The sequence below is a fragment of the Uloborus diversus genome, chromosome 7 (genome assembly GCF_026930045.1).
Source record: "Uloborus diversus isolate 005 chromosome 7, Udiv.v.3.1, whole genome shotgun sequence".
Classification (NCBI taxonomy): Eukaryota; Metazoa; Arthropoda; class Arachnida; order Araneae; family Uloboridae; genus Uloborus; species Uloborus diversus.
In genome coordinates, this window is record NC_072737.1 from 27,783,841 (window position 1) to 27,855,929 (window position 72,089).

At 31.9% G+C, this 72,089-nt stretch overlaps 1 protein-coding gene across 1 annotated transcript; it reads left to right on the forward strand.

Moving 5' to 3' along the window:
• Positions 1-14,828: 14,828 nt before the first annotated feature.
• On the forward strand, positions 14,829-60,295 carry LOC129227067 (xaa-Pro aminopeptidase 1-like). The gene is made up of 20 exons (XM_054861711.1): positions 14,829-15,062; positions 15,625-15,688; positions 19,225-19,329; positions 22,264-22,304; positions 24,158-24,209; positions 28,519-28,662; positions 34,694-34,789; positions 35,180-35,261; positions 35,348-35,492; positions 36,506-36,550; positions 38,971-39,057; positions 41,017-41,126; positions 41,767-41,916; positions 44,191-44,251; positions 48,507-48,576; positions 50,921-51,025; positions 51,902-51,973; positions 53,917-53,993; positions 59,914-60,012; positions 60,099-60,295. The coding sequence occupies exons 1-20, from the start codon at positions 14,946-14,948 to the stop codon at positions 60,216-60,218; spliced, it is 1,842 nt and encodes a 613-aa protein (XP_054717686.1). The 5' UTR covers positions 14,829-14,945; the 3' UTR covers positions 60,219-60,295.
• The last annotated feature ends 11,794 nt before the right edge of the window (positions 60,296-72,089 follow it).

A 72,089-nucleotide genomic window follows, 5' to 3' on the forward strand; every position in this document is an offset into this window, starting at 1 on the left:
CTCATTACAAAATTTCCTGATTACTAATCCCTATCCATTAAGATTGTTAAGAAGCAAAAATACCATCAAGATATACACTGTAAATTTAATCCTTATGATGAGAAAATGGGTGCAAATTTGTCGTAATAACCAGATTTTTATTACTGCACCCTAATGACCATTTCTTTTCTATGGATGTGCCTCGTATTACCTAATCGAGAAAATCGACATTCATAATATGATGGGTGCGAATCTCTTCTCCATTTCCATTCCAGTTCATTTGTAGGAACAAAAAACTCAACTAGTGGGTCCCATCGCAATCCGTGATTGCAAAAAGCATTTGAATTCAAGGCATCAAAATTTAAATGATACATATTTTTTTTAAATTTACTTTTTGTTTTTAAAGAATAAAAATGTAACAAAATCAGAAGAAACCAGCATAAAATGCATTATGTTTCTTTGTTGTTAATGAAGTATAGGTTAAGTTCATAAACTATACTTCACTTCATTATTCAAAACAAATAGAAGAAAGATTGATTGTTTAACTGCTTAACTTATTTGAAATTGTTGTTAAATAAATTAATGAATTATTTTCAACTTCATTAAGTTTCTCACGAATCATTGCAGTATTTACAAATTGAAAAGTAGTTGCATTTCTTCTCTTACCAAAACAAAAAATACAAGCCTATGTGCTCTGAAATATGTATCCAGTTTTAAGAAACTGGATACGATTTCAACTTTTGTGCGTTTGAAGCTGGCAGAAGTTGTCAGCAGCAAAAAACATTTTCAATGTATAAATAGTTATCATGTTTTTTAATAATATTTTAATGAATGCTGTACAGAAATTATAAAAGCTGTAGTATTGCATGTTATCTCTCTTCATTTAAGCAAAATTCTGCATTGTGTCATGTTTAAATCAAGAAAGTAAAATGCTTAATTAACTTTGTAATTGTTTCTAAAATGATAATTTAGTTGATTGTGAGTAACTTAAAATAATATGAAGAAAAAGAGCACTATTTTTTAAAGAAATTAGAAACAATGGTTATTTTTTGCATGTAAAAATGTAAAATACTTCAACTGTCCTATTATAATTAACTATTTTTGTTATAAATAACATTGTGTTGATTTTTTTTTTTTTTTTTTTTTAGTTCTGTGAAGTGTAACTTGTGCATTTTATGTGTTTTGTGAAGAAATTGTAATTTTCATTGCAAACCACCATAGCAATATGAAAGTTCAGCTATGTCAAAAGTTAGTCGTGTATAATATTTGCAGATTTTTAATTGATCACATTGAATGAAATGTATGTTATTTATGTAAATGTTTTATACTATTTTATTCAAGTAAAATAGTATCTGTCTGTATTTGATTTTACAAATATTATGGCAGGTACTTTTAATTAATTGTTGCCTTCAATTTATTTTAAAATATTTAGTCCTTTTTTTCAGTATGAAACTGAAAAAGTCTGCCATTTGCGATCCAAAAGTTTTATTCCAACTTCACCATATCAACTGCCCCTCCATTTTTTAAACCACCAAAAATCTCCCAAATGTTTTTAAAGTTTCAGTTTCAAAATTTCCAATGAGATAGCCTAAACTCGAATGCCACCAAATGTAACTTAAATTTGCAATTTTAATTTCAAAAAAATCTTTTAATTTTGTAAAAATCAATTTTGTTCTAAATTTTTGAAGTCACCAAAAGAAATCTGAATTTGAATTTTTTAGACTGAATCAGTTCCAGAAAAATTTTGGGGGAAAGCCTCTAAATCCTTTCGTTACTCAAAGATAGCCTGAAATAACATTTTTAAATTTCAACATCTCAAAATACAGTAGAAGACCGTTATAATGCACACCTTAGGACCAGAGCTTTTGCGTTATATAGATCATTTCACAAATTTTGAAACTAACATTCAGAATATATCTATATATTAGCACTTCAAAATGAGTTTTATCTGCAATGAGTATTAAAGCACCAATATTACAATTAGTTATTCACAAATAAATATGTTTCACAATCAAAAGAAAGTGCATTATCCTTCACTTCTGCTAGCTTCATGGCTTGCATAACAGCTGCATTTTCAAGAGCCATTGAGATATTTTTTGTTTACTATTACAAATTTTAAATTTAAAAGCTTTAAATTAAGGTGGAAAGATGAAAAACTTGCAAAATTTAATTTGCTTAGCCATTTTTATGTTTGCAAAGCAAAACCGAGGGACTTTTTAAGCTTCCAAAACCTATTGTTTACTTCTGAAAAGTTGTGCAGTTTATAGAGAATTGCGTTATATAGGTCGGCGTTATAATGGTCGTCTACTGTAATGGGAAGAGAACCCCCAAACCTCTCCTTCCCTTAAGTTTCTTTTTTAGCCTACTTTCCCATAAAAGTAGAAGAATGAAGAAAAGTGCATGAAAGAAGGTTTGATGCATCTTTATTTATCAAAAAATTAAAAACTGGAAAATGGGTTTTGAAATGGGGAAAAGATTTGTTGGTCCTCCCTAATCACTATTGAGTGAATAGTCCGATTCTAACAAACTTCTTTTTTTGGTTCCGAAGATCTCAGCGAGGACGCCTCATTCCCATATTTTACTTTTTGGTTTGAGCAATTTTTTGTTCAATTTTGAATAGTTCAAAAAATTTAACATTATATGGGCTAGAGAGAAACTTAAGGCTAATATAAATCAAGCAAACTTTTTTAGGAAAAGCTCTTGAATGGAAAACTAATTTTTTTTTTTTTTATTTATTTATTTTTTGGCCAATTCAACTTTTTTTTAAAAACGTTAAGAAAAACTAGAAAAAAAATGCAGCACCAAAAAATCATGCAGATTCTGAATGTATTCTCAATTTTTGATATCAAGTTATAGAAAAATATTTATCAATAAAAATTGAAATACCATACCTCGTAGATTTAACATTCAACCAAGTTAGAGATGAATAAAACTCAATCAAAATGAAAGGAATTCAAAGTGCAAATGTTTTTACCAAGGCTGTGGTGTTGAAGAAAAAATGGCCAACTTCAATTCTGGCTCCTGTACCCCAAAATCGGTCTGACTCTTAACTCTAACTTGGCAGAAATGCATACTCAGTGGCAAAATTACTATCACCCTTGCTATTTTAAATCCTCAGACTCCCGACTCCTCTACCCCAAAACCAGTATATTTCCGAATTCATAGCCCTGGTTTTTACTGTGAAATAATGAATGTTCATATGATTTATTATTTTTGGCTGCTTGAGATAAAAAGGAACTTCAGAGTACTTGTTTTTTAACAGAAATAAAAAAAGTGATTTTTTATTACTGGTGAAAATTATTTATTTGAGAACTTTTTATTATTTATTTATTTTCTAAAGTATACAGTAGGCGCCGCTTAATGTAATCACGGTTAATATTATCATTCGCTTAATGTTATCAGAATCACTAAGTCCCGGCAAACCCTGACAAGACTAACTTTCCCTGTAGCATTTTGTGGTTTTCAATAGCAGTTCAAAATTTTTCTAGAAATGAAGCTACAGAAAGTTCGTTCCCCAGTGACCACAGACTCCCCATAAGAAAACTTTCCTTTGCACCTAAAAAAATTCAATCGCTGGACATGTTGCAGGCATTGATGTAGGACCTCCATTATTGTCATTACTTTGTAGTATATTAAAGAATTGTGTCAAGATTGAAAACAAAGCGAAGTTAAATTAAAATTTAAACAAACAAGCAAAACCATGCTGGAAAAGATAGAAAAGCTGAATGTGCTTTGAAACTGGTTTACGAATGTTAGGGAAAACGGTCATATTTTACTTTCACCTATTACTATGTGTTTAAAAATTGCATAATTTAGCTTTACAAACAATGTAGACCAGAGTGACAAATGAACAGTTCATTTGTCGTTCTGATCTACATTGTGTGGATTTTTCGTTCTTCTTTTTTGCACTGATGAAGGGGCTTGCATATGACAGCCACGAAACAGCTGTTTGCTGAGTTTTTAACGCTATTTTATTACTTTATTTGTACTTTATGCACGTTGTTGTCATTTTTACTCATTTCATAGTACAAAGTTTTCGACTCCTTTTTTACAATAGATAATTTATCGCTTTAGTCGCAATCCATGCAGTTTAATAAAAAAAATATACATCTATGATTAAACTAATGTGTATAATTCTAATGAATAATTCTTTCTAAGAAGGTTCTTCTGCCTTTATATAGGAGCTTAGTAAGACCTCATTTGGAGTATGCTTTTCAGTTTTGGTCTCCTTTTCTCGGGAAATATATTTCTGTATTGGAAAGGGTTCAAAGAAGGGTTACTAGACTAGTAAGGGGACTTTCAAATTTAGACTATGATTTAATAGCCCTATGACTTTAATTTAATATGACTTAATAGGCTTAATATGTATAGCCTGGAGCAAAGGAAAGTCAGTGGGGGCATGATTCAGTTGTTTAAATTTATCGAAATGAAAGATAATGGGTTAAATTTTTGCAAGGAAATCAGGACGAGGGGTCATTGTTTTAAGCTTTTCAAATCTCAGGCTAACCTGGAAATAAGGAAAAAACCTTTTTAGTAGGGTAGTGGGCACTTGAAACAGTTTACCGGAAGAGGCGCTCATAGGAGATCATAGGGCTTGTCTTACGGAAATTGCAAGGCTACGCTCAGTTACAGTAATTGATGAATTGGTAAGTTGATTTGATGCTATCCGTGGATAGTGTGGTGAGTATCCATAATGTGTTTTTATGTAGGTTTAGCTGACGGTATCTCTATTAGAAACATGCCTGGTTAGTCACAGGTGCAACCAGTTACTCTATATTTGAACATACCCTGAGAGAAAAAATCAAAAATACATCAAGACTAAAACAGCTCCAACATTTGCATAGACCTTCTGACTCATTCAAAATTTATTTTGGATTAAGGCGTCTTATTTCTTCCCTCTCAAGGTTTTTGGTCTTTGAGTCCCGTATGTAATAATCAATTAATCCAAAAAAAAAAAATATATATATATATATATATACATATCGCACCACCGAGGATGTACATGGTATTTTAGCTGAATAATTGCACTTTGCCCCCCCCCCATTCTGTTTTGATAATGACCCCCTCCAAAACCAGAAGCCTTTAGGGGGGGGGGGTTGAGCACTCTTGTCATCCTTCTGATGAGTTTTTAAGGACTGCTGCCCTCATTCTAGTTAGGATTTTTAGTTATGTAACCCTCACTATAACGAGGATTTTTCCCGACTAATGTGAGGGTATAATGGTGATTTTCGAGGCTGATTTTTTTTTTTTTTTTTTTTTTTTTTTTGGCAGCTATTTGTTCTTATTCTAAAGATGAGGATCTGTTGTCTTTGTTCTAATCGCTATTTTAGCCACGTTTCTTTCAAAGTTGACCAGGGAAAAATTTTCACTTCAATGAAATGACTCTCCGTAGATTTTTTGTTTTTGGGAAAAACAAAACTTCTGCTTTATATTTTTTAAGTAAAATAACGAAGTCAAGCGAGGAGCGCAATTAATATACATTTTTTTGAAAAGCCACTTTTTTATATTATGCGTTTAACATCAAAAGAAGCAAAAATTTGCAGTTGCATGCGTGCATATGCATTTGCATAGAATCTGAACTTCAATATTCTCTCTTGTATTGCTTTGTTTTATCTTTTTACTCGCTCACTATTGGACTGTTGTGAACCACTCTTTTTACGCACTGAGGCATTAAAAAATTTCATATGTGCCAGAAGCAACTAACTTCAGATCCGCCTTTGCCTCCGGACAAACATAAGAAAGATTTACAGTACAAAAAGGGGAAAATAACATCCGAATCGTGGGAATGGAACCCACGACCTCCAGCAAGCGAACCGAAGCTTGTACCACGGAGGCCCCTGTGCTGATGAAGTAGCTCATTGTTACCCTCGAATCTATAATTGAACTTAAATTTTACTTCAGCATTTATCTCGATGAACAAAGTGCAAAAATATTCTTTAATTCAAAATTCATGAGCCATGTATTCATCTACTAATCGTTATTACTATAGGGATTCTACTAGCGTCCCTTATGGAGACGTTATTTACTGCCGCTGATCTCAGATATCACTCCATCCTTTTAAGCATTTTTACTCTTTTACAATTTGGCAACACTGGCCGCCGCCCATGAGTGGATTTGTTTTGAAATCACGTTCGGTTAGAGACCGAAAGATTCTGAAAGCGTCAGGGTGAAATAGTGCAATATTCGCTTTTCTGTATGATTTTCTTATCGTTCATGCTGCCATCTAGTGGATAAATGTATGAATATCGATCAATAATTATTATAAAAATAAGGTTGCAAAGCCCTATTAATGGAGGTCCTCCTTCTTTCTTTTTTTTAATATTCATTTATTCTTTATAATTAGCAAAAATATAAATATTCGAATAATTAAAAAGGCTAATAATTTTGTTTACGGTGGAAAAAAATGAAAAAATACTTTTTCATTTACATGCATGATTATTTACATTAGATAGTGCAATCTTATAAAGGAAAGAGAAGAAGAATGCATTATTTTTGGCTACTCTTGGTATAAATGGGTGAATAAATAAATTTTCAAATTCAGTAATATTTTAACATGATAAAATTCAAATCGCCTGCAATTGTTAGTAATAGTAAAATTATTCAAATAGACAAGAATAAGGTAGCGCATTATTAAAGGTTTTTTTTTTCATTTGCGTTATTCTGAATAAGTAAGTATATTGCGCATTCACATGAAATAGACTTAATGTATGTAATAGCTACGATTAATGAAACAGTAATTTAAAATTGGACGAAAAAATTGCAAACATTGAACGTTCTTGGGAATTGGTATTTGATACATTTGGAGGATGTAAAATTAATCTTCTGAACAAAAAAGTTCATGTAACCTCAACTGATGAAAGTATTCAGTCAACTTCGCTAAAAAGTATTTTAGAAATGAAAAAAAAAGCATTAATAGAATTATTTTCTTTCTATTCATTTACTTTTTACAATTAGCATTCATATGAATTAATGCTAGGTGAAAAATAACTTCTTACAATAGAATAAAAGTTATTAAATTAGTTTGTTGATAATCATGTTTTTAAAAAATGAAAATGGTGCTGAAAAATGTCTGTTAATTAAAAGTGAACAACGAAAATTTTTGAATGAAAAAAAAAAAAAAAAAACAATTCAAATTTGTTTACAGCAAATTTAATGATGAACATATCAGTTAAAAATATGAGTTTCAGTTTTACATCAACTACAGACAAAAGCACTCAAATATTTTACTGTGCAAGACTCTCATATGTGAAACACATTTTCTATGTTAAAATTCTATATGCAAATAGTTTGTGATAATGATAAAGGTTAGAAATGACTACTTAACATCAGGGATTGGATTTTTTAATTTTTTTTAAATCAAAAAATTCGGATTTTTTTATTTAGATTTTTTTTTAGTCTTGACACATTTGTAGATATCAATTATCATTATTGATCTTTTAGTGCAAGTCCAGAGGCATAGTTCATAGTAAATTTTTATCATAAAATGTTTGTACATTGTGCATAGCAATCTAGAATTTTTTCTAAGTCCCTTCTCTCCCCTTTTTCACGCAGTTTTCAAACAGAATTTTCTCTTTTTATAAAAGAAAACTGTCACACATGATAATAGAAGTTTTAAAATGATAATTAGAAATCCTTGCGTACAAATTTCGTTACTACTAGGTTTCAACTCTAGCTGGTCTGCCCCCCCCCCCCTTCCCCACCTACTACCACCAATCATTCATTTATACTTCTAGGAAACATTGGTGCTACTATATTTCCTAGAATTATAATTTTTATACTTTTTTCAAGATAAATTCTTAAAATTTGACAATTTTCTATGCTTATCAACTCAGAGTCGACTAATATTATTAAATAAATTCAATTGGGGTGAATAAGGCAATTGTTAGTTAGTTAATGATTGAATAAGTAAACGAATTGAACTATGTCACTTTGCCCAGCATGCACTTGACTAATTTAAGAAAACGTTAAAAAAAAAAAAAATAGAGAAAAAAATTAATTTGAATTTTGACATCTTAAATTCAAATTATGTTTTTCGCAATCACGAGTGTGTGTATGTAGGCGTGTGTTTGTGCGTGCGGGGTATGTGTGTTTGTGTGTAGGGGGTATGTGTATGTGTGTGTAGGCATATGTGTTTGTGTCTGTGTGCAGGCATGAATGTGTGAGTAGTGGTGTGTATGTGTGTATGTATGTTTTTGTGTGTGAGTGTGTATGTAGGTGTATGTGTGTGTATGTATGTGTAGGTGTCTGTATGTATGCCAGTGTATGTGTGTGTAGGTGTATGTGTGTGTATGTGTGTGTAGTTGTGTATGTATGCGCGTGTGTGTAGGACATGGATGCAACCTGGAGACGGCTTTCGCTATAGGAGCAGCATCGTGAGGAGCCGGTCGACGGTGATGGTGCGGAGGGTGGCGGTGGGAAAATAAAATGATAGCACGCCAAAAACAGTCAAAATGAGAGCAATAAGCAATCGTGATTGCTCAAAAAAAATTCTTGACTGACAACAAAATATTAAAATATGAGCACCATTTTTTCAAATCCTAATTGTTATCATTTTTTAATGCTCAATGTGTTCATAATTTGGAACCGTACAACGCTTTCGATTTTGTTAATGCTTATTATTAACTGCTTAACAATCTTACTTAATGTTAAGCAGTGTTCGATTTAAATCAGCTTGATTTAAGTTATGATTAAAATCATGATTTAAATAAAGTAATTTAGAAAAAAGAAAAAAAAATTAACTTGAATTCTAAATTTTGAATTCAAATTATGTTTTTCGCAATCACGAGTTGCGACAGGACCCTGCCAATTGGGTGTTATTGTTTCTAGAAACGGCTCCTGTCCTCCCAAGCCTGCCCCTCCTCCTGGGCGGTTACGTGTGTATAGTGTGTGTGTGAAGGCGCGCGTGCGTGCATGTGTAGGCTTGTGTGTGCGTAGAACTGTGTGTATGCATGCAGGCATGTGTGTGTATGCATGTAGGCGTGTGTGTATGCATGTAGGCGTGTGTGTATGCATGTAAGCGCGTGTGTAGGTGTGTAAAGGCTTGTGTATGAGCGTGTGTGTAGGACATGGACGCCATCGACCAGGAGGCAGTGCTCGGAGCCGCGCCTGCAGAGGACGGTGAGCGGTGGTGCTGCAGAGGCTACCTGGTCCAAGCTGAAAAAGGCACGGACACCAAAAACGGTCAAATGAAAACAATAAGCAATCGTGATTGCTCAAAAAAAAAAAAACCCGTTGATTTGAATCAAGAAATTGTTTTAACAAAATCATTGATTAAAATCAGTTGATTTTATTTTTATTAATTAAATTTGAATTTTTAGAATGTATTGCTCTAAATTTAACTGCACTGAATTATACAATCTTAACTTCAACTGGCTAACATAGATTATTCTTACAATATTGCTTTTATTCCAAAATTACAGTTCGGAAAAAGATATATATAAAAAATCGCATTTTTTCTTATACACTATGACTTTAAACTTATTAAGTAAAGTAATTGTTTAACACAATATTTTACATTAAAAATGTACCTGATGATGGAACCCTTATCATTGAGAGGGGTGTCCACCAAGGGGGGAGGGAGGGTCATGCCGCAGATTGATCCATTGAAATTTTTATAGGGGTTGCTTTTAGGAGTATTTTTCTCAATTTTGGGAAGCTCTTGATAGGGGGGGGGGACTTCGTGACATTTAGGATGGGGGGGTGTGCTCTTTCCCTTTAGGAAGAGGGGCACCCCTGATTAAGCAAAGTGTTAAACAAAATCGCATCTTATCTATACGTTATAATTTATTTATGAATCTTAAGAATTTATTGAATATTCAAAGAACTAATGCTAATTTTAAGAGTAAGCTAAAAGGTTCAACAGTTGAGACTGGTTTATAATCAAGTTTTAACAATTGCCTTATTCACCCCAATTAAATCTATTTCAGAACTTTTGTCGACTTTAAACATAGAAAACTACCAAATTTTAAGATTTTTTCATTTATAAAATGTGAAACATATAATAATAGAAAAAGGGGTACCACTGTTTCCTAGAAGTATATAGTTGAAGGATTGGTGGTAGTAGCTGGGGGAAGGGGGGGGGGGGAGCAGAGCAGCTAGATTTGAAAACTAGTGGTTGATAGTCAAAATTTGTTCTGAAGGATTTCTAATTGTCATTGTAAAACTTCTATCATCATGTATGACAGTTTTCAGTTTAAAAAAAGAGAAAATCATACTTGAAAACTGCTTGAAAAAAGGGGGAGAAGAGACTGGGGGAAAAATTGCAGGTTACTTTTCACAATGTACATGTACAGACATTTTATGATAAAAATTTACTATGGAATATGCCTATAGACTTGCACCAAAAGATCAAAATAAAAATTCTATGAACCTTTTTTAAATTTTAAACGCTAAATTTATTTTGAATCATACATTATTTGTGTTAAAACTGGTCTACTTATATACCTATTATTCAAACATAGCTACTGCCATGAAATGAAAATAGCTAAAAAGTTGCTGTTTCATCTATTGTGTGGGAAATATATTATGTTTTTAAATATAAAGTAGGGTTGGATGGGGTAAGTGGGACCCCTTTTGAGAATAGTTCGTTTTTGAAACCTTATGCATAAGTTCTGAAGCAAAAAATTTTAAACTTATTGTCTTATTTTATCTTATATATTATTAATAAACAAAAGTTCTTCATTATTTTCTAAAATAATGCTTTAAATATTCTTAACGATTATATTTTTAAAAAAATCGGATGGCCCTTCCACTTACCCCATAGTAAGGCAGGGCCGGCTCTAGTAGTTCTGTCGCCCTGGGCGACATTGACTATTGCCGCACCCCAATCACCCCCATCGAATAATAATAATCATAATATAAAATAATATGGGTTTTGCATATCCAAGCTGTGGTACACACTTTAAGTTGTCTTTTTCATTAATAAAATAGTGCATCTTATATCACTGATACGGATGTCAATATTTTCAAAAGACTTTTAAACCACGCAATTTGCAGCCTCTAAAACTAAATTGAATTTTTAGTTATATTCCGAACTATGCTTTGCATGTCCAAGCATTGATACAAACTCTAAATTATTTGTACTTTTACCCTTGAAGACGTGAATCTTATGGCGCTGGAACAGAGTTTCATACTTCGAAATTTGCCGCCCCTAAAATCTGCCACCCTAGGTGGCCGCCTACCCCAGGAGCCGGGCGTGAGTAAGGGGTAAGTGGGTTACCCCCTTTATTTTAAATTTAAATAAAGCATATCTAAAAATGCGGTGCGGTATATTTTTAGTGTGAATTATTATTTTTTTTTTTTTTTTTTTTTGACATTTATATAAGATATTTACTGTCTTTTAAATCTGTATCACGAAAAATATTAAAACGAAAAACAAAGCAATTTTATTTGTGAAATTTATTGAAAGTCTATAGGGGCATATATTTTACTTTTACGTATAAAGGTGTGTTTAATGAACGTAATACAGTTGATTAAGATAAATTTGAGTAAATTTGCCAAAATTATAAGTTAAAAAAAATAATTGGAAACACTAAATGACTGCGTCTTTGTAAAAAAGAACCATTATCGTTTCATCCTCAGTAATTTTCCCAATATCTTCTGCACAATGCCAATAAAAAGTGTCACTATTTCTATTCGTTCTTGAAAATTCAACACTATTTTTAATTTGTAATATCAACTTCCAACATTAGACCTACTTAAATCGAACGTTTCACAAATACATAATCACCAGCTTTAACAGTTTTTAGCTCAGCCATCAATTCCTATACTAAGTCGTCATAGTTGTCTTGTATTTCGCCAATACAAATACTTAATCAGAGTTGCTCTTTATTTTGAAATTCCCATTCCATTTCCATCAATTCCTATACTAAGTCGTCATAGTTGTCTCGTATTTCGCCAATACAAATACTTAATCAGAGTTGCTCTTTATTATGAAACTAGCTGCGTCGCCCGGCTTTGCACGGTCTACCTCGAAAATAAAAGTTATGTCAAGTGACGCCTGTTCAACCCTCAGGATTGGACAAAAAGAAAAGAAAAAAAAAATCAGTGAAATTTTGCAGCAGATTGCGGAAAATCCCCAAAAAGTAAACATTTTAAATCCCCTGATTACAGGAAAAGCCTCAAAACAAAAACAAGAATTTTACCTGTTCATATTCGAGAAAAAAAAATTGCAACAAATCTTTCATCTCAATGATTTTCTTCACCCGATATACATTTTAATAAAAGCGTTGTTGCGGAAAGTTGAGATGAAGCACTGAATAATAATTTGAATGGAGGAAAGCCTTCGAAAAATAGGGATTTGATTTTGTAATCTAAGAGTCATAATTAATAGTTTTTAATTGATATCTCCGCTAATTATTATCGGAGGATTATGTTAAATAGCCAAACATGAAGACGGGAAGATGACGAATCCATCGATACCTGGTTCGATGGTCAGTTCACTGTCGTTCGGGAGAAGAAGCTTGGACATAGATAGATAGATACTCAGATTTTATATGTATAAGATTCCCATTATTATAGGGGGACCCCCCATAGTGAGGAGGTAGGTATAATACACACTTATTTAGTAGATGTGTATAATACCCACTTACCACGTATATCAAAAATGTACGGGGTAAGTGGGACCCCTCCTCTTTAACACTTATTAATAATATTTTATTCAAAAATTCTTGTTGCTGTATGAACTTTAAATTATACTATAGGTGAAAAATCAATTATCATAAAAATAATAAAAACTAACCTGGAAGCACTTCTTTGAAAAATGTTGCTTGAACTCTCACAAAGAATTTTTTCAGATTTTTTTAAGCAATCACGATTGCTTATTGCTTTCATTTGACTGCTTTTGGCGTCCTATCATTTTATTTTCCCACCGCCACAATCCGCACCATCACCGTGACCGGCTCCTCACGATGCTGCTCCTATAGCGAAAGCCGTCTCCAGGTTGCATCCATGTCCTACACAGACGCGCATACATACACAACTACACACACACACGCACACATAAAAACCTACACACATACACCTGCACACACATACACACACAAACTCATACACAGACAAACACCTACACATACACACTAAAAAACATACACACATTCATACACACAACTACCCACACACTTATGCCAGCACACAGACACAAACACACATGCCTACACACATACACATACCTCTACACACAAACACACATACCCCCCACACACAAACACACATACCCTCCACACACAAACACACATACCCTCCACACACAAACACACATACCCCCACACACAAACACACACGCCTACATACACACACTCGTGATTGCGAAAAACATAATTTGAATTCAAGATGTCAAAATTCAAATTAATTTTTCTTTTTTTTTTTTTTTGACTAAGTGCTATGACTTAGAAAATTTTCACGAATCCCAAATATGTGCTAAACCAATTACTGTGATGAAATTTAACATGATCTGTGCAAAAGAGTTTGAAAGAGTTGAAGAGAGTTTTAAGGGTTGTTTATCCCTATTTCAGTTTTAGGGGGGTGACCCACTTACCGCAGTGACCCACGTCCCTGAACCAACCCTAATCTACAAATGTTTCAAGATTAAAAAAAATCTGAATGAAAAAGTCCGAGTTTTTTGATTAAAAAAGAAAATTAAAAATCACAAACCCTGATGTTAAGTAGTCATTTCTAATACCCTATATCATTATTACAATAAAACTATTTTCATATAGAATTTCAACATAGAAAATGTTTCACATATGAGCGTCTTGCCGTCTAAAATGTTTGAGCGCTTTTTTTTTTTTTTTTTTTTTGTATTTGATGTTAGACTGAAATGCATATTTTAAACTGATATGTTCATCATTAAACTTGTTGTAAACGAATTTGAATTTTTTTTTTCAATTAAAAATTTTTGTTGCTCACTTTTAATTAACTGAAATTTCTTCTGCACCCTTTTCACTTTTTAAAGATATGATTAACAACAAACTAGTTTAATAACTTTTATTCTATTGTACATAGTTATTTTTCAACTAACATTAATTATTAATGAATACTAAGTGTAAAAATTAAATGAATAGGAAGAAAATAATTCCATCAATACTTTTTTCATTCATTTCTAAAATATTTTTTTTTTTTACCGAAGTTTATTGAGTACTTTCATCAGTTGAGGTTACATGAATTTTTTTGTTCAGAGGATTAATTTTACATCCTCATCCGAATGTAACAAATACCAATTCCCAAGAACGTCCAATGTTTGTCGTCCAATTTTAAATTACTCTTTTTATGAATCGTAGCTCTTACATATCTTAAGTCTATTTCATGCAAATGCACAATGTATTTATTCAGAATAACCCAAATGAAAAAACGTTTATTAATACTACTTTATTCCTGTCCGTTTGAATAATTTTATTATTATTAACAATTATAGGCAATTTGAATTTTATAATGTTTATATATTAATAAATTTGAAAATTGATTTATTCACCCATTTACACCAAATGTAACCAAAAATAATACATTCTTCTTCTCTTTTCTTTAAAAGATTGCACTAAAGTAAATAATTATGTATGTAAATGAAAAAGTCTATTTTTCATTTTTTTAAATCATAAACGCTAAATGTAACCTTTTCAATTCTTCAAATATTTATATTTTGGCTAATTATAAAGAATAAATGAATACGGAACAAAAAAGAAGACAACTTTAATGGCTTTGCAACCTTATTTTATAATTAATATTGATTGATATTCATACATTTGTTCACTAGATGGCAGCATGAACGATAAGAAAATCAAGTAGAAAAGCGAAGATATTGCACTATTTCACCCTGACGCTTTCAGAATCTTTCGGTCCCTAACCAAACGTTTGAAATCTTGGAGGAGTAGATTTTTAAATTTATGGATGGAATTATCTTGAAAGTATTGGTCCCCTTTTAAATTACATTCATTACAAACTCACTGTTCATTAAAATTACCCTTAACGAAATCATGAACTCAAAATGTACTACTTCTATTCTAAAAAAATTAAGAGAAATAATGAAAAATACTTCCTATGTATCGCAATCACTGCAAGCATATATAATACCATCTTGCGATGCACATCAAGTAATTTCTGTTTCATATTTTTCGTTTTAGTATCCTGAAATTAGATTGTAAAAATTTCTGTGAAACGTATTTCATGCATCTAAAAAATTTTGCTTCTTACATCTCGAGTGACTAGTAATTTCATTAGAAAGTGTGCTGCTAATAGGGTGGTCAAAAACGCTGAATTTTGGGAGCGTAAGGAGCCATCCCTCTGGATTGGATTTACTCTTTTAAAAGTTCAATATTAATCTCAACTCAAAAACACTTTGCTTTTTTAGAAAGAACTTTTTGTTGCTATAATAATTATTTTTTTTTTCTATGTTCAGTAAACAAAATGTTGAATTCTACCAAGTCACTTTCTAATAAGAAAATAATTCAGAATTATCCTAGGCCAAAGAGCAAAGAAACACTTGATCAATAAATATACTTGAATATTAAGTGAGTCATTAAGTTATTACAGAATAAAGTAGGATTACTCTTCTTCAGATTTTTTTTGTGTATATTTCACTTTTTCCAAAAAAAAAAAAAAAACTTATATCACTTTATATTTTTTATTTGATGTATATTTTCATTTAAAATTTAGAGTGAATATATTGCTGCTTGTGATAAACGAAGAGAATATGTATCTGGATTTTCTGGATCTGCAGGTAAAATGAGTTATTTCAAAAATAGAGTTGAACCTTGAAAATCTTGAACTGGCAGACCCATGGCGTTTCTGTATTTTAGAGCTTTCCGGGTTTTGCAGATTTATTTATAAAGCTGTATTTCGTACAGCAATAAAAAAATATTTTCCCTTTGAAAATAAACAATTAACAAGTTGGCAAATTAAATAACTATAGATAATGCATCGAAACATATATATTAAAATGAATGTACATGTTTTATAATGCAATAAAATATAGGAAACACAACATTGAATCGTTTACAAATTACTCAAGTCAAAATAAGGAAACTGGCAAAGTTTTTTATTGACCATTTCAGTAATTTATAATTGTTTTATCAAGTTCCATTTTTAGCAGATTTGTTTCTTTTGTTTTGTACATTTCTATGATTAGAGGGATTTCATGGCAAAAATGCACTGTTGAAAATTTTAGGAGGGTGTTTAGGTTTTTTTTTTTCTCTCTCTCTCTCTCTCCCATTTTCTTATTCTTGAAATGGGGAGGGGCTGCTTATGTATTTCCAATTTTTTTTTGAAATTCAGTTGCTCCAAAACCGTCGATACTATTACAGCAAAGACAAAGGAATTGGTCACTTTTTTAACCTTTTCTTCTAAAAAGTCACTTTTTACATGTTTGTCATTTTTTTCTACCTTTCTTCAAATATGTTTTAGAAAAGGTGGAAAACTCTCAAATATATTTAGAGAAAGCTTTAACATTGAAAGTTAGGGGAAAAAAACATCAATCCCCTCCTGATAAATCTAAGCTAGGCTTGGTTTTTCAAAAAAAAAAAAAAAGTTTTTATTTCAACTAGTTTAAGTGTTAAACTCAATTATATACAAACCCTAAACTCTGCTATACTGCTGTGGGAATGTAAAGAACAGTTTCTGTAAATTTTTCTCTTTTTTGCTTTGTCATCTGTTGTACTTGAGCTTCATTGTACAATCTTGCTTATTTTTTTTTTCTTTTCTGTTGAAAATAAAGCACAGGAAAACATCAAATTAAAAGAGTTCCCTATTGTTATCATGGAATCTGAAACGCATATCTTCAAATATCTCAAATACTCATTTCTGCGGTTATTGCCCTTTAGCTTCCCAAGACAGTGTATGTAAAGTTACCATAACTTACATAGGCTAAATCCAGACACCTTCCTTGTATTGAAAGGGGGAGAGAAAGAGAAATGGGGAACTTGTGTTGTGTTCAGGGTTGGCTTTTTGCCAGCAGAAACTAGTTTTTACCATGCCAGTGGCAGAAACTGGTTATAACCGGTAAAACCCGGCAGAAACTGGCAAAAACTTAAAAGCGTCTTTAATAACTCAAGTAATTACTAAATGATATTTGTTGAAGTAAACTAAAAAATTAAACTTCATTTCCTCATTGTAAAAACTGATTGTAATTTTCTCGTTCAAGATGAAAGTGCAAAAATTTTACCAATATTAACGTAGACTCTGTACCTAATGTCACAGCTTTGCAAAATAAATTGGCACCATTTCTCAAAACTTATTTTTCCAGTCACATTTTTACCACTACCCCGGTTACCACATGGTGGACCAATTTAAAAAATATATACAATAGATGAAAGTTTCACATTGCTTGTTCCTTGATGCATTGCCTGCTAGCTCTTCCTCTGCAAGAAGATTGTAAAGTTTCTCATTTGTGCATATTAAAATTGAGAAACTTTAGATTTTTGAAACTACCTTTTCTAAGAGGCAACTGCACAGTCCAAACAATGTAACATTTGATTTTGAGTTGTGATAATTTTGTAATTATAAATTGTGCTTTGGTTAACAAAATTAATTGTTTTTTTCCATGCATTTTCTATTGTACGCCAATAATTAATTTTATTTCATTTTGTGAGTTTTTGCCAGTGCCCTGTCGGTTTTAACCGGTTTCTACCAGTACTCACTGTTCAGTTGAAGCAGTTTAATTGCATGATAAATGTAGAATTTAGATTTAGCACTCTTATTGTAAAATTTGCTAAAACTAAAATCTACAAATCTGGTTTTTGCTTGTTCAGATTTTCAAGGTTCATCTAAAATAGTTTTTAATGTTAAAAATGGAAAAGCACAAAAAATATTTACAGTAATAATAATAATAAAGTATAAATCAATAGTAAATAATTAAGACCATTACAGAATTTGATACAGGACTAGTTATTAAAATATGAGTGGATATTATCTTTTGGTCTAATGATCTGTAACTAAAAAAAGTCATTGAAAACTTTGGTGAAGAAAAGACACTTCCATTTTGAAAACTTTTTAGAATCACCAAAAAAAAAAAAAAAAAAAAAATTAAAATTTCATTTTGAAAGATTTTTTTTTGTACTCAATATGTTAAGAGTTTTTCTCTGTGAAACCAATTTACATGACATCTCAATAAAATATTAGGTTTCCTATTAAATAAGGTGTTATGTATATTTGCTCCGTCAGCAAAAAGGGCAACTGTTTTCTTCTCAAGGGTGCCCACCTCGGAAGGGGGGAGGGAGTCATGGTGCAGACTGCACCATTAAAATTTTTAGGGGGTGTTTTGAGGGGTATTTTTTTCATTTTTAGAGGGGGGGTATCTTTGCAATATTTAGGGGAGGGGTGCACCCTTGATCTTAGGAGGTCAGGCACCCCTGCCCTTCTTGCACCAAGATCTTCAATTACTTGTCACTTTAGTAATGTTGTCAGTAATATTTTTAAAATTGTGTGACATTAAATATAAATTGAATAGAATATTTAAAATTGTCTGTTTTTAAAAATAATAAATACCTAAATTTTAACTGTGCTTATCTTTTTTTTTTTTTAATTTTTTAGAAAGAGGGGAGAGGGGAAGAGAATGGAGCTGCAATGAAAACCAAGCTAAAAAAAATGCTTAGTTTCCAAATAATTGAATTGATCATTAAAACAAATTTACTTGATGCTAAATATATATAAATATATATATTTTAACATATAGTTTTATAAAGTTCTTTTTTTCGATTATATTCTACCTGTAGACAATAATTTTCTAGCTTTTCTAACATTTATTTGTGTTTTATTTTTGATAGATTTGTCGAAATGCAAAATATCTGTTTTCAATCAAGTTCTTATTAACTTAACTGTCTAAAGAAAAGAATTATCCTCAAAAGAAAAAACGCCTGCTTGGAATAGCTTATTAAGCTGTATTATAATGAAGTAGCTGTTTCTAGCAATTGGGTGAATAGTTTTGTGAGAGTTCTTAATCTTCTTTGGGGATTGATAAATTAACTGGTACCAGCCTAGTTAAGCTCATAGTCTGCTCCTGGTTGTTACATTGGCATTGTATTATAGCATTTTGTATATGTGAGTTGTACATAAATTGTTTATGAATCAGGTTTCATTTTTATTTCTTCGTGCATTTTCTACATGTTATAAACATTATTATGATAGTTAATATTCCTAGTTGCTATTGTGTTGAGATATTAGCTTAGAGATTATTGATATTGAAAACCTGCCATTTAAAAAATTTACTGAAATATGACATATTGAAATTACTGTATTTATTTTTTGCCATTTGTTTGTAAGGCACTGCTGTAGTCACTCAAGATTATGCTGCATTATGGACTGATGGAAGGTATTATTTGCAAGCTAAACAGCAATTAGATTCCAACTGGACATTAATGAAAGATGGTAACTTAAATGTTTCTTTATCCTATTGGTATAAAAAAGTGATTTTTGTTGTATGTGTATTTTTTAAATAAAACTAATGCCAATGTAATGTTAGTTTCAAGCCACTATTTTATTTTGGGGAATCCCCTCAATCCCCAAGATGAGTTCCCCCCAAAATTTTTTTCCAACCCCAACACTGTTCATAGTTATTTTATGTTTAAAATTAATGAACGAACATTATTAATAATATAATAAAGATAACAATCTAGCTTGAATTTACATTTCACTTTTAGACTTCTGTAACATTTTTTTAAAAATTGTCATTTGTCAATTAAAACTGTCATATTAAGTAACAAGTAAGTACCTTTGTGCTTCAAAATTAAATCAATGAATGCCAAAGTTTTGATGCACAAAAATTGCAAATTACTGCTGACACTGTTTCGGGGTTGCAAGGAACCCCTTTTGTTTCTGCAGTCTCCTGACTGCCATTTTTAAATGCTCCTTTTTATCCAAATTTTCAATTTCCCAAGTCCAGCCTCAGAGATGATTCTGTGCTGTTAATTTTTTGACTTGAAAAAAAAAAAAAAAAAGTAAAATCACATGTATTTATCACATTTTATTTCTGACTTTAACAAATATAAAAAGTTGAGGCAAAATGTTGAAGGTAATCATATCCTCTGCTTTTAATTTTGCTTTTAATTTATGTATTCATATGTTTTTCTTATAAAAACATACAAGTACTAATCCCTTTTTGTCCATCAAAATGCCTAAAAAGGTTAACCAATTCTAAAAAGGTTAACCATCTCTAAAAGTTTAAATGGATGGAAGTTGAATCTCATTGTTACTCTTGTGTCTGAAACCTGAGTGTTGTTAAGCAAATAGGCAGAGTCTTGAGAGAAGTTTCCGGCCTTTCAGTGAATTTCACACTTTAGGAATCTGCTATAAAATCCAAAGAACAGGCATTGTACAATTTGTTTAATCAGAAAAGAAGAAATAATTATACAATGACTAGGGTTGACTTCAGGGATGGACAAAAATGCTCTGCAGAAAAAAAAAAAAGTTGTTGCAATAAAACTCTTTGTAAAACAAAAAGTAGGACTTAAATTAAGCTGGTTTGACCAGGTTCAAAAGGATTTAAAATTAAGTCATCAAGATCAGGAACTGAAAATCCTTAAAAAGACTATCCCTGATTGGACATTCTTTCTATTAGTTTACCAGCATATTATTATAATTTATAAGTGTACAAGAATTGGGAACTGAAAGTAATCAACACGCCATCTGGCGAGAGAATCTAAATAGGAAACGATGGTGATTGCCCATTGTTCCACGTGTTAAACTTTTGAGCAAGGGAAAAAAATGTCGGTCGTTTATTTTAACTTATTGAGCAAAAATGAAAAGCTCTCAAGGTATTATATCTGTAGAAACTCTTGTTTAACTGTTAATCTTTCTGATAAATCTGAAAAACACATCACAAGAAAATGTGTCTTGTCACTCATACTACTTAGATCATCCTAAGTCATACTACTAGTCATCCAAGTGTGACAATGTGAGATACAAAAATATTTTGCAACACAAACCACTCGGGAAACTGACCCTGAGTAGTATAAATTGCTAAATTACTACGATCTGCTATGATACAAGTATGTTCTAGCTACATTTTTTAAAGGAAACTTAGTATTTATCAGCACAAAAACTATTAGATCAATCTGTGCAAACAATGATATACAATCTTCCTGTATAGAAATATAAACACTAACAATGACAAAGGGAAGGTTGTATACAAAAGATCAAAGTTAAAATTAGAAATGAAAAGAAATATGAAATGATTGTAATCTGTTAAGAGTCAAAGAATAGACATGAAACAAATACCAATGTTAAAAATCAAAATATGAAAAAAAAAAAAGCAATAAAGCTACAGTTTATGATTAATTAATGCATTTAAATGTTCAAATAAGGAGGACTGCAAAATTTCATTTTTGCTTGAACTTATGTGCAATATTGCTAAAAATCAAATACTTAAATTTTAACATTTGCATTTTGTGGTATCTGTCGTATAGATAAATGGGGGCGATCAGACATACTGCAGTTTAACAAGCAAGGTAGTAACGTGGGTACAAAGCTGTGCAAAGTCGCTAAGCCAAAACCCAGGCCAGAGTCTTGCAACCATGACGATTACTAACTCTTAGCAAACTTTACAGTGTAACAAGAAGTGTGAATCACGTACAAGGAAAGTCAGGCTCAAACAATAGCATCCTAAACATTTTCACATTATTAACAAAATGCTGCTGGCACAAAATTAGTTCTAACATATCCAAATTGATGCGCACAAGGTAAACACTGGTAAGCACATTTATTGGTATGTAATAGAATGCTATCAACCATAATAAGCTCACTGCCACTTTTCATACACATAAAATATCTTAGCGGCATTCTGAGGACTTGGCCAAGAACGAAAAGCTGATCATTAATTCGCTGGCAGCGAGACATGCAATCTCCGCTGAAAAATTAAACACTGCCAACTCACATCTTTGGGGCATAAGGAAATAAATCGAATGACGCTCGAAATTCACGAAGTACGTGGCTCTCAAAATTTCCGTTACTCTTGAGAAAAAGACTGGTGACCAAATAACATTAAGATGCACAAATCCGAGTGCTTAGAAAAAAACGCCACATTCTCTAGCAAATGAGAACGAGGTCAGACAAACTGTCTCCTCTGACAAAATCACAATTGTTTTTGCTTTAGCAAGAGACGGTCAGAAAAGAGCTCTGAACAAAATAGATTCTCCGCAAAAATCGAAAGCAAATGCAAGTGAAAGGAACAAATCTAATGTGTGCTATACCACAGTATCTGTTGTTTTTTATTCTTTTGTATTACACTTTTTAACTTAAATTTTCTCTAAATTTGTGATTTGCTAAAAGATTTTTTAAATGCTAGCTTTTGCTTTTTTCAAATAGGGATGCCTGACACTCCAAGTGAAGGTGAATGGCTAAGCACTGTAAGTATTGTATTTGATTTCCCCTCTCACTGAATAATGCATTTAGTATGGTTTAAAAAAGATAATTTTGATTTTAACTCTAGAAAGACTAAAAATTGCCATATAACTAGAAAGACTGAAGGTGCCAGTGTGACCCTACAGATTTTTTGAGTAAATTCTTTTGAACATTCTTGAGTGAATTCACATGCCTGATGCATTTTCTCTTATCTATGTAAATAAAACAAAAAATGTACGTGCATATATATATATGTGTGTATATTTTGCCTATACAAAGCTACAGTTTATGTGGGATCTCAGCCAAATTTGGCTGGGAGGTACTTTGGCACCAAATACTTGGGCACTTGGGGGATCGCATTTTAATTTTATGACCCAAAAATGGCATTAAATGACTCTTTGTACCCGAAATAATGATCTAATTTTCTTAATTTAAGTCCCATTTGAAAGTCTACAAAAGAAGTTGATTTACTTGATTTATTACTTGATGCCCTTGAAGTTGATTTACTTTCTTGGAATTACAAAAAGACAAAGACTGTAAAATCACTGGAAAAAAAGTTATAAGCATTTTTAAGCTCAATGGAATACCAATATAAAATCGAAAATTTATTGTCTGCCAACAAGCTCAATTTAAATTAGCGTGAATAAAACCATTGAGAAGAAAGATCTGTAGCCAATTTTTTTTCTCGACTGTGAACAAATAAAGTTTTTGCTTTGAGATAAAATGTTATCTTTTTGGTTATTTTTTAGCCTTTTTTTTCTTTTGCTTTTGTACTGCCAGCAGAAGATAATCAAGGATTTTAGTTGTATTAATGAAGGGTTGTGTTTAATTTATTCAGAACTTTTAGATTTGCCTTTAACAAAATTTTAAAATCATGTTTTTGATGGGAAATTTTACAGTAATTTCGTTTTTTCTATTATTTAAGCCTAATTGCTGAACACGCGTCACTTGACTTAACTTTTATTTCAAGGTAGACTGTGCAAAGCCAGGGAACTCAGCTAGTAACTAAACAAAAGCAGAATGTATAATAATTTTCAATGATGCTATCTCTACATGCCGAAATGTAGAGTTTGTTTTCTTTCAAAGAGCAACGTTTACAAAAAGAGGAAGGTAAATGTGAAACTTCAGTAAATATCATTTCTCTATGCCGCCCCCTCACTTTCAAAAGCAATGGGACTTTGCCCCCCTCACTTTCAGAGTTAAAAATTAATGAACGATTGAAAAATGAGTTTTTATAGGGTAGATTGATTTGTTTTACAAAAGTAAAAACAAAAAATTCCGAACTAATGAAACTTTTGTCATCTTATTTCATAAAAATGGAAGTGGCCATTCGTCCCAATTTTTATTGCCATATTCCACTTGTTTAGAAGTTATTAAATCAGTAAATTTAAAGGCAGTTTGAATATATAGCTCAATTTTACAAAAAAAAAAAAAAAAGAAAAAAACATTCTTAGTGACCACGGCCCCTAACTATTAGAATTCTTTTGACCCCCCCCCCTTTTTTCATGCACCAGCTGCTTGTGGTATATGTAGAACATATGAAAATATTTGAAATTTTAGTACTTTCATATTTTTGGATGATTCAATTTTTTCTTTCTTATTTCAAAATTTCATTCTGATGCAAATACTACTAAACTCATAAATTTTCTTTGATACTATGCTAAAACTGAAAAAGAAACTGAAGATTCAATCAAACTGGGAAAAAAATTTTTTTTGCCTCCATTGAGCGATGAAAATAACCACCTTTACGATCACCTGTTCTTATGTGTCTAAAGAAGCAATTAAACTGAATAGTAACTTAAATTTCAAGTAAATTTGTTTATAACTACTATAGCTTTTGTATTGTTATTCTCTTCAGGTATTGCCTGTAGGAAGTGCAGTTGGTTTTGACTCCTTTTTACTGACTTATGGTAATTAAAAAGTTAAAAGTTTTTGATATTCATCATATGAGGCAGTGAGAAGCAAAGGGATGCAAATGGCAAAATTAAAAATTTGGAGATAACCAGTACAAATGGTAGGTGAACCTCTCCTCTGTCTTGGGGCAAGAGATGGTACTAGTAGCTCTGGTAGGTGTTGCTGTACAGCATGATTCAGAAAAAAATTTCAATGAAAGCCTACCTAGGATCTGATCTTTAAATGCGTTTTACTCGAAACTTAAAATAGTCCACTTGCATCCCCTTTCATCTCATTGCTTCATATGTTAATATTATATTTGATTTCTATATAAACTATTTTTAAATAGAAAAAATATTGTTTACTGGCCTTTTCTCTGACGGTATTTAAAGGGAATTAAACACTAGTGAAAATATATGTGCTTAATGATACAAGCTAATTTGAGCTACAAAAAATGATTTATGGTATTCTTTTCGGGTAGTTTGCTACTGAGATTCAATTCTTTGAATTTTGCCGCATTGTTATGCAGTCAAATATTACGGATCACTTCTTTAAAAATTTGTTTACTTAATTAAAACTTTTGTTTACCATATCTAGTAAAAGGTCTCATTAAACACATTTTGTTTTGCTTTAAGAATGCAAAACTAGCTACAAAATTATTTTTCTGTAAATTTGGTGTAAAACTTGAACTTGGTTGCTATAAAGAGTTACAAAAGTCAAATTATTGAAAATATACAGATATGTACAAAAAAAGTCCAGATCATGTTAGACATTTTTAAATTTTGTTCATCAATTTTCATAACTTCTACCCATAATTTTTTAAAAATTGATTCTCCATTTAACTGTGTAAAATGAAGTATCACTGGCCTGTGCATAAGTACTTTATAAATGATTTTAAAACATTTTGATCGCTTCATGCAGCACAGTTCACAAATAAGCCTTTAAAAAATAGCTGTAATTGTAAAGAAAAGTTACAATTACAGAGCAAGTATAAATTGAAATAATGATTGTAAAACTTATTCTGTTTGCAATTTCAAGATTTGCTTCTTAAATTAATATTGCAAGTGTACAGCGTGGACATTCAACAAGACAAATTAACTATTAGAAAAGCATCACCTTGTTTAGTGACTGTAGAATATTCCAAGTGGCTAATGTCGCACAAAAGTTATATTAGTTAGAAATATCCCAACAAAACATAAATGTGGAAAAGAAGCCAAGTTCGGTTGAAATGAGGTGCGGGAAATACGGTGTCACCGACAAAAAAAGTTCAGATCTAAACAGTTACCAAGTTCCATAGCAGTTCCTCATAGAAGTTGGATTTTCCCATGTTCTTCAATTCATTTAGAAAATAATTTTTTACTTGCTTTAATAACGGATTTTAAACTTGCAGCAAAATTTAGTCATCACTATTTTTTTTTTTTTCAAACTTGCCAAATTTTAAATCTAATATCAAAGAAAGTAAAAATTTGTTTTCTAAATGAATTGAAGAACATGGGAAAATCCAACTTCTATGAGGAACTGCTATGGAACTTGGTAACTGTAGATCTGAACTTTTTTTTGTCGGTGACACCACATTTCCCGCACCTGATTTCAACCGAACTTGGCTTTTTTTCCACATTTATGTTTTGTTGGGATATCATTACTTTTTGAAAAGCTAAATCAAAGATTATGTTCTAATTTAGACAGTTGTAAATGCAAAAGCGTATATTACATATATATGATTTCCTTTTTTTCCCTGCTTTTACGGTGCACTGGTTTGCGGTTTCTTTTTATTAGAAGTTATGAAGATATTTTGATAACTGGGGACTTGGCGCGATCGCCAATTTTGGAGAATAATCATCTGTTTTCCCATTTATCAGCAAGGCCAACGTACATTAGCTCTTGGTCTTTGGCTTCCTCAAATTTGTCGACAATTAAGAAAATTGCTAAAACTCATCTCAAAATCTGTCTGGGGTTTCTTTATTGTTCGGGGGAATTATAATAACGTAGATCGTAAAATATGCAGAATTTGCGACAATATTTCTTAATTGTTGAAATTATTGCTGCCATTTTTGCTCCTCCTGTAAAATTTTGCATTTAATTGAGATCTAAAGTTTTTATAAAATTTTGAAGCCAGTTATTTTTAATTTTAAAGGCTTAGATCTAGATTTGCAATTTTAATTATTTGATGGATCATTTTTCATTTTAGTGGAACTTAAAGTATTGTTTCAAGCTCTATTTTGGTTAGAAATTAAATTGTTAATTTAAAACTGCAACAACCTTGTTTGGGCAACGTTTGACGAGTCCATTTGTTTTGATTTATTTGGCGAAATATTTTGCAATCGCACAGTGAAGTGATTACGCCGTGATGCTCATAAAAAATAGCATAGTTTTTTGCTATTTTAATGTAGTTTTTTTACTTTTTAGATTTTTCCCTTTACATATGCATGAAAATCTATCTTTATGCCAAATTTCAAGTATGTGAGACACTTGGAAGTTCGTAAACATTTTTATGAGTGAGTGAGTCAGTGTAAAAAATGACACTTTTCAGATAGTAATAATTCTATAACTATAAGAGGTACATTCATGAAATTTAGGATTATAGGTCTGCTAGGCAGCTCTATTAGACATACAAAATTTCAAGCACATAGATTTAATAGTTTTTGAGAAATGAGGGAGTCAAAAGTAGCTTGAAATGGTTCATGTAAGGTACACACTGGCAGATGTGTCGTCTGTTTCCGAACTTGGCTGACACACTGTCGTGTGTCTAAATTACAGTAAAACTCCTCCTAACGGACACCCCTCAAAGGCGGACACCCCTCTTATGCGGACAATTTTTAATTCCCCAGTTCCAATGCAAATAACATTATTAAATCCCTGTCCTGCGGACACCTCTCTATTGCGGACACAAAAATTTGTCCCGTTACTGTCCGTATTAGAGGGAGTTTACTGTACCATAGTCAATGTTTATTTTACTTATAGAAGTATTCAAACATAAATAGAAAACAATTTTTATGGAATTTTTTTTTCTTCTAGTTGTTTTGCTATAAATATTTTTGTGTGAAAGATATAATTTATCTGATATTCAATAATGTTGAATTTCAACATGAATTTACATCCAAAGCATTTGAAGCTTATAAACCTAATATTTTCCTTCTTGATCCGAAACAAAATATTTTTAAGCCCTTCCTTACTTACTTATGTACAAACCATTGATACTTGAGTGTACACAATTAAATGGAAAATCAATAAAAACAATAATTAACTGATGGTAATTATTAAGATTGATTTAAAATTCAACAGTGTGTGACATTTTTTTAAGTCTTTGAACAATGACACATATCCATAATTTTCTTGGCTCTAAACATAGTTTCATTTTTTAAAGATTTTCCATATAGGGCTGTTCAAAATGACTTCCCACATTTTTTTTCAACCAAAATATTTGTGATTTCACACTTCTTGCTACCCCTACCCCCTTATTTCCCCTTGTCACAATTTCACGATCCCGCCTCCCTCTCAAAGCTTGACATCATTTGTAGACTACCCATATTTATAAAAGTTTTTGGTTTTTGCAAAAGTGCTCGTGAACCTTGCATTCATTACTCTTGAACAATTTGCTGGGCATTAAGGATTTTGTTAAGAAATATTAGCATCATGATCTAAATTAGGCCCTTCTGTGTAACTTAAGAATGATTCCGATTTTCACTGTGTAATTTATATTTTATTGAACTTTTAATAAATTATTTGAATTAGAAAGTGTTTTTAGTTCTAAAATTCTTCAGAAAATCGGTATTTGTGTGTACGCATGTTGTGAAAATTTAAAACTTACCCTTAAGTTACAGATGCTGTTAAGTAAAGTACAGTGGGTGTAAAAATGTTATGTAAAAGCTTAAAAAGGCACACATTACTGCAAACGAATTACACGAATACACGAGTAAATTATGCAAACAGATATACTAAGACATATCAAATTAGGTTACTAGAAGAACACATAGGGAAGGGGACTTTTTTCAGACAAAACTTGTCTGGTCACTCATTTACATGCATAAGGAGTGTAGATGTAAAAATCCTTTTTCAATTAGTTAGGTTTCAGTGTCGTTGGAAGGTTTTATGTCATTGAAAGTAGGAGGGAAGAAAGAAATGCATACAAACCACTAAAAATAAGTTTCCTGACTGATAAATTAAAATGGGTTCATTTTGCTAAATTCAGTAAAACATTCTACAACTTTTTTTTTTTTTTTTTTGGAAAGTGTGAAAGGTAATGGATGGTCTGCAAAGCAGATAACCCGCCTGAAAATAATCATAAGTTTACTGTATTTTGTAATTAAAGTCTTTGTTCCTTTTCAGACTCTTGGAAGACTTTGCGGCAGAAGTTAAAAATTGGAGGCCATACTCTGGTGCCTGTAAAAGATAATCTTGTTGATTATATCTGGGAAGAAAGACCAAGTCCCCCGCTGAACAGCGTGGAATATCTTCCCATTGAATACACTGGTATGAAATTCAGCTTAACTGAAAAACTTCTCTAGGGACAATGGACTCGATTTAATTCTATACTGTAAGACATTTTTTGAAGGGTTCCTCTTCATTTTAGACATTTTATGTTGAACACTAAAGGGCAAAACTGGGAATTGCTCTATTTGTCAGTGGCCAATAGTGTCAATTGCATTAGAAGCTACTTTTTTAATACAGTGGCACTCTTTTTTTTTGCTCGAAATGCTAATCGATATTTTTTTTAGTTTATTGAAGTTAGCAATCCTAATGCATTAGTTAATGCAAGTAAAATATTTTTGATAAATTATTTCGCAAATGCTGCACCTCCATTTTGGTGAGAAAATTTTACCACCTTTTGTACACTTTATGGTCAGAAGTTTATTTTTTGAGGTGGCAATCAGCTGGCTATTGAATTGCAAGATGTTTTTTTCTTTTTCTTTTTTTTTACATTTAGTTGACCTGGTTTGCCCTTTACGGGACACATAAAATGTATTTTTCTGTAATTAGACTTGCTTTCTAATGCCTAGCAACAAAGGTTTGAAATGTGACAGCATAGTTACAAGCAAAGTTTTTTACTTTTATTCATTGTTGAACTGACTGATGTCAAGTTCTATTAAACAAAAAACAAAAAAAAAAAAACTGTTAGGTTTAGTTTACAGTTTTATATTTAAAGAAAAAAACTTTGGGATAAGAAGCTAAAGCATTTTACGAAAAAAGTGAGTTTTCCCCAATCTAATTGTAAAACAAAAGCTGAACAAAATAGCACAAAAATTGATGATTAATACAAATCAACCAAATTTTCTGTACAAAGCATGAAAAGTGCTCACAAAGTGTATTTTTGTTGTATTTGTATTGAATTGTGAAATTCTGTACACATTACCAAAAAAAAAAAAAACATGCAATAAATTCATTAAAATTAATCAGTTTAAGCTTAACAAAACTTTGCTATCATTTAATTTATAATGAAAAATTTTTTTAAATACATTTCTGCATTAAATTTAAATCTGTTGAAAGTTAGGAGGCAGAGATATACATTTTGGACTGCGGACATGGAGGGACAATGACCGACTTCGATTATTGTAATCATTAGAGCATTCAGCTCTTACTCCATCTTGGCAAGTACTGGCAAAGTTGTATACTTAAGGGAAAATTACTCTTGAAATTTTTAACTGTTGACTCAACCCTAACTCCTTAAATATACATACAATCGAACTCGGTTAACACTAAAATTACGGTAGTCTTCGTATACCTAGAATTACAGCCAGGGTTCATTTTGACCCCAAGAAGAAATCTGCTTAGTTTGCAACGTAATAGTATATATTTGTAAAAAATAATTTGAAATAAGTGCAGTTTATTTAAAGTATGTAGGGATTTTATGAATGTAAAATTATTTTTAAAAAGTTCAAAATACTCTTAAAATTACGAGTGCTGTTTCAGTTGCATTTCATAAACTAGCGGCTTATTCTTTTTTACCTACAAAAACATTATGAATGCTTCAAATTCTTGCAGTGTTATGTTCTAAGAATCATTTTTGAAATTAGCTCTCAGCATCAGTAAATGTATTTTCATTTCTTTTTTTCTCAAAACGGTCAAAATGACACCTGCCTGCACTTTTTGATATAAATCCTTGAGTTTTGATTTGAAAAAAAATGCTATCTTCTTGAAAATTTTATTCTTATACAGCGGGATGATTTACGAAAAGTCAAAGAAGGATTAAGCTAATTATGAAAATATGGAAGAGCAGTTAGCAAACAAAATTTGTTTGGGGTTAAAATGTGTAGTTATTCTAGTGTTAATACGAAATTTTAAAAATCCACGAATTCCTTCTTATCAGCCATTATTCATAACAACCGTGAACGAGTGATACTGTAAAAAAACGAAGAAATGCTTACCTATATATTTAGAAAATATTGCTACTAATACACACTTTGTAGTCGATCAGTACATTCAGAAAAAATAATCACCTATTTCTTATAAATGAATGTTTTTGGAAAATAGTGAAAAAGGAAGATAATAATTGACAATCACAGAATAATAAGTTGTAATCCGCAATGGAAGATAAACAGTTTTATCTCCGAATAAATTGAAACGCATGTGGGTAAACAAATGTGCAGGCTTTATTTTCTATGCAAAGTGTTAAATATTTTCTTCTTGATACACAATGGGACTTCTACTACCTAAAAAAATGATGAGTAATTTCTAAAAAAAGACTATTACAGTATTCAACCTTGAACATTTCAAGTAAATAGAGAGTAAATTTTTGTTTGTCTTAGCCAAGACTCAATTTACTGTATGTTATTATACGTCAAATTTTTAATGTAATTAGATAGCAAACCAAACTTAACAAAATGTTCATTTTAGCCGTGATTGCGTATCAAATGTGATGGTATTAAGAGAGATCAACTGCTCATATATATAAATACAGTGTCTCCAAAAATGTTCATACACCTTGAAATTTTGTAGTAAGACCAAAATAACGCGAAACTGAATTTGAGTATAAAGTCCAATATCTTTTCACATTATTGCTATGTCGTTCTAAATGAAACCCAGTAGTTTTTTTTTTCTTCAAAATATAGAGTAATTTTCTTTTTGAAATCCGTCAGCAAACAAAGAGACAAGAGAAAATAACACGCCATAAAAGTCATTGTAAACTGAAATATTTTCGATAAATTCGTGATTAAAATTATCATTCATAGTTTTTTTTTTATTATTTTTGCATTGTGTTGACCCTTAAAAAGTCATTTGGCTTTAATTTTTTGTTTGCTTATTCCCTAATATTCTGCTTACTATTTTAAAATGGCTGATATTCCTTTTAAAAAAAAACACTCGAAATTTGATTTTTTTATATATATATATATAGTAGTGGTAAATCGGTTCGATATATCATTGAATTAGTTAATTTATACTATTCTATAGTGATTTGCATGAGAAAATGCTTTAAAGAAAAGAATCAGATCGAAAACAAGATAAGAAAAAGGTGAACCAGTAAAGTTAACAAAGCATGATCAGAGATTTACTGAAAAAAAATTATGAAAAAACACATTTGAGGGCTGTAAAAGTTTCTGCAGAATTTAATGAAACATTTTGGGTTTTTATTTCACCAGAAACTGTTAGCGGAGTTCTCCGACAAGCTGGATTAAATGGGAGCAGTTCAAAAAAAAAGGATTTGTGCGAAAAACAGAAAGCTTACACTTTCCATCGCAAAATCAAACAACAATTTTAAATTATTAGCCGAAAATTTGGTTAGCGGAAAAACTTTGTTTTTTATCATGATAATGATAAGAAACACGGTTTTCAACGTTTGCGATTGCTGCCTCCAAAGTTCTCCTTGAGCTTAAAAATATCTCCTCAATCACAAGATTTTAACTTAATCTTTATACATAAAGCGCTAATCTCTGTCCGGATTTCCGGGGTAAACTTCAAAACTACTGGAGGGATTTTAACCATTTTTCACCATAGATAGCTACATAATCGGGGAACAACTTAGGCTATAATTTATCGCTAAAAAACTTAGTCTAAAGATGTTGTGATCGAAAACAGCAAGGGTCATGTAATTTCCACATCAAATTATTAAAGATTAAACCCATTGTTTCTAAAGTGCGTTGCCTAACAACAGCAATATTAAAAGTAATCATAATGTAAATTTTGAATCAAGGCCTCTCTGGAGCAAGCATGACATTGCTTTCTTAGGAATTGCATCCTCATCTTTATACATAAAGGGCTAATCTCTGTCCGGATGTCCGGGGTAAACTTCAAAACTACTGGATGGATTTCACCCATTTTTTCACCATAGATAGCTACATTATCAGGGAGCAACTTAGGCTATTATTTATTCCTAAAAACTTCGTTTAAAAAAGTTATGGTGGAAAACAGTAACTTTCATGTAATTTCCCTATATTATGATTAAATATAAAACCCATTGCTACGAAAATTCGTTGCCAACAACAGCAATATTAAAAGTAATCATCATGATAATTTTGAATCAAAGCTTCTCCGGGGCAAGCATGACATTTACTGCTTTCTTAGGAATTGTATCCAGATCTTTATACATAAATGGCTACTTCTGTATGTATGTATGTATGTCCGGAATAAGCTTCAAAACTACTGGAGGGATTTTAACTATTTTTTCACTATAGATAGCTACATTATCAGGGAGCAACTTAGGCTATTATTTATTCCTAAAAACCTTCGTTTAAAAAAGTTATGATCGAAAACAGTAAATTATATGTATTTTCCCCATTAAATGATTAAATGTAAAACCCAGTGTTACAAAAATTCGTTACCAGCAGCAGCAATATTAAAAGTAATCGTAATGAAATTTTTGAATCAAGGCTTCTCCGGAGCAAACACAAGTTTAAAGTCATTTAAACATTTGGAAACTCTACTTTTTGCACATTTAGGGTAACATAGTAGAGAGTTTTTTTTTTTTTTTTAATTTTGTGTGTGTGTACTATTTAATTCAATAAAGCGCAAAGTGTTTTTACTGATTTTTTTTTTGTTAATTCATAGTTTGGAAATTCTTCAAATTTTGTTATGCTTCAATTCGAGTTTTCGTTTCTAAATCAATACTCGTTTGTTCTTTATACTTATTGCTATTTTACTTTTATGAGTAAAGAAGAAACTTTATTTTTAATCACATCAAAGCGGTGTTTTGAGTTCTTTCAGTTAAAACAGAAAACGAAAGAAAGTAGCGATTGTTTCTCACAATTATTACTGACCCAGGCAACGCCGGGTATTTTTGCTATGTAACATATTTAGATATATCTGGAGGCTAGATTACGAAAATACAATATTGAAATGAAAAGCAAACTAGAAACAGTAAGACTCAAAGTTTTATTGAACACTTACTCAAAAGTTGCACAAAAAAAAGGGAAAGATCAACCAATGAAATTTATTCCAGACGTTTAAAAGCTGTTGTGGATATTGAATAATATTCTACTAAATAATAACTTAGTAAAAAGTCAGATTATTAACAAACAAAAAAAAAATAGATATTTTTTTCAAAGTGTGACTTTTGTAAGATAAAGTTTCTGGCGCTTTTTGATTATTAATTTGTTTTTTAAATGAAGCTTTATTGTGCTATTAAAAATTGTCAAGAAGTTTTGTTGAAAATAGATCATAGATCTTATAATTAAATACCTATTAAAAAATGTTAATTTTAACCAATGGATAGGAGAGTATTTCATTGAAAATCGTTGGACTCTTTTGGGAACCACTGTATATTGCATGAATTTTTGTCTTAGTTCAATCATTGTGTAATGGACATTTGATTCATTTTGCAACTTAAGGAGCAAAAAATGTTTTAGCGGAAACAACATTCAAAGGGGCGGGGGGGGGGGGGGGTAGTGGGATTGAGGAGAAGAAGAAAAAGATCTGGTGATTATAAAAATATAGTTTATTAAATATTAATGTGCAAGGTTTAAAGCTGCATTAGTTTTGTGAGCATACGTTTAAGTTATTGAATGTGAAAGTTAAGTAAATATAAAATAAAAGTTTAAAAAATTGTGAAGAGTGTTTTCAATAGGGGGGGGGGGGGGTAAATGCAAAAGAAAACTTGGTGCTTTGAAAAATGTTGAGCCTATAGCTAATGTTTTAACGTATAGTTTTGAAAAATTGTTTTCATCCACATTTTGTAAATATATATCACTATGATTTTTTAGATTACCTATAAAGGTAAACAGTTGTAAATGCTAGTATGCATGAATCTAAAAAATTTTGGCTATGATTTTCTTCTAGTTTTGCAAAGTAAGTTGCTTATGGTTAGAATAATATGCTCCCCATTTTAGTCACTCTCAGGATCAAAAATAATCAAGAAATTTGTGAAATACAGTTGACTCTCTGTTTAACGATGCTCTATTTAACGACTTTCTCTATTTAAAGAATTTTTTCACGGTTCCGAATGCTCTACTGTAGTTTTAGAAGCATTCTACTTAAGGACGATTTTTTGTGGTTACTTGAAAGTCTTTAAATAGAGAGCCAACTGTATTTTTAAAAAATAAATGCTGATTTTTTTTTTTTTGATGAATTTTAGGCAAAACATTTCAAGATAAAATTGCTGAGATTCGACAAGAAATGACTAAAAACAATGCTTCAGTGCTCATTGTTACAGCTTTGGATGAAGTTGCTTGTGAGTTCTTTTATTTATTTTAGTATGTATTACAATTTCTCTCTCAGACACTTGTGTAATATTTTAGTTTAAACATTCCCGAATCAATTTCGTTTAGTTTTTCTATGTTGTCTATATGTAACATAAATACACATACTCATTGTCAATTAGAGTATGACTGTTGTAAGTCATTTAAAGTTATTTTGATACAAAAAGAAAAAAAACGTACAGGTAGCTTATGACAAAAGTTGTTGCATATGCAAAATAATGTTTGTATTTAAATACTAAACGTGGACCTACATCCCAATCATTCTGATCAGCTCTTATATTACTTTGTGTCTGTGTGTGTGTGTGAGTGAGCAGCTTTTAATTTTTTGTTAAAACTTCTGAAGTAGCAGTAACTTCTTTCAGGGATTTTTAATCTTCGGGGAAGTGATATTGAGTACAATCCAGTCTTTTTTGCATATGCCATTATAACTCTCACAACAGTCCAGTAAGTATTTTAAATATTTTTTGAAAGTGATATTTTGTTTAAATAAGAAGTATAAATATTCATTTTGTTTGTCTGTTTTTCTCAAGTTTATTCGTTGATGAAAAGAAACTTACACCTGTGGCAACAAGGGAAATTCAGCATGACTCTTTAAATGTACAAATCCATCCATATGAAGCACTCTTTGAAACAATTGGTTTTCTATTAGCGGAAAATTTAGAAGGCAGTGTGTGGGTCAGTAATCTTCTTTTTATTTGCACAATTCATGTTTAGCTTTTATTTTGTAATAAAAAATTCTTGCATTTTTAAAATTTGGTTGCATTTGGCTAAAAATAGTGCTTTTTTTTATTTAACAGAGGAAAAAATAATAATAATAATGTGCAAGTATATGCAGGTGCTAAAAATTATTTATATTTAAGTATGGATAAGTAACTTTTTATTGTCAAACATTTCAAGCATTGTTCAAAATTTAAAAAAATGTGAAATGACCAAGTGTGCTGCTGTGTTTTACATTTGATATTTATCAATTAATAATCATCTGAAATGTGTATATTTCTTTGCGTTACTTAATTTAATTATTGACTACAAAGCTATTGTTTTTTCTTCTTTTTTGTAGTAACAATAACAAAAAAAATTATAATTGCAGAAATGTTTTGATGTAATGTGAATGTTCCCCCCCCCCCCCAGGCCCGTTGTTGGCAAAAAATATTATTTTATGTTTACAGGTCAATAATTGTTTTTACTTAATTTATTTTCAGTTTATCCTCAATTTTTCTCAGCAAAAATATTTGCAAACGCTTGATCAATATTACTCAATTAACAGGGAAAATTATTTTATTAAGCAGGGATCTTAAACATTGCGTCTATGGGGAAATCTTCGGTTCCTGGAGGTTTTATTGGTATATATAAACAGGATATTCGTTTATCCGTTATCCAATTATGCGGGGCTGACAGTAATATGAAAATATTTTAACTTTAACAGAAGCTTTTGAATATGTTGCCATAACTTGTTTATTGACACAAAATGGTCGTTATATGGCACACTTATTGGGCAAACAGGAGCATCAGTTCTCTAAGGCAACTTTTGACTACACACCCATTTTATATGCCTCTGGCACTTCTCAGGATTTTGGATGTATTTCAACTATACTCCTATATGTAGTTTTCTACCTATCTATATTTGTGTAGGTGATGTAAACTTAATGTAATTTTTGCTTATTCCTAAATGGTTTCCTTCTTTTTTTAAGGTGAATGGCCTATCAAGTTATGGTGTGGTTTCTCTTATTCCTGAAGTAAGTATAATTTTATGTTATTTAACAATTTCACTCATAATTATTGTTTTTTATTTTTATTTATTTATTTATTAGTTTTAATGTTGGCTACCAATAATTCTGTCCTTTTAATATCAATCAATAGGAATTTTCTTGTAACAAAAAAAAAAAAAAAAAAAAAAGAAAAAAAACACTCAAAAACTCCACCTCCATAGCCTGTTCAGTTGGTACAATCCTAAGGCTAGGAATGGGTAAGGGAAAAAATGTGCCCAGGGGAATGGCCAAGAAAAAGAAAGCACCATCACTCATGTTTTTCAAGCAGTTGTAAGCAGGACTTTTTTCTTTAATGGACCTGAATGACAAGGAGCTCTTTTCCCTTTTCAAAAATGATCGATTATTACTCAATTTTCATTAAGTATTTGAATTGATACTGCACTACTGATTATTTTGTAATGTGTAATCTTTTTTCAAAAAAATCATTTACTGTGATTCATTTTTATAACTTGTAAATAAGGGATACAAAAACTGTTTAAGCATTTAAACTATGAAACCTTGGTGATTGGACTCCTTCTTAACTTGCCATGTTTTCATGTGTCCCTTGGGGTGTCAAATTATAGAAGTTCCACTATATATATATATATATATATTATATATATATATATATATATATATATATATATGTTTCTTTAGCGCTCTTTTAAAGCTTAATAAGTCGAAAGTGCTTCAGTTTATAAACTGATTTAAAAGTCTCCAGAAGACTTTTTTTTTTTTTTTTTTTTTTCCCCGTTTGGTATTATGTAAATGTTTGTTTCTCCTCAAAGGGTTAAAAAGTAAAATCAAAGGCTTACAGAATCTAAATTATGTTTCTCATGGTTGCAACGAGGAGGGGAGGGCTTTTGGGAGTTTTTTTACACATGTTACAGTACTAATATGGTATTTTATGTACAGGTGCGGATTTCCACGGCTCCTCCCTCCCCCCCCACCACCAAAAAAAAAAGAAACTGGCTGTACTAGTTGTGCTGTATAACAGTCTATAAAATTCTATTATGTAACTTTTACTCTTTGCTTTCTTGTCAAGTTATGCAGATTCTCAAGCAATTAAGGTTGCCTCATGAGCTATACTACAATGTCTCAAGAAAAATTACAGTTTGCAATAAAGTTCAAGTAGGGGAATGGGAGGCAAAGTAAAATGGTAAAGATGACCGAGTTTTTTCAAAATGAACGAATCAGAAATTGGCTTTGAAAATTACAGTACACAAACAAAGAACATCGTATTTTATAATAAAAATTGCGTTGAAAGAGTATTTTTTATTTTTGGCAGTTAATTTGAGTCTTCAAAAAAAAAAAAAAGTGGAAAAATTCCACTTTTTTTCCCTTTATGGAGCAAAGTGAAAAATACAATATTTTTCTAATAAAATATTTTCTATTCGAATATAAACATATTTTTGATCAAAAGAATCAATAAATAAAAGGTTCAATGAATAAATTAAAAGATAATGAAACAATAAAAGAATAATCAAATGAATAAATTAATATATGAAAAAATAAATGAGCGAGTAAAAGAATGAATGAATAAGAAAAGTGAATGAATGAATAAATAAGTGAATTACTAAGTGACGGAGTGTAAATGAATCAATTAATAGATGAAAACGGAAGTGATTTATATTAAATGATTGAGTGAGTAAATGAAACAAACGACTTCACTTTGCCCGGCATGTACTTGACTAATTGTACAATTTATTTAAGATACAAATAAGCTTAGTGTTAACTAAATTATTACTGCATTGAATATTAGGAGGCCTCAATTAATATTTAAAATATTAATAACAAGAACTTTATCATTTTATAGAATCAAAAATAATTTTTGACTTATAGCAAAATATTACAATATGAGTACCGTTTTTTAAATTGCCTATATTACCAAATGCTTTTTTCTTCAGCAGTATTTGTTTCCTAACTGGAATAGACTACATATGGTACTACATAAATAAAATAATACCAGATAGGTGGAGCTAAAAGCAAAGTAAATATTTCACCATTTCACTTTGTCCCATGTCGCTTACATGCTTTTGCATTTAAAAATAAAAAAAATGAATGTTTTAAATATATTTCTTTATGATGTTGATGGTTGTTATGGCAGGATATGAATTTATGTATATATTTAGGTTTTTTGTTGTAAATTGTTAGATGATTTTGTCGAATTTATACTGTAAACTTGACAAATTATTGTGATTTTCATTCAATGTCTTACTTATCTCATACTTATGGTATCAATATGCAGTTTTCCCAATACTGTCTTAATACTGATAACATGAATTAGTTTCAGTACTGATGCTAAGTGTTGGAAAGTATACAGTATCAGACAGTTCCATGCATGCATATATGCAACTACATAAAAGTTTCTTTTCATAATTTATGTAATGGTTTTGGTATTTTTGTAGGAACGACTTCTTTTGAAATGTAGTCCTGTTGCTGTGAAAAAAGCAATTAAAAATCAACAAGAAATAGAAGGTGCTCGTAATGCTCATGTAAGTTGATTCTTAAGTATGTTTTCCATTTCAACATAAAATGTTGCCGACTGCAATCGTAGGATTTTTGTTTTTAAGAATGAAATAACTGATAAGGTGAAAAAAAAATTAACCACTACAAATTTCTTTTTTTAATATGGAATTTAACAGGAAGATAATAAAAGTTAGTCATTGCTGGCAAGGACGGACCCAGTTTCTGATTTTGGGGAGAGTCCTTATTAAAATATGAGCACACAAATATGGATGGGGAGCCTAGGTGTTGTATTTAAGCACAAATAAGTTTGGATCTTTCTCAGAAAAGTTTTGGAATTGAAGGCCAGAAAGTGCAGATTTATGATATTTTCATATATATTATGATATGATATATTCATATATATTATGATATGATATATTCATATATATTATGATCATACATATTCATATATATTATGATATGATATGTTGAAAGGGCCGTAAACCCCTGCATCGATGTTTGTGCTCATACTGTGTTTAACTGGTACAAAAGGTTTTTTTTAGTTATATTAGAGTTACATTATTAATTTTGTAACTTTAATATTTCTGAAAGACTAATATGTTTCTTGTTTTATTACATTGTGTGTGTTTCTTCATTGGTTTTTAATTCCTACTTTTTTGTGAATTTTTTAAACTTTTGTTCCTATTTTTTTCTAAACCAATCATTTTTTTTCATTCCAACCAGTCTTGCCAAGGAGGAAGGAAGTCTCCTTGGAAAAAATTAGCAACTGCTTCCCAATGAAAAGGAAAGATGAATCAAAAAGATTATAAAAAGAACAAACACAAAATGAACTCTTAACTGCTAAAATGTTATTGCCCACAAATTAAATGTGTGTAAATTTATTTTTTAAAAAATTTAAGAGGAAAAAAAGGAATATACCCCCATTTATCAGTTTTGAAGGGGAAAACAACAAATGATGACCTGAAAAACAAAGACAATTACGGCGGTCAGATGGAAGAAAATTTAAACACCACATTTCCCAATCAAAATGTATTCAAGGGAGAAGAGGGGCAGAGAATGAATTGGGTAGAAAAGGAAAGTGATGTTGAAAAAGATCATATAAGACTAATTATTTCAGGGCCGTAACCAGAAAATAATTTGGGGGAGGGTTTAAAAACTTTCATGCGGAGCTTTGCGCTATTTGTGCTAATGTTCAAGTCGTGGTGTTATCTATTATAAAAGCGTTTTATGCAATTAATAAACATATGAAAAACATTTGAGTTTTGAAACAATATTTTTTGGAAATTTTTAAATATAAACGAACATTTAAATGTCAAACCGAACTTTTTCGGAGGGGGGGGGGGTGAACCCTAAGACCCTCCTGATACTAATTCAAGGTTACATGGTATGAATGATTACAAAATTTAGATCAGAAAATTTATTTAGAAAAAATAATTAATTAAAAATAAGTAAGGCTAACAAAAAAATATTACATGCAGAATCACAGGCAATATTTAGTAATGAATCTTGTACAATTTATTTAACTAAGAGTTTACATATGCTATTATGGTGATGCATTACTTTTAAGTAGAAAATTACTTAAAATAGATATTTTTTGTGTTTCAAACATTTTTTTTTTTTAATTACTAATATTGATAGCCAGCCATCTTTTCTAGTGATCAGAGTAGTTTGACTGCGGAAGAGGAGGTTCTGGGTTCAAATCCCAGCTCAGGCATGGATGTACTTTCTTTCTTCTGTCCTTACCCTTTCTTTGTGTAAATGTGTTGTTGCGCTGTGAATGGTTGCCTACCCTATAAACGACTTCTTATAGCGTGTGTGTACTGTGGAAGTCGGACTTCACACCAAATTAGAGTTAGAAAAGTGAAGCAGCACACCCTAAAGAAATCATTTTCAAAAAAAAAATGTTCTTATAAATTTTTGTACAAGGTAGTTTTTTTTATTAATCAATCTAGAGGCTTCTGAAAATAATATCTTTTGTATGACAGATAAAAGATGCTGTAGCTTTATGTGAATTTTTTTACTGGCTGTCTCATCAAGTTCCAGATGGAAATATCACTGAGATAACTGCTGCTGAAAAACTTGATGAGTTAAGAAAGTAAGTGTTAAAAGAATGGTTCATTTGCTAATTGATCATTAATCCATCAAAACATTTATGAGGTAATAGAAACTAATATAACAAAATTATTAACAGTTAAAGTATTTAAATTTTGCATGATATAGATATCAACAATAAAAATGGTCTATGCTTAAAGCGCTTTTTTTCTCTTTCTTTGAACAACCTAGAAGATTGCTTATTGATCTCACTTTGCACACATAGGACTTCTTGGTAATCTTGGCTATGGGGGTTGGTGAGCGTCAGCTAGCAGGTGGAAAAGGCCTCTATTTTAATAAATAATAATAGTAACTTAGCAAGCAAGTCTGCATTCTTTTCCCTCAAACCTTACTAAAATTAACTAGTTCATGTGTTGTAGTCTTTTAAAAAAAGAGGGAGATGTAAACTAGTAAGTTGGGGGGAATACAGTCAGTAAGCTATGATACTCACATTCATACAATACTGAAAGAGTGACAAAGGCCAAAAGCCCCCCCTCTTTGTTTTAAGAATATGTTATAAGTACTAACTAGAATTTATAAACTCATTCTTTCTATTATAAATATCAATGTCATTAAAGTGCTTTGTTACAATCTAATCTTACTTAATAAATAAAGATTAAAACTTGCTTTTGTGAAACTTTTAGGTCCCAGACTGATTTTGTTGGACCCAGTTTTTCAACTATCTCTGCTTCTGGCCCAAATGGTGCTATCATTCATTATTGCCCAGCTCCAGAAACAAATAGAAATTTATCTACTGAAGAATTGTACCTTTGTGATTCTGGAGGTCAGTACAGGTAATATTTTATCCTAGTCTAGTTTTTTAACAGGTAGTAATTGAGAAAATCACCATAATTAATGTTTACTTAAAATATTGACACCTGTTTTGGGATACAGAAGGAAATCTTTTGTCAATGTAAAAGTTGTGTGCTTCATAGTGCTTCAGCTGTAGCAGTTTAAATTTAATACTAGTATCATCCCACGAAATAGCCACTATGTTGTGTCTCACGTGACAGCTCATATATTTCATTAAAAAGTAGCAATTTTAAAGAGTAAAATGAAGAGTTATGAAAGCACACATACGTTTATAATTTCTTAAGCAGCAAAATTTTGTTCATTACCCTTTTAAATTATTTTTGTTGAAATATAGGAGCTGTCGTGTGCAAGACAAAGTGTTAGCTTTCTATGCTTTTTATAGAATGGCCTATGTAGAATCTGTACAACATCTTCTTGTGCACCTCCCCATTAGACCCCATTCAAATGAGCTAAAAGTGCTCTTTACTCATTATTTGTTTTTGAAATTATTATTAATTTTCAACCTCTTCAACTAATATAGTTTCTCCAAAATATCTCTTTATTCATCACTTAGTGAAATGCCTGATTTGCAAAATTATTGGAAGAACATTGAAAGAGCTTGATAATATATTGACTGCATCAGTATGAACATTTTAATAGTGGTTTAAATTTACATAAATATTCACTTATGAATCCTGCTGTAACCCAAGTGATAGTGGCCCATGCACTTGAATAGGAAGGAAGTTCATTTTATATCTTGCTCCTTCCGCAGTCTATACTTTCAAGCCAAAACACGTGTATGTATGCAGTTTAGGCTTGTCTCATTTTATAAGTTGGTTGTTTAACAATAAAAAGTAGTATGGAATATTGTTTTTATAACAATTCATGAATGGTGGCCAAAAATTAAGTTTTTTGTTCCTACAAGTGACTGACTACGAGGGATATGCTGTAAAGATTTTCTTATCTTACTTTAGGCTCTCGAGTAAGATTAATTTTAAGCATTGACATTTATGTTATTATTTTAGATAAATTAATTTTCTGTCCAGACACTATTTTTAAAGCTAATATCCACTCTGAAATGGACTTAAATCTTTTGTTTGTTATCTTTATTTTTTTAATGTGCAATAAAAATGTCTGCCTTAATTCTTGACTGAGCAGTTCATGTCTTCATAATTCTGTAAGCGTAATTTGATAAATAAATAAATAAAATATTACATTCCTATTCAATCTGCTCTAGAAATGTTCTCTGCTTTTCCGCTTAAGTATTTTTTATCTTTGGGATACTAAAGCATAATTTGGAATAGGAACGAATATATCAAATATTGTACCATTCTACATCAAGGTGACTTGTAATAAGCAAATCAATTTCAAAGTAAATGCTCTATCTATAAATATGACCTATCAAAAAAGTCTGCAAGCTAAAATTAAAGAAGTCTTTTTAAGACGTAAAAAGTTTAATCTAAAATTAAGGAGAAATTTTTTTAGAATGTTAAATAGAGAATACAGCAGACAAATATTTCTATACTATTATTCTGAGCAGATGTCAACCTTGAAAATATTCCTAAGCTAGAAAATTAATCTTAAAAAGAGACAGAAATAATTAAAGAAAAATTTAATTTGTGAGTTTGAAGTGAAAATAACACAAATATATAATAAAATAGCTTGCTTCAACACTAATAAAGCACTGCCTTATCAATGTATTACTGTAATGACAAAGTGCATGCAATATTTTAAAAGCAGTCTTCCTTGATACTATGCTGCGTAAACTTTACAATGAACGTTGTAGCGGTCCCCTGGCAATGTAAATAGAGTTGCATAACCTCGCTAAGGCAGCATTAATGCAAGATATTATTTGCTGATGTGAACCTTTAATGCCCATTAGCAAGTGTTGCTACAGCCAGTTGCTTAGCTGGTAAAGAATCTCTGTTATCTCAATTAATTAAAAATATTTTTGGTGGTTATATCTTGCTCTGGATGTCCTTACGGATTAAAAGTGAACTGAATGTTATTATAAACATGTATATAATTTAATGAGCTTGCAGCAAAGTTTTGTTGTGTTCACATAAGAGTTTTAACTTATACAATAAATAAGTGAAACCAATTTTAACAGCATTAAGTATTACTCAAATTCATAGAATATAAAACTTTTTTGTATTTCAGATGTTAAGGGAATTGAACTTCCTAAATTTCACCCTGTCATGATTAATTTTATTATTTTATTTTGAATCAAACCATTGCTTTTAATTAAATTTATTATTTTATTTATTTTTTTTCAGGGATGGTACAACTGATGTAACAAGAACTTGGCATTTTGGAGCTCCATCATCATTTGAAATGGTTTGTAGATATTAGTATATTATAGATTAGCTGTCAGCTGCTAGATGAGGAATTCGCTTCTTTTGCCATCCAAGTTTTTATGTATAGAACCAATGGCAGCTGCTTGAATAAATTTAGCCGCAGTGAAAAAAATATTTTATCAGTGTCTATATCTCTATATCTATCTATTTATATCTCTATACTTATCTACATCTATGTATGCCTCTAAATTTTTCAATCTATATGTATCTACATAAATATTAACTTCAAAACATTTTATACAATGCAACCCTCCTCCCCCATTGTGTTTATCAAAATCTTTCTATATTTATCAACTGTCCCTCTATATAAATAATCTTTAAAAAACAGGGATTTTTTTTCTTAAGTAACTCAATTTGCTGTTAAAAAAATCCCTCTTTTTTGTAGTATTGTAGTGATAATGATTTCATTCCTCCAAATGCATGGGAAGAAACATGGAAAAAACAAACATTAGATCCTTCAGAAAGTGTAAACAAAAGAAAAAAAAATTGTCCCCTTGGTTACTGATAAAGCCTCAAACCAAACAAAAATAAATAAATGCAGTAAAAAAAATTCTTTCTAAAGGGAAATACAGTTACATCACGAGGATATCAGCAAAAGGGGGAAGAAAGAGTTAAAAAGATGTCTTTTGTTGACGCATAGAACTTACATCTTGTTAAAAAATTTGAAAACAATTTATTGCGTGTTTTTAAAACTTGCTTTTCTGAAGACAATGATTTTTTCGATTTTAATATACCTAGAGATGGAGAAACAGATTTTATACTTTTTGCAAAATGAGTTTAAAAAAAATAAAACTTTGGAAAAACAAAACGTGTTTTCAAAAATTCATAAAAAATGTAAAAGGGACTCCATTTTCAAAAAAATTATCTCATATTTAAAATTGATAGAGTTTAGGTCCTATAGCGGGTTTTTATGCAAATTCGCGGGAAAGGGACACAACTTCCCCAAAAATTCGAGTCCTGGAGACCCAGAAAAAGATAAGAAACAGAGAGAAAAAAAAAATGGGGAAATGCTGAAGATCTATTTAGTAATTGCTTTTAAGCTTCAATGACCAGGAAAATCAACAGAAAGGAATTAAAATGACCCTATATCTTTATCAGCTATTCAAACAGTTAAAACTACTACCAGTCAGTGGAGTTTTAGTGATAAGACTTTACAGTGACCTCCTGGGCAATGCTCAGGGAGCAAAATATTCCACATTCATAAATAGCCCATTGTACTGTATTCTAAGAATAAGCTCTCCCTCAACTTTTATCTTGGAGAAATTCCAGAAAACAGCAATAATGTCTAAAATAAGAGTGGTTTCAATGCAATCTTCAGGATTAATACAAGACAACTGTACAGTAAAAGTATATCTGTTTTGCATTCATGTAACCGGAATTACCCTCAAACATCTTTAATTTGCATCCCCAATAAAAGGATTTTATAGAAAAAATGGTGTCCATTTTCAGGATCGCACTAAGCAAAAAGCTCTGAACTTCACACATATTTCTTGTTAAATTGCTTATGAATACTTGAACTTTATACAAAAGCACTTTAACCTTGTTCTCTTTCTAATAATTCAACTCTTTCTGATGGGCTATTTTTATTTGGACTTGCATAAGTCAGGTATTAATCGATTCTGCCATTTTGAAAATGGCACGATTTTAAAAATGGCATGAAAGCCAAAACAGATATTTTGAAAGAGTCAAAATAAAGTCGACTATACTAGTTCAAGATTGCAAATGAGCAATTTTCACACTCATGTGTGAGAATGGTTCGTTTTTGCGTGGGGTTCATTCGCTTGCCATTTTTTCTTCGAATTCTTTAATTGCCAATGATTGATAATTCATTGGGGGGGGGGGGGGGGGCTGTTCGGTATTTTCACCTAGAAAAAAAAATCCAGGAAAATAAAGGTTAAGGGAGTGTTTTCTGCTTGATCAATCAGAGGCACTTGTTTAGTATTTTGTTGTAAAATCCAACTTATATATATATATGTATATATTAGGACTGGGCGATATCAGAATTTTAATACCGCGATATATCGCTCGTCAAATATCGATATTTTTGATATATCGATATATCCTTGGGGGGAGGGAGGGTGCAAAGGATCGAAAAACAACAAAAAACATTTCAAAATATAATATTGTTTCTCTAATTCAAAACTTTCCTGGAGGGGGGGAGGAGGGCGTGCTCAATGGTATAGCTCAATGCATGACATAAGTGCTTTGCAACGGAAAAATTTTAAATATTCAATTCAATATTTTGTTTAAATGCTTCAGTTTGAGCAGTCTCAATACTTTGAATGTACTTTGAACTATATTTCGTATTGATGTCTTAAATAGTTTGTTTTTAGTCATTTAATAGCTTTTGCTTTAAGACTTTTTACTTTTTAGTTGAGTAAGATTAAGTAAATCACTAATAATAAATCTTTAAAGAATGCAGCTATAAATGCACTTCAATTTGATATGTAACTTAAATATTTTCGGGGGAAAAATTAAAATTAAAAAAATTTATTTTATTTATTTATTTATTTTGAAAAAATCTGAATATTATCGAACTTAATGCAGTAAACTTCTTTTTTTGGCGTTTTTTAAATAAATTATAAGACATTTTTTTATTTCAATGAAATTTTTCATAATTTTTAAAATCCACGAATTATGTATATTGTTCATTTATGTTACATTAGTAAATTTAAAAAAAATGCTTAAAAATTGTACTTACTTTTTATCTTCATCCGACTGTCTTAGGTAAACCATCCAATAAATGTCATCAATCGACAAGCTCAGCTTTTTCAATCATACTTGATGCTTGTTACTCTTCCGAAAATGCGTAGAACTTTCACAAAGAACATATGCCCGTGCATGATCGAACTGAATTCCATCTTCGTTGATGCGTACAACTTTCACAAAAAACACTATGTCCGTGCATTAACTGTAATGTCTGGAAAGAAGTTCAAATCAGGGTTGCCGGCGATAAGGCTTTAAAATTGGATTACCGTGTTATGATTGGAATAAAAAAATTTCCCTCTTATTATGATAATATCAAAGATAAAACTACTATTTTCATTCAACGACAGCTCGGATGGAAATGATTGAGCTGACGGCGTATTTTATTTAATCTCATTAGGTTTTTTTCGTTTTTCATTTCTTTTTTAATACAAACATTTCTGTTCAGTATATTTCGCAAACCTTTTATTCAGCGTAATATCAATGGTTTATGTTTAATTGGAATTATGAACTGTGTTGATACCTCCATTGGTTAATTTTTAATTGTTGCATTAAGATGCTTTTTTAACCAACACGCATTCACTTTTCAGGCCCCACGAGAGGCCATATCAGCCTTGTCAGAAACTAGGGGAGCGGTCCTTAGAAGGGCCTCGCTCTTGAAAACTTTTTAGGGGGATGGGATCCGAAGACCAATCTGACCATGGGTCCACCTTGGCCTTTGGCGGCCCTGTAGTTAATTTTCTCTTGTATTATAATTAAAAATAAAATAACTGATAGAAGAATGCAGTTAATTTCTTGAAATTTCAAGCCCTCATTCATCATACAGAACTATAAAAAGTTATGTATTATTGAGTCAGTATTTCAATTTCTCCATAATTATGTCCTGTATTTCTGTTTCAACCGATATATCGGACGGATAGAAATCTAAATATTGTTACGGTGGTTATAGTTATATATCGATATATGATGCTATATCGGTATATCGCCTAGCTTTAGTATATATATATATATATATATATATACATATATATAAAAGTAAATTTTGAGTGTTACAAGTATATCATTGTATAGTTTCTCACATACCTACATAAGTCTTGCAAGTGTATTATTTGAAAATGATTTTGCAATGATAATCACAAAAAATAAGGGCAAAATTAACCGATTTAGTTTATTTCATAGCTTTTTTAAATCACTATACTGTGGTCTTAGAGCAACACTAAGACATCTAATCCCTCGAATAACACTAAGGTATCCTACTGTTGCTCTGAGGCGATGATGTATTTCGGTTTTGCATAAAAAAAAATCCGAGTTTCTTCCCAAGCATAAATATTTCTGTACTATTCATTTACACACTAAGATTTTCTGTTTAAAATTTAAGGGACTCATTTTTTCCACCAAAGCACCCAAATTTGTTTCATTAATGGGACCCAGGTTACGGATAATTGAGCGTGAACACTACTCCTTGTTTTATTTCAATGTTTTGATATAGAATTTGATCATGAAATTTTTTTGAAAGAATATTTTTTTAGGAATGCTACACTTTAGTGCTGAAGGGTCATATTGCTCTTCAATCTGCTGTTTTTCCTACTCTGATAAAAGGTAGGCATGTAGACTTCTTTCCTACATTAAAGACTCTAGTTATCTTTATCAGCCAACTTGTTTGTCTTCTCCTGTCTGTATTTATGATTTTGGCTTTCTGGCCATTTCTGCATGATATAAACTTCAAATGTTGTGGAAACTAAGTGTATTTCTGAAAAAGTAAAATTGAATTCATCACTTAGTGCTTTTACACCAAGTATGAATTTCACCATGCAGGGAAATTGCATATATTTTCTGAGAAACCTTTGCTTACATGGAGTCCGAAAAAAATATTTATGATAGCGTAATTTCTCAGTATTTTAAAACGCACACTATTCGCATTTGATTCATGATTCATATTTTAATTTTTTAGTGTCAATAAACAGCTGTTCGTTTCCATGTGTATCCTGGTTAAATGATCTAGTTTTATTGGAATTTTTAATTCTTGTTTGTATTTTGTATGATTTTGTTATTAGTATTATTTGAATAATTTGTTTATCTTTTCACCCAGTGCTTTTGTATATAATGTGACAAATGCAATAGGTAAATTTGCAAAATTGCAAGTGTTTTCATAGTTACAGAAACTACTTCATTTTCAAAAACAGTATCTTTGCAAAAAATAACTCATTTAACATTTAGTTTAGATTCTTAAAACTATGAGCAGAATTTTCAACATTTTAACAAGAACAGGAATCTGCCCTCTAAGTCTGTGCAGATTTTTCTCCTGATATATAATTTCCTACTTTTTGTTTTTGTAAAAAATTGCGTTCCTTGAACTACAATACAGAATTGTACAAATATGGCCGTACCCAGGGGCGGGTACAGACTACCATTTTAGGAGGGGGGGGGGTCATGCTGAGGAATGACCCCCCCCCCTTCCGCCTCTATAAATAAACAAATAGTTTTAGGTGCAAAAAATTTCTCAAACTACTTGGGTGTCGATGAAAAGCACCAAGTCGGCCAGGAATAATGCACCTTATTGGGCAAAAGTATAACTAATAGTTAATTTCATAAGCAATGAAAAAAGTATTATTTCTAATATTTACTGCAAAAAAATTTTAATGTGTTAAAAAAATTACCCCATTACATTTTATTCATAAATTGAACTATTTATTTCAAAAACCAGTCTAGCAGGAAGCTCTGAAAGTTCAGAAAAACATTTTTACCCTTATTTAAAAAAAAATTCCATAAGGATTACAATAGTTTCAACTGAAATATATACATATTTAGATATATTCTTTCAGTAAAAAGTGTTGCAATTGCGATTGAATAATTTAATGTGTTGATATAAATGTTTTCTTAAAATTAGAAACTGTGTTTGCTTGACGTGTTTTTGAAATAAACGGTTCAATTGTTTGAGAACAATGTGGATGCATTAGAGTGTTGACTGTTAAAAGGGAGTCAATGCCCTCCCCATGTATCCACCCCTGGCCGTATCTGCATATTATTTTTGACATTATGACAGGTACTGTTCAAAATTTAAAGTACACAATTTCTTCAAAGTCTTAAGAGTCATCAACATGATTAGAACACCATCCATGCCGTAACACTGGTGAATTCTGTGTCATATTCTTACGGTGTCTCTTCTGTGTCATGTTTTGTGGAGTTTCAGGGATATGGATATTAGGGTGGTTCAAACATACATGTAAAAAAAATGTTTTTCCTGGATACCAGGACACCCCTCAATATTTTTATACCTGTGGATAGTAATATACTGGAAGAATTTTAACTTCCTATTTCAACTGAAAGATGATGCTCAACCCCCCCCCCCCCCCAAACTTCAAACGTATGGGGAGAGGGGTTAAAAAAATACATTGAACGGAAAAAGCAATGCTATGTGTAATAATACGCACTAATAATATGCATATACATTGCAAGAAAATAATTATTTACGTAAAAACAGCTGGGGAAATTAAATGTTTCTAAATTTGTGGCATTTTCTATGCTACGGCTAATGTTAAATGAAGGGGTCTCTTAAAATTTGAGTAAGAAGCTAGCTAAAACTTTTACAGCATAATGCTATTAGTAAGTCTAAAAAAATAGGGGACGTCCTGGACTCGAGATGAAAAAACGTTTTTTTGAACCAACCTAACGGAGACGTTTTGCTGCAAAACATCTGCGCAAACATTGTGCACAATTCAGCTGTGTTACAACATAAATGGTGTTCTGCCGATGTTCATGACTCTTAAGACTTCAAGCTAACTGTAATAACAAACATTAGCCCTTAACTAACATAATGTTGGGGGAAAAAAGGGAAGTACGCCCTCTTTTGGACGAATCTGTGTAAGACAGAAACATTACTTTTTCTTGAAAAAGTGTATTATTTAATTGTTTCGTGACTTTTCTTTTTGTAACTTTTTTGTAGGCGAATCACTTGATGCTTTTGCTCGCAAATCTCTTTGGGAATCAGGACTAGATTACTTGCATGGAACTGGTCATGGAGTAGGTGCTTACCTGAATGTTCATGAAGGTAGGATCTTATGACATTGACTTATTACATTATTGTTTTTGTACCACTACATTATCCACAAATTTTGATATGCTGCCACTAATTGTACAATAAAAAAACCTTTCATCAGTGTTATTTTAGCATCTGTGGATAGCAAACAAAAAACTATGTTTCTTTTAGGTGTTACATCTCTTCTCTCTCTTTTTTTTAAACATTTATTGAAATAATGCAAATTGGTGCACAACTTCTGTTTACGCCCTGATTGAAATACTTCATCAAAAAAGGGTCCAAAAAAACTTTTGTCCCTAAAATTTCTGCTTTTATGAGTACTTTCATGTTTCTGTCACTTCATTTTCACCTACAGTAAAATCCTGTTACAACGAATGCCAATACAACAAAATATCCATTTCAGCAAAATGCATTTTTAGCCCCAATTGAATTTCCACTAGAACAAACAAAAAAAAAATGTGCATTCCCTTGAAGTTTGTTGCAATGGGATTTCACTGAAGAATAATGTATGTTTTATATTGTTTCTCAGGGGGTGCCCCCTCCAAGAGCAAGGGCGCACCTCCCCCCTTAATATTGCGACTCCCCTAAAGCTAGAGCCTCAAAACAGGGAAATACCCCTCAAAACACCCCAGCTTCCTAAAAATTTCAATGGTACAGTCTTGCACCATGACCCCCACCCCCTACGTGGACACCGATGTGTTCTTATAAATTGTTTCATTGAAGTTGAAGTATTCAAATGGCCTTCCTTGGAGTTTTGTTATATTTTTAATTTTTACATGATATAGCAACTTATTCATGTAAATTGCTTAATTTATGTAAATTGCTACATAATTAATGCAAATTGCGAGATATTTAAAAGTGGAACTGTATAAACTTTTTCTTGTCTAGGCCCAATAGGAATCAGCTTTCGCCATCGAGCAGATGATCCAGGTCTTCAACCTGGAATGATTCTGTCTATAGGTGAGCATTCGTTTTTTACTTTCCTGTGATATTACTACTTATGGTCATCAAACTTGTGATACAGAAATAAGTTTCTTTTTTTCCCCCCTCCCCTATAACTGCCATGGTACCCTTCAGTCGGTTAAGCTTGAAATGGCAGGAATGAAGGAATCATTGGTTAAAATGAAATAAATAAATATACAATAATACATAACTGAAAATATTTTTCGTATCTTTTTTAAAATTTTGTTTTCAACTATAAAGTGTTCATAAACTATCTAATTTTTGTATCCATAAGTCTAATAACTTCAAGAAAATCTCAATGATTTGCCCGGTCTACCTTAAAAATAAAAATTGTGTCAAGTAACATGTTTAATAACCAGACAACCAGTAAAAGAAAAAAAAAACATCATGCAAAATTTCCCTTTCAAGCAATGATATTAAAATACTTGTAAGAAATCAAAATGAAAAAGATGGATTTAAAAAGTATAACCATGGAAACACAAAATAAAATAAGTTTAAGAGATTAAAATGAGAAAAATGGGATAGAAACAATGGATTCAAAAAGCGTAACTGTGGAAACGCGAAAATAAAATGGTTGACAACTTGAATGGAGATGAGATTTTTTGAACTTGATTTAAAAAGACTTGTAATTTTTTTTCCTCTTTCGAGATAGAAGCTTAGTTTTTCGACCACACTCCGAGATAGATCTGGAGTAAAAAATGTTGCATTTTCCAATGGTGTCAAAAAGAAAACTGTGGGACAATTCCTACACTTTTTATTGATAGATGTAATGAAGAAAGTAGTACCTAAATTTCAGCTAAACCTAAAAAAATTCGAGTTAAAAACGGGAATAACTCTTGCTGTAATTAAGTTAGAGCATTGAAACAAATTGCATAGAACGTGGAAAATTCTACCCTTTCCAACAATATATAATGTGCAAGTAATTTTTCACCCCCACATTCAGGAATTTGTGTGAAAATTGGGCGTAAATTAGAATAAAAAAAAGAGTCTCATTGAATTTTTTCGCACTTTTCTACAAGAGACTTTCAAATCTTTCTGAAAGAAAGGTACTCAGAATTTTAGCAAAATTGACCAGGTAGTCCTCAAGTTTTACGCGTTCACACAAACAGATGGTTTTTGGAGACTTCATTTTATACTATGCTGAGATGACCTCAAATATAATATTCCAAATTTTTAGGCCCATTATATTCTTCAAAAAGTTTACATTATGTGTCAACATTGTTAGAATACATCTATAATGATCATTTAAATATGCACTTTTTATCAGTAAATTTATTTTTTAAAAATATAGATTTGTTAATGTCAATCCATTGTTGTAAGCTCCTTTCATTTATTTAAATTATAAAATTCTTGTACAGTGCTGGCCAAATTATTAGACTAAGACTGTTTTAAAAGCAAATTCTTTATTGATTACATAACTATAAACACATTAATAAACAGTGAAATAATTATCTAATATTTAGTATGCATTCCCTTGTTCTTGATGTGCATTTTAAGTCTTTGGCATACTTTTCACAAGGTTTACACCATTTCTTAACTTTTTAAAAAAGGAGGTAAAAATTGTTTATACTCACTATTATATATACTCGCATACACGTACTCACTAATTACCTAAAGTTAACTTTAAATATAACAGAACACACTAATAAAAAGAACTAGTGAACTGTTTAAGCTGGTTGAGGTTATGTTCCTGGTAAGTAGATATACAAAGAACATAAACAAAGCAGACCATGCTTCCACCTGCAAACATTAAATTATTCTAAAATAACGTAATAATCAGTGTACAGTATGTACTGTACTTTAACAGTAAAATAAATAGTATTTTAGTACAAATAGTGTACAAAAAACAAAAAAAAACTCTTTAGTCTAATAATTTGGCCATCACTGTAGATCATACTTTCAAAATTGCAAATCTTCTAATATTAAATTGATGTTTACAGAACCTGGATATTATGAAAATGAACAGTTTGGCATTCGATTAGAAAATCTATCAGTTGTAAAGAAAAAAGATACACCTGTGAGTAAAATTTACTTTATGAGCAACTTTTGTTAGAAAATATATTTCCTTGAATTTTCCATAATTTTTACCGAGCAGGTGTACCATAATCTGCTGGTTTATTTATCTTTTTTTTTTAAAGCTATTTATAGACATATTGGAACCAAAATTTTACACTTTGTGCATTTTTCTTTGAACAGCACAATCAACAAAAGTGTTGTAGGGTTGCAACACTTCTGCTGGAACACAATCTGCTGGGAAAATGCTAGTTGACTTTTTCCCAAAATGGCAGAGTTTAATTAAGACAAGCATCTCAACAAAATTGAACTACTTGCCTGGTACTGATAATGATACTACTTGCAATGTTAATACAAAAGCATCTGTTTTGTCAAGTACCGAAGATGTTGCATTTGCCTCCATGTCTGGAAATTTTGACAATGTTCAGCCTAGAGATCCACTTTGTGGCAAGCAAGCAGTTGCAGCATTTTTTACAGACAGTCCCTTTCAACCTTGCTTTGACAAATTTCCAGAATCGAAAAGAAGAAAGTTAAGAAGTGCATGGTATGCAGAACATACCTGGCTTGAATGCAGCATTGTTGGAGACTAAGCTTTTTGCTTTCCCTGTGGTTTATTTGGAAGCACAGGTCGTTATGAAGATGTATTTATTTCTGTTGGTTTGAGAAACTGGAAAAAAGCTGTCCAACAATTTAAAGCGCACCAAAGAACACCTTCCAAACTTAATGCTTCTCAACATTGGCAGGAGGGTCTTAAGTCCAAAGAAAGTGTTATGTCACAAATATCAATGCAACATCAAAATGAAATAAATAAAAATCATGAATACCTGAAAATTCTGTTTCAGTCGTTGCTTTTCCTAGGAAAGCAAGGGTTAGCTATAAGATTGCATAGGGAAAACGAAAGTTCAGAAAACAGAGGAAATTATGTGAAACTGTTAAAGCTGAGATGAGAAGATAATGCGCTGCTAAAAGAAATCTTTGTGGAATGGAAGATATTTTTTAATTTTATCATCACACATGATGTGCAAAACGAAATGATTGAAATCATGGCCAATGAAATCAGAAACAACACATTCTTGAAAGTGCCAAGAAAAGAAAAAAAAATTCCAAATTGGTTGATGAAACTCCAGACTTTTCACATCATAAACAGCTAACTCTAGTAATAAGGTATGTAACTGAGGAGCTGGAAATCAAAGAATGCTTTCTAGGTTTCTATAAAACAGACTCAACTGATGGTGAAACTTTGTGTAAATGTCTCCTTTGTATATTTGAAGAACTTGGGCTGGATCCCAGTAACATTATTACTCAATGTTACGATGAAGCAAGAAACATGAGCGGTATCCATAAAGGTTTGGCTGCAAGAATGAAGCAAATCAATCCCAATATAATGTATGTGCAGCATTGCTATATGCATTCTCTTAATCTTGCACTTGTGGACACATCTAAAAACATTTGTACTGTACGCAGTGTTTTTAGTACAGTTCACCAGCTATATTGTTTTATTAAAGCTTCTCCCAAACGTCATGCAGTGTTTACAACAGTAAGAAACTCAGCTTGTGGCGTTATTGATGAAAATTGTGTTTTTCACTCAAATCACTTAGTGACACAAGATACAATAGCAGATATGAAAGCTTATGTGCTGTTCAACAACACCTAGTGTACATATTTGCATACTTTAATAAATAAAGATACGGACCCAAAGATTGGTGGTGACACTCATGGTTTAATATTGTGCATCACTAAGTTTGAGTTTGTGTTTGGGCTAAATCTCCTGAAGTAAGTATTTGAAGTGACAAATATTCTCTCTAAATATATCCAAAAGCATAATGTATCAGTTCATGAAGTAGTAGATGTTGCACACAGAATTGTACAATTTCTAGATGATATGCGAAATGAAGATGCATTCAACAAACTTTGGTCTGAAACACTTGCTTTTTGTGAAAGTCACACTTTTGAGGGACCAACCATACAATGTAAACAGGAAGTGCCCCAAATATTAGGTGGAGGAAATGTTCAACCCGACTAAAACCTCAGGTACTTTACTTAAGAACATTATACTACCCTTTGTTAGATTACCCTTTTCTTAGAACATAAACTCAAGGTTTGAGAAAAACAAGTTAATTTTACTGTGCCATATGGAAACACTGCTTACTGCTTCAATGAAGAGAAACATAACTCCTTGTGACCTTTTGAAAGAAGCCTGTGCCGCTGTTAATGAAGCATTTAAAATTGATGAGGATTCTTCATTTGCAGAAATTGAAACATTCTCCCAAAAAGAGACCGAAGAAACAGATGATAAATTAATATCAAAGTTAGTACAGCAATTTAAATCTGAGTGAATCCACAACCAAAATGTATTTCCAGATGTTTTAAAAAGAGTAAAAAGCTACTTGAGAAATTCTATGCAGCAAGAACGTTTGTCACACTTGGGAATGTTGGCAATTGAAAAAACGGAAATCACCTTGGGTCATTGTGTTGAAGTCTATTCCAGGTGAAAGAACAGACGCTTAACATCATTTTAAAATGGTGAACTTAATAACTTTAAGGATGTTATTTTCTGTTTTACTTTGTATATGGGTTTATTAAACATTATTTAGCCCAAGCAATAACTTATAGTTTATGTATTCATTGTACTAATTAAATCAACTGTTTTACTTAAACAAGTCATACTTATTTTGTGAAATTTTTTGAAGTGTTTGCGACTTCTCAAAATACTTTGGGGTAAGTAAAGTAAGTCTAACTCATGTCTAAGTGTTTCTTTCGGGAAAGTTATTGTGTACAAAGTTCATCAAAATCTTAAGAAAAACGTGAGTGAAGTTGTTAGACTTACATCAGCTTCCACTTATCTATTTCAATACCCTCCTCCAACTCCTTCAGCTCTCAAAACCAACCCTGACAAAATTTTGAACATTTTTTCTTTTTTCATTTCTTGCTACCACTAAAAGTGGAATAGCTTTTAGTTGTCCTTTCCCCCCCCCCCCCCACTTATAAGCTCCAATCGCCGCCTATGAATGTACTACTTAAACGTGCACGTTCCGCACTAGCTCAGCCAGAAAATCCTTCCGGAAACGGTTTTTTGGTAACAACAGTCCTTCCATGTGTGTTAACTACTGTATAAGGATTGGCAACAGTGTTAAAACCAGGGCTGTGGAGTCGGAGTCGGACTGATTTTGGGGTAAAGGAGTCGGAGTTGTTAGAAAACTTGCCGACTCCGAGTCCGGGTTTCTTTTTTTCTTTCCTTTTCACTGGTTCTCCTTGCATTTTTTAAAAACTGACTACCAATTGGTTCAATTACATGTATAAAAAGATACTAATGAGAAAATAACTGCCATTATGGCAATCAGCTAGCCTGAATGCTTACCGAACTTACTGTAGCCGTCCTCTAGTTTGCTTGCTTTTTAACTTAACTAATAGTGACTGTCAGCAAACGGTTTTGTTGCCTAACATTTTCAAGTAATCACTTTCAAATAAAAATAGAAATATAGTGTTTTGTTCGATCTCAGTTATAAAATAGCGAAAGAAACGTAACAAATTAATAAGTTGAGGCCCGTAGCTAAGGTTGAAACGTTTAAGGGTGATCGACAAATTCAAAAACGTTCTGGCGCAAAAGCACGAATCCAAAAGATCCGATGAAAAATAATCTAATGTTTTTTTCTTTATTAAGACTATTTCTATAAGCTTGGTTCTCACTAAAAAGTATAGAACAAAATAAGTGTAAATGATTTCTTGATTGCAACACTCAATGATTGCAGCTAATCTTAAAATCTTAATATTAAGGTTAATTCTAAAGCAGACAATAAAATTTAAATTAAAAATTTAGCGAAGAAGAAATATAGGTATAGTAGAAGCTATTCGTACAAATTTGTATACCGTCGCATTTTGTGTAAAATTAGCTCCTGATGTATATGAGCAATATTTTCGTTGAAATTTTATTGATGAAATGTACTTTAAAACATATTTGCTAAAAATTTTCAGAATTAAAATATTTATATTTTTTATAAACTCTGAAATTAACTTTGGGTGTCATCTACCAGATGGCCATCACCCAGGCAAACCACCTCTCTCAAGAACTTGATTTAGAAAAAAAGCTTTTTTTCTCTCAAGTTACAGCTTTCAAAAATTGAAAGCACACGATTTGATCAATATCTATTTGTTAAACATTAAAGGGGGGCAAATTGCAGATAATCCTTTTCAAATTTTTTAAAAGGGATTTTTAAGTCATCTCACTTCTTAACTCGTAACTGCTGGAAAATTTGTTTTTTAAATTGAATTTCTAACGTTGTATGCGTCTTGGGTTTACAATAAAAAACAAAATGCGAAATTTTCATGAAAAGGAATCAATATTTCAATCTCTGTTTAGAGGTTTTCCCCCTTCCCCTGAAGGGAGAGAGGGAGTTGAAAAAATACAATTAAAAAAATCAAAAACATCCGGAGTCGGAGTCGGGCGCTTCAAAATCCAGGAGTCGGAGTTGGGGTCGGAGTCGGCCATTTTCCTTCCGACTCCGCAGCCCTGGTTAAAACTAAGACCTCGGGGAGGGGCTGTTACCTCCCCCCCCCCTTGCTGCGTCACTGACGTTAGAACGCTGGATTAGTCATGCAGACGATGATGATTACCATTCATGCGTTGGCTAGCCAGATCCCCAAACTTAACTTCATGTGATTTTTTATGAGGTTTTGTCAGACTCTGTTTATGCACCAATATTGCCTACAACATTGCAAGAATTGAAAAATTGCATATGTGTATCAATACGAAAAATTGACAGCTAAACACTCCAAAATGTATGTTATAGAGATGTGTTGCATTACGAAAGGTGCACATATTGAACATTTGTGAGTGACAAAAAACTTTCACAGTTTATCTTTATTTTTATGTATCAGTAATAGTGCTAAGTATAATTGATAGTGAAATAATAATTTTTTTAACTGGGATATTCTTTTATGCTAACCCTGTATTTCAGACTTGACAACTATTTTCTGAAAGCATAGAATGCCTCAAAAAAAAAGTTATTCGTATAGAAATGCAGAGAAAAAAATACCAAAATACTTTAGGCTTGATTTGTTGCTATATTTCTGTACCTCAGAGCCAGACTGACGTAAGTTCAAAAATTATGATTTTCTGTTTATTTGTGCATTGTGTAGAATCCTATTTTGCATGGATCCATGTGAACGTAATTCTAAAAGAAAGATATCCTTCGTAATTATTTACCAGTGTTGAAAGAGAGCACGTCCCAATCTTTTGCATGTGCTAGACAACCGTTGTTCCTCTCTCCTCTAAAATAACGATTATGTGACTTATGTTGTAGTTATGTGACTATGTGTTGCTCTGAGGTACAGATTTGTTCAAAAATATGGGATCAAGGACCTCCCCTTGATCTCTTCTTCTGATCACTCAGTTCTCAAGCGCGATAATGCAAAGTGGTATTGAGAATTAACTGAGAGGAGAATTTTTTTTAATCAATTTTAAAACCACATTTTTTCTTTCTCTAAATTTAGGATTTTAAAATTTTCTGATAGAGGAGGGGGGGGGGAGATTGTAATTGGGAATCCATGGCATAAAAAAATATTTAAACCAATTGGAGGTAGTGAGAAGCAAAGGGATGCAAGTTGCAAAATTAAGAATTTGGAGATAATCAGTACAAATGGTAGGTGAACCCCTCCTCTGTCTTGGGGCAAGAAATGGTACTAGTGGCCTTGGTAGTTGCTGCTATAAAGCATGATTTAGAAAAAAAAAATCAATGAAAGCCTACCTAGGACCTTATCTTTATACACGTTTTACTCAAAACTTGAAAATGTCCACTTACATCCCTTTACTTCTCACTGCCTCAATTATGAAAACCAAGATCATAATTCAAACGATTGTTTTTTGTTCCTCTAAAAATTTGTTATTGTGTTCATTTATTGATGTAAGTTTTATTTTTATGTTTCAGTACAACTTTCAAAACAAAGGTTTTTTGACTTTTGAGAGTTTGACTCTTTTCCCTTTCCAAACAAAGTTAATAAATCCTTCAATGTTGACCAGTTCAGAAGTAAGTGTATGCAAAAAAATATTTTACATTTTGACTTTTAAATTTATGCATACGTATATTTTGATACTAAAATACATTTGTTGCAGATAAAATGGCTAAATGAATATCATACCGCATGCAGAGATGTTGTTGGTAAAGCTTTAGAAGAACAAGGAAAGTCAGAAGTACTACAGTGGCTTTTAAAAGAAACTTTACCATTAGGATAATTTTAGAACATTTTTGTAACTTTGATTTAAATTTACTTAATTTATTTACATTTTGTACTGATTAGAAAAAATAAAATTTAATATACATTGTTTTGATTGAGTATGTCATTATTTAATTTCTAATTAATTTATGAACATAAATTTATAAGTAAAGTTTTCTGTTAGTACATACAATGAACATCAGTCATCTATTGGGGGAAAAAAGCTATTTGCTTAAGAAATCACACAGTGGAGGACACAAAGGGGGGGGGGGGCATGACCCCACCCCCTAAACCATTGACAATAGTATCCATCCACATTGTGTTCAAACACTGTATGAATAAAATGTAAACGATTTCAGTTGTCTTTTCAATTCATTAATATTTTTTGAAAAGTAAATTTTTGAAAATTCTTCTTTCATTGCTTATGAAATTGATTTGCAATGTTTATGATCGTTAGGAACCCTACTCTTGACCAATTTCGTGCTTCTTGTTGACACCCAAGCATTTTAAGAAATATTTCATGCCCAAAACCGTACGTTCGTTCGGGAGTGTGGGGGGGGGGGGTTCATTCGTTAGCATGACCCCTCCCCTTAAAAGGGTAGTCTGAATCTGCCCCTGATCATATGTACGTTTGTAATTTGTTTAGCAATAAAACTTTGTTCATTACCATTTTGAAGTGTTACTTTTAATGAAATATGAGGGGTCACGTGCTGGACAAAATTTTCATTTTCAGAGGAATGGCCCAAAATTTGTCATTTTTTTAAATGGCAGCTTAGAGTCTCCTCTCACATGAGCAGAAAGTTCCAGTGCAACTATGAATGTTTTCAGTGGGATCTATAGCACTGTGCGAATTGTGAGTGAAAGAAAAGTTTTTCAAAGTAAGTAAATTTGCATATCTGTAGTCGTTTTCTTCTACAACCTATAACAATTGTGTAAATTACCAAAATTTATTAAAACTGAATAGCCCCGATTTTGCAGCAATAACTGAAGTCTTATTTGGTTTATTTTATAAGACCATTCCAAAATTTGTTACTTGATTTCAATATGGCAAGTTTGAACAAGTGGGTGAATTGTTTTGGGGGGCTAGTGTATCAACTCGCACATTTATCCCAGCAACTTTTTAGTTTCAAAGCGTGAAACAATTGAAGCTAAATTATGCAGAAATGATAATTTAATGAAATAATTGCATTGGTTACACTTTCTTGATGACAATGGTTTTGGAAATCTCTGGATCCTTTCGGACAGTAGGAGCCTTCAGCACCTATGCAACTGGATTGTAATAGGAGATCAAACTAGTATTTCTATGATTCAGAAACTCAAGCTCATTTCCGAGTCCCATGAAATTTATTTTCTATGAATTCCTTCTCATTAATTAGACATTGTTGGCAATGAGAGAGCGGACGAACTGGTCAAGGAGGGCTGCAACCACGACTAACCTTCCTCTTCATCACTCGCCTATCCTGAACATCAGTCCAGAATAAATACTGAAATCTCGAATGCGCTGAGGATTCCTCCCTGTATCACTGGTACGCAAGTGAAAAAGAAATTTCTTTCTTGACCATCAATTGTGACAGAGCTTCTAGAACTGCAATCTCAAGACTAGCGAGCGACCACATAAAGGGTCTCTCATTTTTGAGGGCAATAAAATCTACGAAGCCTGCACTAAATGTAAAACTGAACTGAGCATGCCTCTCCTAAACATATCCTCGACTGTTTGGGAATTTCTATAGAGGACATTTATTCATCTCCCCTTCTGGTCCTCGATTTTCTCAGGGTCAACGGTCTGATGTGAACCTCGTATGACTTCGTCAGACAACTGGAGGATAAGCAACAACAGCACACCCATGCTTAAGGTTATATTCGTTTGCATTTACGTCTGTACAATCTTGCAAACTCACCTGCAGCATATATGCGCTGTTGCTTCAGCTATTAACCGACAAGGTGAAAACTGGACCAAATGTATATAAAGTATTTCTGACTTAGTCCTGGCTTAGGGCGGTAATTTACTACAAATACCATGCTTTGCCATCAATCTTTGAGTTGAACCGCATCATTGCTGAAGTCACTCATCTGGTGTGCTAATTTTACATAAGCTACCAGTTTGTTTGGCTCTTTCCTCCAGTTCAAGTAGTTCCTATTCCGGGCTGATGAGTGCTAAAAAGCACGATACTGCAGTCCTCGGATGGAATAACTGAGCTGGCCGTGTATTTAAGTATTTTTACCTTAGCTCTAGCTTAGGGCGGTAACTTACTACAAAATAAATCTGCACTAATTCGAAACTTGGAAAAAAAAAAAAAAAATCTACATGAATCTGGGAGACATTGAAAAAAGGCTTATTTGCCCCTCTTTACATATCCAAAAAATTCTAACCCTTCCCAGGAAAAGCTCCTGAGAGTGCGCCACTTTTCTACTCTCATCATATTTTCATTTTCTGTTTAATTGCTATTACGTTTACAAATTTACCAAAGTTCAAAAATTTCTTCCATCTCTTTCTTGCCTTCTTGATATGGTAAATATGTACACACATCGGGCAAAAGCTGCAGCTACTTCGTGGTCCATTTTCTAAACAAACGAAGCGACGTTGACATTACTACGTTTTCATATAGGGACTCTAACATTGACAGTTGAAAAGTGTGGGAATGCTCGTGACGTCACCGGCTTCTTCGAGCGCAAAACACTCGCCCGAGATTATGTACACCTCTCTCGATCAGCGATCTCCTCGCCAATCTGTCGGCCATAAAAAGCCTCTCGTGCTCTCGGAGAGAATGTGGAACTGGCGTCTCGGTGAACTTGCAGCTTAACCTACTTTTTTCAATGAGCATAAACAAATAATTAAAAAACATTTGCGGTTTTCTTAGTTCCAGTTTATCCTGTTCCAATAAAAGAAGTAACTAAATATCTTAATTCTAAAAAGGATATTTTTCAAAGTCAATCCACATTAGCACATTAGCAACTCCCCCTCTCCACACACACACTATTTCAGCGAAAGTTTGCTTACTATGCACTACACTAATTTACAAAAAGGTGCGATTTGGGATAATTTTCAGTTTACTTCTGAACTTAAACAGTGTTAAACTATGTCAAATAATTGCCACTACGCGGCGTAAAATGCTTCCACCAATCACAGTACAGACTGACCGATCACAGACGACGTGTTCAAACGTTAAAATAAGTTCAAGAAAAATACGCAGTTTTTGTGAAAAGTCAAGTAATCATTTTTGAGAATTTAGAAATGAGCTTTAGAAAAGTTGAGCTACAGAATAAAATTTTAAGATTGAAATAAGCCTATGAAATTTCACCCAGTTTTCTATTTTTTCTCTAGATTGAGTGGCATTAATTTATCTTTGTTTACGAACATCGAATCAAAGCTGAAATTGCGCAATCTTCAGGATGTGATGCAAGTGTTTGTGTTTAGGAATCAAGAAAGCATATATAGAGCCTTTTCTTTGTTTTCACGTGTTGGTACTTCTAATCTCCTATTAAATTTAAACGATATGAAATGAAACCTCACTCTTTTAGGTAAGTTCTTAGTCCTCTTTTGTTTAATATGAAACTTTAAGTTGTTTTTCATCGTGATTAAAAGTCACATGGTGTAGATGTCATAATATTTGCTTTTAACTTGTTTTGGAGCTCATTTTTAACTTTCACTTTTAACCTTTTCGAATATTTTGATGCTTTGAATTGAAAACTTTATAGCTGGAATACTTTTTCTCCCTTTTCAAAAGCTTGTTGTTTGGTACTCCTCTTAATAATTTTATTATAAACTGGGTAGAGAACGCTTGTTTTTGTTCTCTGTGTTTGTTTACACAAAAAGTGATAACATACTCTTTTAGTGTTTATGCTTTGTTTTGGAATTTTCAAACGAATTCAATGTATTGTATCTGAAAAAGCATAATTAAGCATTGATTTGTTTTATTTCCTTTATATTAATATTTTTTATATGTTTTGAGATAAAAAACACTGTCGAACGGTCATAGTGTCTATTTTAAATCTTTAATTCTCACAAAGCAATTACAAGTTTGAAGGATTTCTCTGGAAATTTAGCTATGATATATAATTATAAAGTGTTTGAAAACATAATACATTTTATATCAAAATTTATGCATTTCCAGTGTATTTATAAAAATAATTTACATGCAATACTCACTGTTGTTTCTTCTTTAGTTTCTGCTTTGTTCACTTGGCTTTTCAAAAGTTATTTTCTAAAGTGTTTGAAGGATATTTAATAAAAATTTGAAATACATTAAACCAGTTTAAAAAACGTTTGTTTCACAGCTGTGTTTCATAGCAAAAGTGTAAAGTCATTAATGCTGTACAGAACCTTTTATCCAGAAAACCAACAACCAAACCAAACAATATTCAAATATTTTTGATTGCAATGAAAATTGACGTTACTAATAAATAATTTTTCAGATAGCAATGTGTCTGGAGGATTTAACTAGTCACTCTTTCTCTCTCAATTTCTAAAAGCACATTTATAACAATGATCAATTTTTTTCTCTTTTTTTTATGTCATTGAGGAAGGAAAAGGGATATGAGAGTTCCAGTGGATTCGATTCCATATCCCTTCTTAATAATAAATTTACATTTGAATTTAACTTCAAATGTAAATGAAGACCCAGTGGCCCAAGCACGATTATTAGCACGCCAAAATGTAGTTTTTTGCGTGTCCTGTACTAATCTGAAATCTTTAGGAATTAGGATTTTGAAAGAGAGGAAATTTTATCTGTTTGCATTGCCGCTTCCGTGTAAAACCAAAACTTATGCGCATAAAATAAAATAAAGGTGTCAAATTTTAAAACGCGTATAATCGAAACTGCATAAAATAAACCCGCATACAACATTTGGCAGTTTAATTAGCTCTGATTGAGCAATTTGAATCATTTTGAAATAATGTCTAAGCAGGATACTTTGGCAACTAAAACAAAAATATATGGGTTCCAATGGCACCAAACTTTAATATCCTAATTCATGCCCGTGTCCAGATTTTCATAAAGGGAGGGGTTTTAATCTTACCAGTAGGGGGGGGGGGAGAATTCAACCCCCTTACAGCTTTTAGTTTTACGACAAATTGCCGATCCAAGTATGGCGTTTATTCACATGTAAGGACTGCTGTATTCTTGAAAGATACCTCTAGCTGTACAAGTTACCAAAGTATTCCTTCGTTTCACAGATTCGCTTTAATCAAACTTTGCTTGCTTCTTTTTAATTAAATCTGTTTACTATGTAGTATATTGCAATGAGTATTAAAAATTCTTCACAAATTCTTTTATAATGTAGAATGTATATCAGGTTGTTATGTTCTGAAATAATGCTTAATAAACTAAACAAGAAAGAGCTCTTTGCAGATGCAAATTACATAGCCAAGCACAATCACTAATGCATCTTCATAGATGTAACATATGCCAAATTCACCATAAGCCACATACAATAAGCAATATTCTTTCTTTGCATTGGTAGATCATTCAGCGGTTCGTCCGCCATACTTTTTCCGAAATATTACATCAGTTTGTAAGGCTTTAGCAGTTGTAAATCGCAAAAAACTTCAGAGAGAAAATTAAAATAAAATAAAAACGCTGAACGCAAACTTTCTCATTAAAGTAAATTTAAGTCAAATATACATTTTCTTCATTTTGTTTATTTTTTCCCCAAGGGTGGGGTTTAACCCCTAAAACCCTCCCCTCGGACACGGCGCTGTCCTAATTTTATGGCCTGGTTAAAAAGTGCCAAGCTCAGAGAAAATTGTTTTTCAAAAGGCATATGAAAAATGTAATAACGAAGTTGATTGATAGTGGTAGTTGTGCGATGAATATATCAAGTTTTGCTGAATATCATATTAAAATCCTAGCCTATTTTTCAAAATTGGTAAAAAAAATTAACTGTAATATTTGTATTTTTATTTTATACCAGTGTGAAAAAAAATTCTTTTGGTTATTTTTTTTTTTTTTTTTGTGATTGCATTTCCACTTAACAGCCTAAATTTATCTACATTTAGTATAATTATTAATGTAAAATATATCTTAAAAAAATGGATGTGGTGAATTTGTTCCCTAAGATCTCAAACTAGCCGGCAGATTTGGCTGAAACTTTCACTATTAGTTCTTTTTGGTAGGTACTGGGAAGGTTTATAGACCAGTTTGATAAAAATCTGATTGATACTTCCTTTTACAAAAAAGGAAGTATTGTATTCGCAAAAAAAATTTCACTCAAAAATCGCCCTTAACTTCCATTTTACAAACCTCCGAATGAATGTTGAGTTTTTTTTTTCGACTCGACCCCCAGTGGGGTAGGTGCCTAAGAACGTATAGACACGCGAAATATCCATTTTGATGATTCTCGAGTTAATTACGAAGAGTTTTTCCATGATGTCTGTATGTGCGTTTGTGCATCGCATAACTCAAGAACTTAGGACAACTCAAGAACAAGAACGTCTTAGAAAGTTGAAATTTGGTACGTAGATTCCTAGTATTTGGTACGTAGATTCCTAGTGGGGTCTAGTTGTGCACCTCCCCTTTTGGTTGCATTCGGGTGTTTCTAAAGGGGTCTTTTGCCCCTTTTTGGGGGGAAAATCATTGTTAATTTCAATCTAAACTCAAGTGGTGTTACAATTTGGCGGACACTTGGCGGTATATCGCCAGTCTTTTGGGGGTGCCAAGTTTTGTCGCCAACTTGGCGTTAAAATTTGGCGATTTTTTTTTTAAAAATCTGGTTTCAATGTGGCCATTGTTGCTGCTATTTATAGAGTAAACTGTTGAATCACATTAAAATTGTCAATAATGGGAAAATGACATTAAATTGGAGTAAAAGGAAGTCATGTGATGCACACATCAGCTCATTTTATTCCAATTTTAAGACCCAATTTTGTCATAAATCTGAAGACTTTCATTAATCTAAATCAGTATTTAGTGCATCATCTCAACTCACTGATGACAGATAGAAATGCGTGAATCATTTCTGCTTTTCGTGTTGAATATTCAAGGCTTTTCTCAAGTCAAATCATAAAGTAACGTTTTTTCAACTTCATTGGGAGCATCCATATAGACTGATACTAATAGTCACTCTTTCTTCGTCTATAGAAGTATCAAGGCTTTAACATACTCAGTATTTAAAACATATTGGATGCTTTGGTCTTATTTTTTCAGTAGATTATTTATCCATAAGAAATGTGTTTTTTATTGTGCAACGTGCAAATATTATTTTCTAGAATAAATTTTATTTCTTAATTTAGTAGATATTTGACTGCATCAATTATTTTTGCAAATATATGTTGAAAGCAATGGTAAAGTAATTCACAACTCCAGAGTTCAAATAAGCTACCTTGTGGTCATTAACAATACTACTGAAAAAGGTAAACATTCCATTCCATGTGTTTTCTTTGGGGTAAATTACAGGCTTCAGACAATTTGTGGTGTAATGAAATTTCGAAGAATAGAAAAGAAAGATTCCCACAAACACGATGAAAAATTACTGTCATTCACTAAGCCTCAAAGCAAGTTATAAGTTACAGCATTTGTTTGCTTAACCTTTTCATTCGCGATTAGACAGTCACTGCAGCGCCCCCTATAGGTTTATTGAAATTGCGAATAGGTCGATGAATTGGCAACTAATAAATGGATTTGAATGAGTATTTTTCCATTGGAACTTCAAATGCAATTTAATGGGGTTTTTTTTAAAAATGTATTTGCGCTTGAATTGGGCTCTCACTTATCACGAATTGACTTAGGCGTTCTTGCAACTGTGCCCTAACTTATCATCTACTTAAACGTGAATCTTGGTGAACTTTTTGCGAAAAAATTTAAAAACTGAGATTCTTGGCAATTTTTCAAGGGTCGCTGTTTTTGATTGCGTAATAATTTTTTACGTCTTTCAGGATGTAACCCAAAAATTAAACGATTATTTCCTAATGTTTTGTCGACCTCGCCAAAATCTGAAAGATCGATATGATATAACATTACCTAAGTCGCAAACTTCAGGTTTTATTTTCCCCCCTTTTTGTTTGACCGATTCTTTAATTTGCCATTAAAAAAAACCCTTTAAAACTTTTGCCAAAGTGTAAAAATAATCTGCATATTAAATTAAGCAAACTTTTTAAAGGAAGACTAAATCTTCTATTCATTTGCAATTTTTCAAATAATTGCCTAATTTTTCCCTATTTATTTCGCAATCATTTCGGACAAAACATTTTAGCGCCATTTTCTGGTCAGGCAATAATATCTAAACATTTGGGTTAATATTTTTCTTCGATAAAAATTAGTGACACAATAATGCGTATAAGTATCTTTTCTTTAAAGTTGGGGGGGAGAGAGGGCAGAATTATCCAAGGTATCCCAAAACAGTTATGACAAATTTGGCCAAAATTTATATCATACCACGAAGATACCATTATTCAAGTTTCTCAAATGACTTCTCAAATATAATGGGATTACAGGAGGCTAAATTTTTAAACATTTTGTACTTCAATGGCCACATGAGGAAGGCTAAACACTATGTTCTGGGAATAAATAGATTAAACAGATTAATCTTTTCAAACAAATGAGTTTCTTTATACATATTACTGTTTTGGATTTAAAACTAGAATGAAGCTTATTTTTTAATCAAGTCAAAGTGTTTTATTTTGAGTTCATGGAGCTGAAGAATAAAAACAAAAGAAAATAGCTGTTGTTTCTTAATATAATTACAGGCCCAGACAACACCGGATATTTTTGCTAGTAATATATGAAATAAGTCATTCCAAAAGCTAAATCAAATTTTTAGTGTACTGTTTATATCTAACCATTCTTCAACAAACTTAGAGGAATGATAGTAGAGTACCCATCTAGATGAATAATAATTATGCCGAAACATAAGGTTGCAAACACAATGCTGACGCACTACATGCACACGAAGCCAGAAAACTGGCGGAAACAAAACAGGTCACAAATTTAATTCACAAAATTTATTTTGCACAACATTTTGGTTTTTGAATAGGCTTGAAATCAGTTGTTAAAATTTGTGCACTGCACCGAAAATATATGCGTCGAAATGACAACACACTGATCGTCGCAACAGCAGGCCATTCTGATAAGCCCTTAGTCGATCTTTGCATTATTAGGACCGTTTCTGTGGACCACTTTCGACCAGGAAAAAAACCTGCTTTTCACTGCATTCCGGTTATGTGCGGGGTATATGTGGATTTTTTCTCCTCCTGCTTGCTTCTGGGAGCAAAGTGGAATTTTACCCAGAATGCTTTACGCGAAACAAGTTCGCCTACTAGCGACTAAGGATGCTGGGTAAAAACCTCTTTCTGTGGTACAATGGGGAAACCTCTTTTTTACATGGAATCGGGCAGTTTTTCAGTCGTTTTTTTTTGCGGAGCCAGAGCCGGGAATTTACCGGATCGAAAAGTGTGTTGTGAATGTGGCTATTGTTGTGGCGTGTGTATTACAGTTAGAGCCCACAACTTTAAACAACCGCTTTTAACCTGTCTTAGAATTCAAAATGATGTATAAAGTTATCTTTTTGTGATGAATTTTTGACCTGTTTCGCATCCCTTAGTTTCTTATGCATGTAATACGAGAGCATTCGTGTTTGCGGCCATGATTCCAATGTAATTATTGTTTGTCTAGATGAGTACTATCAACCCTCTAAATTTGTTTGAAATATTCCATATACTCAGTTATAGTAAATGGTTAATTTGAATTATGTATATCTTTAACTCTGCATAAATTAATAATTAATTTCTTTCCTGAAACATAATTTGATAAATGATAACGGTCCATCGTTTCGAATTTTTCCAGAGGAGAGGAGCTGAGGCTGCATACTCAATGCAAATTGTGTCAGAAAACAACAAAAACCACGCCCATTTATGTATAAAAACAATTAATTTTTTAAAGCCAGTGGGGGCAATTGCTCCCCCCAATGACAAGCCTGACTGTAGCAAAATGAAAACAAAAACCATTCAAAATGCTTCTGACATCGTTCTTGTTTCTTATGTAATGTGACCTCCTGAATTCAAATATGACCAATAATTTATAATTTTAATAATATATAATTTCTTCCATCACCCACCACTTTTTTGGAAATAGCTCCCCCCCCCCCCCCCCCCCCCCAGTTTTTTTGCAGTTTAATAGCCAGTATTTTTATTTGGAGGGAAAAGGAGCATTAGCCTGCTGTTCGATATTTTAACGGGAAACCTTACTCGAATTTGCGCATGCGTCAGGTCTCTTCTGATTTCATCAAAACAGGGGTGATAGCAAGAAGGAAGTAACGAGCAAGTAAAAACTGAATGCTTCGGAAAAAAGACGCTTCCTTAAACCATCACCCCTTTTTCAATTGGAACCGTTAGCAGCTGCTAGTCGCGAAGTTCGAGAACAGGACAGTACTAACATTCTTCTGTCTGAGGGGCTAGACAGGTGAAAAGTTCAAAAGCATTTGTTGCAGAGAGGGAGACCCATGAAAGTATTCCCCCCTAAAATATTTAAACAAGCACAAAATATGATTTTTTTTTTCCTGGAATTTTTGTTCACAATTTTTCACTTATATTTCGTTGTAAAACCAGAGTATTGACCTCACTCCTATGAGCCAGAGGTGAATCCAGGGGAGGCGGACTGCTATGATACTGCAGTTACTTTCAAACCAGGACTTTTTTTAAAAAAATTAATTTGCAGAAACACTTACAGAAAAAAAAAAAAAACATATACGCAGAAAAAAAGAAAAATCAAAACTAAATTTGGATTTGCTTTAAAATTATTGCCTTCATGATTATTATTTTTATTTTTGAAGGTATTTGTATATTTATTCCTACTTTTAAATTACAAAATACAATAGTATTGCTTCCTAACTAGTGGTAAATAGTGGGAAACCCAAGGAAGGGATTATGGGGTTACGTCCTCAAGACCAGTGCCCCTGATCCCTCAAGCCTCAAGGTCCTTGATGATTGCCTGAAATTTTCGGTTTAAGGACTTCAACTTCTAAGAATTTCCGCTGAACATACCACGAATTCACCTCTCCCTATCATCATCTAAAATTTCGTTTTTGAAGCAATTTAGAAAACGTTCTGTGAGTCTCCACACCCTAACCCATGGGACAGAACTCGATTTTTGTGCCTAGAAGAGCTTAGTCACCAGCAAAAAAAAAAAAAAAAAGTAGGCATAATTTAAAGATTAAAAAAAATAATATTGTATGCACTATGCAGCCAGAGGAGAAGCAGGGGTGTTATCTCCTCTCCTGCGGAAAGTTTTTGAAATTGAAGACTTAAAAACGGTTTTTTTTTATTTTTGATGGTATCAAAAGAATACTCGGGGGGGGGGGGGGGGGTATTTAAAGCATTTTCTCAGAAAATGTTTTGAAACTGACGCAAAAAATGCGATTTTAGGCAACTTTCGGTTTTGTTAGAGGAAAAGTGGGATAGGGTTCTCTCTCAAATATATCACGCTTCAAGCAACGCCCCGTTGTATCACACTTTAAAACAAGAAAAGCTTACTGAAATTTTTCACTTGTTTAGCTCTGTTTCAATGCTCAAATTATTATTGCAATTCTCAAAGTTCATCGTTCTTTTTCATCCTTTGGCAGGATTTCAATTGCACAATTCTTTTTAAGCCAAACTGTCTGAGTTGCGGAAAAAAAACTGCGGTTCAAAGCGACCTTGTGGTTTTTAGTCATGTGTTCCATGACCAAATGAGACTTTTTTCATTGATAAAGCTGAATTTTACTCTATCATTTTTTTTTACTAAAAAACCTTTGCTGGTTTTTAAGATAAGATTACTTCAAGCATGTGGTAGGACACGCTGATATTTCCAATCAGTTTGAAATTTGATGCATGTAATGGTGATAATACATTTCACCTTGTGCTTTCTTTTCTCTTTTTTTCCGTTAAACTTTTAATTCATTCGTAATACCTTCAGAAATTTTA

Coding starts and splice junctions, on each gene's coding strand:
- LOC129227067 (XM_054861711.1), top strand. CDS start 14,946: ATGAACTCAAAATGTACTACTTCTATTCTAAAAAAATTAAGAGAAATA. Junction 35,262..35,347: donor ATAACTCTCACAACAGTCCA/GTAAGTATTTTA, acceptor GTTTTTCTCAAG/TTTATTCGTTGATGAAAAGA. Junction 51,974..53,916: donor TGGAATGATTCTGTCTATAG/GTGAGCATTCGT, acceptor TGATGTTTACAG/AACCTGGATATTATGAAAAT.